The following is a 72,089-nucleotide window of genomic DNA, read 5'->3' as shown; positions in this document are numbered from 1 at the left end:
GCCATAAAATGCCCCACTTTTAATTTTATCATATCCTCCCATTTTTCTGCACATTGTCTCTCTCATTTCCCTTTTCCTTCTTTCTCTTTCCCTCTTGCCCTGTCCTACACTGCCCTGCCTTTCCGTGCCCTGCGTGCCTGGTCTGGGGATTATCGAGGCATTGGCAATAAGCTCTTGATGGAACTGGACGGTATGAATCGCTAAGCCAGGCACAGCTTTCAGTTCACTTCGCTATCTCCCCCCCCCCTCTCCCCACCCCCGAAATCTCTCTGCACTCATTTTTCCATCCTCCCCCTCATGTTCTTTTTGTTCTCCTCAGTTTCTCCTTTCCCACCTCCTTTCTCCCCCACTACCACTCATCTCTTCTTCACCCACCACTCTCCTCATCCCCCACTCTCCTCATCCCCTCGCTCTCCTCGTCCCCCATTCTCCTCATCCCTCCTTATTTTCATCACCGTCCCTCTTCCGTTCCTCTTTCACCCTTACCCCATCTTGTTACTCCATTGTCTCTGCCCCAATCCTCCCAGCCTGTCTCCCATCCTCTTCTCAGCCATCACCATCATATTACTCACCCAACTCCTTCACCTTCTCCCTCACCACACCCTATTCTCTCTACCCATCCCTCTCATGTCCCTCCTCCTCTCACACCCTGGCATCTCCTCCCACTCCTCCAACGCTCAACCAGTTCCATTCCCTCTCCTTCATCTCCCTCTCCCATTCTTACCCCTTCTCCCCCTTTCTTCGCATCCTCCCCCTCCTCTTTCTACTTTCTTCCACTCCTCCTCCTCTTCTTCCACGTTCTCTTCTCTTCCCATCCCTCTCTCCCTCCCCCACCATTCAACACTAATCCCACTCCATCTTGTTCATGCACCACACTGACACCAGAATTTTACAAACTAGTGTGGTTGGGTGGAAGAAGCGTATTCTGTGAGCCATTCGGTCCAGAGTCAGGACCTGTGAGGTTTTTGACATTCTTTTCTCAGTTACCACGCCATCCTTTCGTTTTACTTTTTTCTTAACAGATTTCCCTCATTAGTCAACAACATATTGAGCTTATAAAAATAAGAACATATGAAGGGAGGATAAACTAGGCATGTTTGTCCATGCTAAACATGTCGTGCCTTCATCATAATCGTTAGCGTCATTGTCGTCGTCTCCATCATAATGAACATCATCGTCATCGTCGCTATCATCATCATCATCATCATAGTCGTATCCCCCACTGTTTGTACTGATGTGGGGATAATCTAAAAATATGAAAAGGCAATAAACAAAAGTACAGCTGTCATCAGAGTAACCAACAAAAAATGACACACTCTACTCTCATACTATTCAAGCCTTCAGTATTCTCTGTTCCCTCCCACTGGCAGAACTATTCAAACTTCACCTTCATGTATCACAGTATTTTACATCAACAAATCCACCTTTACCATACCTGCATGGGATATGGTGATCAAGTGACACAGCAGAGGATTGGCTGACCGACAAATGCAGGACCGAGCCCCGGTTTGTAGAGGGAGAAGGTGAAAATTTGTATATTGTTAAAAGTCTCTATCTAACCCATTCAGCATGAGGCGTCTTTCCTAAGCTGAGAAAGAAAAGCTTAGAGGTAATAAGCATTAAGAGAAAAAAGTGTCAGCAATTTATTAAAGGGGTTCATTCACCTCAACAAGACCCACCAAAACTTCAAAAAAATCCCGATCACTCCAAACTTAAATTAGATTTTGCAGCCATCTTATCACTTGGCATAGTATTTCTGTCTTACCAAGACTGCCCTGTTTCATATATCTGTATCAGTATCTTGTAATCTCTCAATTATTCAATGCCCTCTTCTTAACTTCATTTTGAAAACATATGCCATCCAACCTGTTTAATAGGCACTATCTTTCTTCAGATATATCTATCCTCCAAAGCCTTCCTTTGGTTTCCAGTATCTTCCAGACTTCCAGTCCCTATGCCACACGACCCTTCTCTCTTCTTGTCCCCCATCCTCATTGTCGCAGTGGACTTAGCTCTTCGCCAGAGGCAGTCAGTACTCGTGCTCTCTTTCAGTATCCTAGGCGCTTACTAAATTTTCCAAGGCCTGTATCTTTCAGTGTCATGGGAATGGTTCTATCACTAAATTAGTGACCGACAGAATGGTTTGTGCAACGAAACATCCACTGCTGATGTGCTCAGCCTCCTGACTCATACCATCCACCAGTCAATTGACCAGCATCGAAAAACTCTTGCAGTAGCCTTTCATATGTCTAAAGATTTTGACAGAGTTTGGCGCCGTTCCCTGATGTCCAAACTCCTTGCTATGGCCTATCATCTTTTGTTCCTCTGATTTCCACATATCTCAGTGACAGAGAGATAAGAACAAACGTACATGATGTATAATCAAACTTCCTTTCGGTTAATGCCCTCCTACCACAAAGATCAGCTCTGGCTTCAACCATATTCCTAATCCATATTAATGGTCTCTTATCTCTCGCCCATAATCCCATTCACTCATATTTAGATGACTCAACACTTCACAGTTCTTTCACACTTAAACACCCATTCGCAACGTTTAACATCTCTTACTCACAACTCAGTACAGCAATCTCCATAAATCAAGACTTACCTAAGACTGCTGAATCGGGACAAAAAAACATTCTCCTTTCACGCCAGGAAAACCAAGTATATACAATTTGCTAATAGACAGACTGTGCATGATTCATTACTTTCAGCTCTACAAATATTCCTACCTCTAAAGTACTGAAATTCTCGGTGTTTCACTTAACAGTGCCCTCAGCTGAGCCTTTCATGTTAGATCACTTGCTAAAGCCTCTTCAAAGAAAATAGGATTATTGTACAGAGTCTGTAACTTTTCACTGACGAGCATTTAGCAATAATTTACGAGAGCCATGTACGCTCCCAACTGGTATATTGCTCTCCCTTGTGGAACGGATGTGGAGAGATTTCACTAAAACAACTAGACAAAATTGAGAACAAAGCTGTTAAAATTATTAATAACCCAATTATTGCAAATATACTACCTCCCCTTCAGGTAAGAAGGAATGTTGCCCCCTTGCAGTATTTTACAGGTACCTTAATGACAAATGCTCAGACGAACTTGCATCTATTGTGCCACCTCTCCACGCCTTCCGCCTCGCTACACAGGCATGTGGTAGATCTCATGACTGGACTGTCACACTCTCATAGTACAGAACTTCTACCTACCAGAATTCTTTTATTTCTCGAACTGCATCTCTTTAGAACTCGCTTCCCCGGAGTGGTCCAACTGATATATATTTTTACGAATGGGGGACACCTGTAATCTGGTGTACAGATTATTTTCTTCATTCATTTGTTTTTCCTTCCTTTTTTATGTTATTCAAAAAAATGTGTTCAATAGTTCCTGTGTAAGGAATCAGATCCTTTTACTTTATTTTTGTTATCATCAGGTGATTATGTTGTGCGCATGGTTGGCCTTTCGTCTTTTGACTATAAAAACCAAGCCTCGATTATGTACAAACTGTTTGCAGTGAATCTTTTAGAAAGTGATAAGCCACATGTGCAAGATTCTTGTTACAGCTTGGAAGTCACCTGTTGTTGCATGGGAGGTAAAGATAGTCTCCCGCAACCATTTCAAGACCGGAGATCTCTTATCTATTAAACTCGTGCTAACACAAGATGATTCTGTTCAGTCTAGGAATAGCTTTCCGTCGTTTCAGGGTTACAGACATAGTCTATTACATATTCAGCACGAGGTACGGAGAGAGAGAGAGAGAGAGAGAGAGAGAGAGAGAGAGAGAGAGGGAGAGAGAGAGAGAGAGAAAGAGCACTGATCCATTTATGCACACTGAGTTAAAATGGAACATAAAACCATATGAATGGTTCCCTTGGGTTCCTAGTAAAGTATTGGCTCTGCATGGGGGGTGGGAGATAGGAGTGGTGACCGGGTGGAGTGTGGTGGAGAGGTGGAAGAGGAAGAGAAGGAGAGATGATCTTGTTGGTAGTGAAAAGGTTGAGAGTAGTGAAGAAAATGGTGGAGTGACGTGGGAAATATTATGCGGAAATGACAGTTGAGAAGCGAGGGAGATGGTGAGGAGGAAGTGGAATGGAAACATGTCAAGATACAATAATGGTGGAAGTTGTTGGTGAGCGTTGGAGAATTAGTATAAGTGGTGGTGAAAGGTTGGTGAGAAAGAGGAAGGATGGAAAAGAGGAGAACATACAAGTGGTGGCTTAATGCAAAAGAAACTATAGTCCTGAAGTGGGAGATGGAATTATGGTAGTGGTGGAGAGATGGAAGGGAAATGAAGGGGTGGAAAAGTAGTACCGGTAGCAAAGAAGTGGGAAGATGGTTGAAGGATGGTGGATGTCAGCTCATTGGTGTAACAGGTTCAGAACTGTATTACTTTAGAGATACCTCCTTTATGACTTACCTCTTCTTCACCAGATATTTTGTTTATTGCAGCAACTTTTATATGACAATTCCGATGCCTTGGATGAGAAAGTGGCTCTATGTTTGGCACATTCCAATGGTCACAAATTATAGTTTCTCACATTTTAGTGTTTTATCTTTTCTGTTTGAATCTTGCCCAACCCAGTTACTAGACGGAAAGTCGGATGATGATGATGACTGTGATGATGATGATGATGATGATGATGATGAGGAGGAGGAGGAGGATAAACAACCTTTGTAGTGCTCATGGAAAAATTGAGACGCAGGCCTGGTGCTTAGGCCATTATCCGACCGCTGATTTTTAGTTAATTCTCATTGCCCGAAGTCATGTTTGATTTAGCCTTCGTTGGGTCTTCATTAAAACAGTCAGATTCATAATGTGATTATAATCGCCTAGATGTAACAGCAATAATATGCAAAAGTAAGTCATCATACTTAATGGGTTAAGTCACACAGTAGGGTATGATGTCAGTAGTAATAGTCACACGACATAATATCAAAGTCTATTATGCTCACATGACAAATGTTGCCAAAATGATATAAGAAAGGACAAATGTTTACAACTTAGGATTCTTTGGTCCTAACCACGTAATCCTTGGTAGCCTTGGCATCCTGTGTTCCCAACCTTGGCAGCATTTATCCTTAATCATGGCATCATTCGTCCCTAAATTTGGCAGCTCTAGGTTCTAACCTTGGCATAATTCATTTTATAATTGGCATTCATTAATGCAAATCCTTGTATTCTGTGTGTGTGTGTGTGTGTGTGTGTGTGTGTGTGTGTGTGTGTGTGTGTGTGTGTGTGTGTGTGTGTGTGTGTGTGCAGTTCCCAGTATCCCGATTCTGTTTAGGAATATTTGCAGTTCCACATTTCAACTCTCTCCTGATTCTATATCGGGTGATCGGATTAGTGTTATCTTTTACTGCACGGTCGTCTTTATGGCCGCACAGTCGAGAGAGAGAGAGAGAGAGAGAGTGAGTAATGGTAGATGGAGAGAATGAGGATACCTAAAATAAGTGAGTGAAAGATGTAAAAAGACAAATCTCCCCAACTCGGCCTTAATCACCCCACCCAACCCACAAGCTCAACCCAACTTAACCCAACCCTATCCTACCTTGCCACACCTATCCAATCCCAACCCAACTCAACCAAACCGTACCCTACCTTACCCAACCGAACCCAACTTATCCCAACCTCTACCTTACCCAACCCCACCCAACCCAACCCAAGTTATCCAAACCTTACTCTACCTTACCCAACCCAACCTATCCCAACTTAACCCAATCCTAACCTAACTTACTCCACCCAATCCATCACAACTAAACCCTACTCTACCTTACCACACCCAACCGATCCCTACACAACCCAGCTAAACCTAACTCTTCCTTATCCCACCCATCCCATCCCCACCCAAACCAACTTAACCCAACCCAACTCTTCCCTACCTTACCCCACCCAACCCAAGCCAGACGTAATTTGACCCAACCCTACCTTACCTTACCCCACACAACCCGACCTAACCCAACCTAACCAAACCCTATCCTACCTTACCCCCACACAACCCTTCTCAGTCCAACCCAGCTTAATCCAACCTTATCCTACTCTTCTCCTCCCTATTCTATCCTACTTAACCAGTCCAAACCTACCCAACCCATCTTAACCCTGCCCTACTCTACCGCACCCTTCCCTTCCATTCCCTCTATTTTTTTTTTTTTATCTCTTATCTTTAGTTCCTGTCTTCCCATTCCTTTATTACTTTATGCAATTTTTTAGCACGCAACTACGCATATAAAGTTGCCAGTGTCTGATAAGCACACTGACAAAATGCGAGAGGCCTTCAGAAGCTCTTACGATGGGGGAGGCTAAATTAAGAGTGAAGTTGGTGCATATACTAGTGTGAGTGGGAAGGCTTATGAGAGAGAGAGAGAGAGGGAGAGAGAGAGAGAGAGAGAGAGAGAGAGAGAGAGAGCAGGAACTAACTACGAAGGCTTAAATGCAGACTTTATTGAGGTGTGGCCTATTTTCTGTGGGTACACCTGTGAAAGCTCTTCAGGTTTTATTACTTTCCATTTTTTTTTCCTGGATCCTCCATAGCACATTAAATATTACAGTGGGGGGATGGTTTGCGTGGCACTGATAGTGATATTTTTGGTTGAGGTGGTAATGATGGTATTGTGGTGATGGTGTTGCCTCTGACTTTGTTGTTGCTGCTGCTGATGATGATGATGCAATGTAACGACCTTTTGTGTTTTTCTGTTTCCGGAGACTACACACCCAGTTAACTTAATTATAAAGACGGCTTGTGTTAATGATGTCAGAGATAATGATGTGTTCGTAATACTGATGCTCATGACTATAAGAATGATGATGCGTGATAAAATGAACATATTGCCGTCCCAATTCTAGCGCTATTTATTATACTCACTCGTCACAGAGAATTTAGTCACAGTTTAATTGCATTTTCTACTAAGATATCAGATAGTAAAAAAGATTATTAGGAGATGATTGCACATAAAAAAGTAAGTTTCCTGTTGTAACAGTCCACCTTCAGTTACGATATCATAGTTGCCATGTTTATGAGATCGTAAGGGGAAGGGTGGCGTGCCCCATGTGCGCCCCATTTCATGCCCCACCATCCCTGGCTGTGTCCCTGAATGCAACAAATGGAAGCAGAGGGAAAAGACGGGACACTGATGAAATACAGTAGATGCAGGAGATGGTGAAGGGGAGAGAACAAAACTGAATATGATGGAGGAAAGGCATAGGAGGGATGAGTGGTGAAAGCAAGGATGAGTGGAAAGAAAGAGGGAGTGGGGAGAGGCGGGAAGTGGGATGAGAGGACAGGTGGGGAGAGACGTGGAGATTTAAAGGTGCTAAGTAATACGTCAGTGAAGCAAAATTACGAGGGTAATTGTGATGGAAGGAGAGTACATGAGGAGTACAAGATGAGGAATGAGGAATGGATATGAGGGGAAATTACTGGATGACGGCCGGACGCTTTCTTTGTTGTGCTGGAAGCACTGTAACTTATTTCTTTTGGGATTTGATTTTAATATTGCTTTTGATATTACTTTATGATACTTAGCTTATATATATATTTCTAAAATCCATAAACGGTTATTCGCTTCATCAGGCAGAAGATGGTGAAAACGGAGGCAATGCGCAAAACAAATTACTGAGAAAAAGATGCTACGAAGCCTATGTCACCAAGAGTACGGACCGGAGAGCTGAGAGGGAGAGGAATAACGAGTGAGGGGCAAAGGAATGGGAACGGGAATGTGAACGTAGTGGACTGGAAGGAACAGTAATTTTGAATGGGGGAATGAAACACCCCGCTGTAGGAGAGAGAGAGAGAGAGAGAGAGAGAGAGAGAGAGAGAGAGAGTCATCATACTAAAGTTTTTAATAAAGTTCCAAAATGTTTTTTCATTACTCACTTATTACCTCATTAGAGACAGCAGTGTTAATGGATTATAGACTGGCGCTACTGAGTCGTGAGTTCACAGGATAATAGTACTGTGTGTGAGGTAGGCAGGTATTCATTTGCTCTCAGCACAAAGTGGTCACCTTAATAAATACAGTGGGCAGGAGATAGAAAATATGCAGTAAAGTAAAAGTGGTCTTTATTCATATCAGTTAACTTCTACAAGAGGATTTTATTTAATTTAGGATGAGACTTCTGCTCATTGCCGAGTAAAATCGTCTGGTGGCCACAAGAACCATTTGTAAATTTTGAACAGGCCGCCACCAGATGATTTTACTCAATTTAGCGTAACATAGTAGTGAATCAGTGCTATACCTAACACTTGTAGAGTGAAAGTCTGGCCGACGTTGGATAAATCGTTTGGAGGCAGCACGAGTAAAACAAAGAAGACGCCCATATCTTTAAAAATTTAACGATGACAGGTAGGTATTTCACGCTTCAAAGGCTTAGCTAAACAAGAAGCGGTGCCAAGGCACAGCAAACCCCACCCCCGAAGTCATTTTAGTGCTGACGTATAAATACAACAGGATATCTAGTCATAGATGTCACATGTCAGATTTGGAGTGAATCGGGTGAAATTTGACGATTTTATGCCCAATTGAAATTTTAGGCCGACTCACCTGACATTGACCCCCCTTTCTGCTAACTGAGGGGTGACCCCCCTCATGTAGTGAGGCATGTTATGAAATGCAGATTTGAAAGATGCACCTTTAGGATTTGGTTTCATGTCGATATAACGAATTTGAAAGAATTTATGGTGCAAAAACGATTTTTACCCGTCCACTTTTTCTTTTTTCTTTTTTTTTTACATTTTTTGGCCCTACAGCCTGTGCCTTGGCCCAGTTTGGCCCAAAATTTAATCAGGCAATCAGAACGTCATAGTCCATCATTCCTGTTATTTTAGTCAAAATCGCACCGGCAGTTTTAACATAAAGTTGTTAAGACAGACAAACAAACAAACAAACAAACAAACAAACAGACAAACCGAGTGAAACAATACCCGTTCCCGAGCCCCTCCGAGGCGAGGACGGGTAATAATTCACTCTCGCAGCAAAGCAACTCGGTTTACATATTTACTGAAAGCATAAGCAACGTTGGGTCTGGTTAGTACTTGGATGGGTGACCGCCTGGGAACACCAGATGCTGTTGGCATCCCTACGTGTCAAGTGGGGTTGGTGGAGGATTAGTGCCCCTCCCTGTAAAATAGTTAACTCTAAGCCCTTGGCCACCCCATTTGGGATACATGGCGTCTGGCAATGAATGAATGAATGAAACATGGTTCCCTTAACACCATTCAGTGCAGTAACTTTTTATATTATACTTTTATCATATTTATATCATGTTATTGATATTTGATAGGCTTTTCGAACAAGAAGGTTTTGCTGCATCCTTCACAAATCCTTTCACTGCTTTGGGTCTCTTTTATGGTAATAATTTCGTCTGGAGGCATCAAGAATACAGTATACAAAGACTACGTAGTAGAGAAAGAGCTGACGAAGGCAGGTAGGTACTTCACGCTTCTTTTGAGTGTGTGTGTGTGTGAATAATTTTCAAAGCAGTGACTCCGGTTGCCTTTTCACTCAACCAGAGTTCCTTGAATCCATTTCAGCATGACTGCTGGCAACCTTGCTTCCCCCAGATAATTTCGCTTAACCTGGTTAAGGTTTGTCGTAGTGGACGGGTTACATATAGTCTTTATTAATACCTGACTATTAGGCATCTCTTTCATGTAATCCTCTAGAGACACCGATAATTAAATACTCTATTAAAACTTAGGCAACGCTACGCTGTTGCAATGCTCTATCTGACCAAACACCTAGCCCCCACCTCCCTCTACTGTATATCTAACCATGCACATAACGGCTCTCACTCCCCATCCCAACCTTTTCTTTCAAAGGTGGGCGTAAGAACACCTTGAGGACAGATAACCTAGGCCCTTCAGATTCTTGCGCAGGTCACATTTAAACCGTTTGATTTTTTCACTTTTCACTATTAAAAGAAGAATACTTAAGACACAACATTCAACCTATCAAAAGGCACCAGTTCACTATTAGACACATAACTATACGGATTTTCATGACTCTACAGTGAATTCTTTCTGAGTTCTGGCCCAGCAACAAAATCTCTGTGCCCAGCCAGCCTCCCTGCTGCCCAACTCTACGGACGGACACCTATTGATCCTAGTGATAACAAAACCTTCCTCTGACTTTGTCAGGTGGAGGGTAAAAAAAAAAAATACTGAAAGAATTTGTGAAGGCAGGTAGGCAATTCAATGTGGCAAAGTTAGGTAATTTATGCATTATCAATCCGAAGCAGCTCTGTTTACCTGCTCACTCAAACACATTTCCCTGAGCTGTGCACGATTTTCATTTTAGTTTCAGAGATTGGAGGGAAAGAACAGACTTCTGCTTAAGTCCTTGTAAGGTAAGATATAATGCTTTGGACTACCATCTTGTGTTTATTTCCTCGTCAGAGTAAGGAATAGTGTTTTGGATGTCCTAAAGTCTATACTAGGTTTAATAACAATGTTTTCTAAGTGTTTAGTTCATTGTCAGGCTACGGAAAAATATTTTTGAATACTGTCAAAATACTGCCTTGTGTTTAATGCCTTGTCATATTTCATTCAGGTAAGGGAATATTGCTAGAAAATATCACATTTTTAAAATTCGCTGTTGGAATAAGGAATAAAATGTGTCAAATTTCTTCCTGGGTAGGGAATAATGCTTCGGAATAACACCTTCTCACACTTGTCAATTACGTAAGGAAATAGTGACAACAATCGTAGAAAAAAAAAAAAAGAGGATTCTAAATGTAAAACATTGGACTGCATTCTTAGAATATCTGCTAACTGAGAATTTTTATTGATGATCCGCTGTTGTGTATATTCTCAGAGGAAAACAAAATGCTGAACAATACTTTGAAAAGCAGCTTGTGCTTAGTCCCTTATCAGTTACAGAAATAAAAGCAAGAGTCTTAAGGATTCAACACAAATGGATGTATGAATGTAGCTATATATATATATATATATATATATATATATATATATATATATATATATATATATATATATATAATATCATCTCATCAGCCGTTTGAGTGTCCTCTGCAGGACCGGCCTATCCCTACCGAAGTGGGAACGATACAGCCAGTGTATCTCTACCAAGTGGCTTAGGCTGTCTAGTAGTGATTTTATGTAGGGTGAGAAGTGCTTGTAAGTGTAATTGTTGTGTTGGAGTGGCTTTGGTTGTGTGTGTAGTCTGTGAACCAAGTGTAATCGGCCCGAGCAAGCCGACTGAGTGCAAGCATACTTTACAGTATGCGACACTGGTTCAACCACAACACCCCTTGAGTCCGCCAATGCAGTACGTGGCCAGAAGAACGCTCCCAAACTTTATTACCCTGGCGTGGCCCCGAACCCTCGTTCTTCAGTGTACGAAAACGCATACTTTACCACTGTACCACAGAGGCTACATATATATATATATATATATATATATATATATATATATATATATATATATATATATATATATATATATATATATATATATATATATATATATATATATATGTTAATCTCACTGTAACACTGATGTAAACACTGTATGTTTTGTTCCTTTATTGGCGACAGCGATGGCGTAGCTAATATTATCGAGTTGGTTTCAATGTATGTATACACGTTAACGAAATGTTTCATGACTACCCTTTATGATTCGAATAACAATTATAACATACACTGGTGTGGGTCTGCGAAGAACTGATTCCCATTTGGTGCATACATCAAAGGATAAGGTCATGGGTTGAGCTGTAAGGTCAGGGTGCAAACGTAGTTCAAGACGGTTTATTTGATTTGGATCAGCTTGGCAAGTATTTTTTATGGGGATGAGAGGAAGGTACTCGATGGGTCTTTGTGCTTTCCGAATGCCCTATTAAGTATTGTTCTTGTTACCGTACCTGCAGATGATTATTTACACTTTGGTAAGGATTTATCGTACTGAATTGATTTCTGAACTGTGTATCTAAATTCCTTCAGTTCAAAGTCTCCTTCAGGTTGAATTAAATATTCCGGCGTCACCAAGAATATACCACAAGTGACCTCAACTTACTGAAAGGGTTAATGTTGAGTGCCAGGACTTTGCCTGTGTGAACAAAGTCATCTGATATTAGCCTGCATGGAATATACAGGAGCACCTATATCAGCCGATGGAGTCACATCAACACCTGGCAATTCTCTGACCATTTGTATTTCTCCCAAACAACAAAATCGTTTAGTGTGAGCTGGAATATGATACCAGCTTCATAATTTATCATGTAAGTTGTTTGCATTTTCATCCAGCTACCTCAAGACGATTTTTTTTTTTTTTTTTTTTTTTAACGCAGACCAACCCACTGTATTGCAAAAGACAGAAGCTACCATCTAGTTTTCTTATTACCAACTTCGCCGCCCGAAGCCAGTCTATTCATCCCAAACCATTAAGGCGAGGGGGATCAACCTTACTCCTCCAGGAGTGAGCAACAAATCCCAACCATCCCTCGTTTGGAAACCTTTATGGGTCACATCCGGGTAGGAATCTTAACCCATTAGACGTCACGGTGCTCATCTGGTTACAGTTACCACCCAAAGTCGAAAATCGTTTTCTAGATTGTAAGAAAGTTTGGCTTGTCACTCAGTGTGCAATGATCGTAACAAAAAAAAAAAAAAAGAAGAAGAAGAAGAAAATACTGCATCTCGATGGACAATGTGGTCTGGAAAAATAAGTTTTGCATTTTAAGCCTACTAGCACCACACGATATTTTTTTAGAGAGTCCTTTCCTAGGTAAGGACTAAATCACCACCACGGCCTTGGAAATGACACACGCAATAACCTCAGCATATTCTGCCCCACTCCATCCCTACTCTTCTCGTCCTTTCACCTCCCTCCCCTCTCTATCTCCCTCGCCTCCTCTTCAGTGTTCTTCTCTCGTACTCTCTCTCTACCCTTCTTCTTCTCCTTCCTCCTCATCACCGTCCTTTACCTGCCCCTTCTTCCCTTCTCCTCATCTCTTTACCCACCTCTGTTATCCTACCCTCTCCCCATTTCTCCCACCCCTTCTCTCCTCGACTCCTCTCCTTTGCATACAGTACATACCATCAACATCCACAAGTCAAAGCGATTATTTGTGTCTCTGCCGTCCGGCTTGCGTGTGTGTGTGTGTGTGTGTGTGTGTGTGTGTGTGTGTGTAAGAGAGAGAGAGAGAGAGAGAGAGAGAGAGAGACGCTTATGCCAAGGTTCCAGGGATCTCGATAAGAAATTATCTGTTTTGGCTTTTTGTTGAAATTCCGTTGCAAAATAACGCTATGCAAATTTTCAGCCTTTGCTTTCATTTTATTTGCAGAAAACGTGCCTGATACACATCAGTTATAGAAAGACATACTGTATACTGATTGCTTTATATGTATTTTTATTGTTGTTGCTGTTGTTGTTATTGCTGTTGCTTTTGTTGGTGTTGTTGTTGTGAAGCCAGGGTGGTACAGACCTGAACCCGATGAACATCTGGAATGCGGCAACTTCAGCCGGGAGCTTCCATTGATCTTTTGTTGATTATATAACGTTGGTGGCTGGTATTGTTCTTGATAATGAAGATTTGACTGTGAAACATGGGTCTCACCTCTGACCGTGACTCTGGCTCAGCTTGGTTAATGCACTCATGAAATCCAGCATTAATCCCGAGCTGCAAATCACCGCACTCACAACACAGCACACTTACCTTCTGTCTACCATCCACTCCTGAAATCCAGCATTAATCCCGAGCTGCAATTCACCACACACATAACACAGCACACTTACCTTCTGTTTACCACTGCCAGGACACTGTTGGCCAGGGTCTTCTTTACCCCATCTATTATTTAATATAAAAGACACGTCTTGTAATCTGAGACTCGGGTGTTACAGTCTGAAGGACTATATTGCTGCTATCCTTATCGTTACGCTTCCTCCACTGACTGACTCGCCGAATGCTTGTGAGCTGGGCTTATAATCATCATCGCCATCATCATCGTCATCATCTTCATTATATTCAGGATCATCATATTCGATAATATCGCCATCGTCATCATCGCCGTCATCATCAGATTTGATCGTCATCTTTAATTGGCGGACCTGTATAGGGGCTGGTCTGTAAAACAGTCCTTGTCCGTGAGTTACTGAGATCGAACTGAGGTGAGCCCTTTGCAGGCTCTCAAGATCCTCTAGGCCTTTGGGACAGGCCTTCATAGGACTGACTAAAATGATTATCAGATAAGTGGACAGTTTTCACATGCATACTTAGTTGAGAATTTTCATGTCATTAGAATGTTTTTGAAGCCTGTTTATAAAATGATCTTTTAGAATCCCGTTCAAAAGAGATTTTTAGTCACAGCTGAACCAAGAGCCTTAAGAGGCGGACAGTACTGTTCAAGTTTCATCATCATCACCATTATCATCACCATCATCATCACCATCATCATCAAGAAAACAATAACAACAGCAGCAGCAGCACCTACCATGATCATGTTCATTATCGCCATCATCATCACAGTCCACTGTTCCACTAATGCAGTGGTGCACAACTGCAGGCCCATGGAGACATTGTATGTGGTCCTCGACACTATCTATCTAACTATTGCCAGACGCCATAATCCCGTAAGTGGTGGCCATTTGATTTTGAGTTATTTTTTTTACGGGGAGGAGCACTAACCCTCCACCACCCTACTTCTTGACACGTAGGGAGCACGTATGGTTTGGTTATATGGTTACCACCCCGCGTTGTAATAGTATCTTGGCTAACAGGAAACCATTTGGCTTGTCACTCAGTGTAAAGCCACCTGTAGGGGAAAGAAAGCAATAAGAAGTGACAGGAAAGATGGAAGAAATAGGAAGAGAGGGGGGCAGGCACAGAAAAAGAATGATAAAGGCTAAGGAAGAAATAGGCAGCACTACATCAAGTGAGTGGATGATGGCCGCCACCACCTACCACCTGACCAGAAATTAAAACAAATATGTAGATTTTTTTAAGAAATTCGCAACCTTTATGTAGTTCTTGTGACAGTAAGTTGTAAGTATGTAAGTTGGATATGTTCTGTGTTATCTAAAAAAAAAAAGAAATATATTTTTATTTATTTATTTATTTTCGAAACATGGTAATCCTAACGCCATGTTCTCCATCTCTTTTCCAGAATTATGATATCTGTGTATGCGGTTCATGCTCCTTATTATAGTGTTCATATATGACTTTTTTTTTTTTTTTTTTTTTGGCCCTCGAACACATCACCAGGAAGAAGTTTGGCCCTCAACCCTCTTTGAGTTGTGCACCACAGCACTAATGCATGAGGTGGGAATCATCCAGACACAGAAGCAGGAATGGACAGAAGTAGGCGAGCCATCAACCAAGTGGCTAGTGAAGCCGGCCACACATCCATTCACTCAGCATTCAAGCCTTTACAATGTTCGCGCCATCCCTCACGCTGAATGGTACACACAAAGAAAAATTTGAGTGGAAATGGAAAAATGCCCTCTTCGACTTTTTTTGAACATTAACAGTAACAGATTTATGAATGAAATTAAATGCTAGATTGAGATATGTAGATACTATTGCCAATTCATTAACCTAGGTCTCCTCTTATTATTGCACACATTGATTTTGATTGTTGTAATATAGTGAGACATTACTTTTTTTATATTAGTTGTTTCTCATATAAATTCTTTGTTTGCTACCATTTTCACAGTTTGATGATATGAACAATCATATGGATTAATATTTACACTTAATTAACAATTATTAAAATACATATGATCATGGGTATAATACTCTTAATAATAACCTAAAGAAGATTAAGTAGGATTACATTAATTTAGGAAAGGTTACTTAGGATTTTTGAAATATAACTGATGACATTTGGCTTATAATTACCATACCTAGTAAGTTGTTACCAGATTGTCCCTGGAGTTGGCCTACAAACGAAAGTGTCACTGAGTTGCTGAGTTGATGAGTTACTGGGTTAGTGAGGAACCAGTTACCATAGGACAACTGGGCTGGCGGCACCACACGCCGCCCTGTGCTGTTGTACCGTGGGACTCATCTCGCGCACAAGCCAAGATGTGCCAGACATCATCAACTCACCTGAGCCAAGGAATTCTCAAGTGCTGCCGGACTTTTCATTTAGTTGTGTTTTCCTAATCATTTGGCAGTTGCATTACCAATCGCACTTGCTTGCAGCCGTAACGACACCTGCCTAGATGTGAGGCCATTTCTAAGCGGAATATAATTATCTGACGGAAGAATAAAAGTGCTAAAATTTTTGTCGTCTTTAGAAGTTTAGAATACACAATAAAGAAGCACCAGAATATACAGGACTTGGTCTTGGCACCTGAAATGAAAAAAGTTTGGAGGGAAAGACTGCGCATTTCATTTTCCTGGAAGCATTTAATTGAACCTCATGAAGTTAGGATATTGCTTTTGTAATGCTAGTATTTACCTCCGAGGGGGAAGGGACGCTTTTATTCTAGGCTGCCGTTTTGACCATTACTTGCTTGACATTGCTTATGGAAATCTAATTTTTATTTTAGTACAGCTAACCTGATAATTTGCAAAGATGGGCGAGATAGAGAGAGAGAGAGAGAGAGAGAGAGAGAGAGGTGGGGGAGGGAGGAAGGCTTAGGGAGGGTGTTTAAAAATAAAAACAGTGCTGTGGATTAATCATATTATATGGTAGTCACGCAAAAAAACCGTGCTTGTTGTTTACAGTACTTCGACTTGGATCTCCTTCAGGTATCAGTAAGGACAGACAACACTTTATGTGTTTACAGGATGAAAAAGCGAGGCACCAAAGATGTTAAAATGAAACAAATGGTCGAACTGATTACCATGTTTTTGAGGGATTATTTCTGACGATTTTCATGTATGATATTTTAACGCTCCTCTGTTCCCTCATGTACAGTCGCCCCAAGAAGTGATGGCAGAGTTTCAGATTGCTTCAGTCACTCTGCACTGCCATACGTTCAATGAAAACAGAGAATATAACGTAAACATTCAATGCTTTCATCACGTCACATCAAATAAAATATATATTATGTCACACTAAGAATAATAGGAGACAGTGATATATTAAAGTTAACAGTTACCTTTCCCGATTTGAATGAATATGAAGTGTATTCCTCTGCGCACGGTGGGCAGTAGGCCTATTACTCCGTTTTCCTGATTTATTTGTTTCCCAGGATTTCAAATACAGATGCTCTACTGTAGTTTTGAAGACCAGTTAAGGAAAATTCTTGTGACTGCAATACACTGCCTTATTTTCAAATGCTATGGTGATAATGCAGCACCAATAAGGATGCCATAACAAAGAAATTATTCTTCATAATGATGCCCTACCTGAGGTAGCAGCAAGACTATACTGCCTTTTATTCCGTCTTCCTCTTGCTAATAATAATTATAATTAGCAACTTTTTTCTCAATTGATGCAAAATTATTATTAGTTGTAAGGAGGTATGACAGATTCTGCCTTTTTCTCTTACACTAGGCAATAAGCTGGACCAAAACATGAGTTCATAAACTCTTGCAATGCAAAAGCACGCAATCTTTACTCCACCTTCTAATCTTAATATCTGTCTTTTTAAATAACCTCTAATGTCCTGCTGAACAGAAAATGCTGATCTGGAAGTTTTGAACTCAATGGCTTTATTAACTCTTGCTAATCGATTACGCACTGAGGATATCAGACTACGACAGAAGTTAGCATTCTCCAAGGAGTGAAATAACTGCATGTCTTTGAGTAAATGTTATCTCTTTTCGTGCGTGTTGATCGAAACATTTAAAATAGCTTACTGGCTTACGCCGCCTTCCCGCTTTCTGTCGTCGTCCATGGAGACATTGGAAACGGAAATAAATGACTTTAAATTATTCCCTAGTATTGTAACAGAAATTATTTTATAAATAATAATTACTAATTTTAATTCTTTATTGAAGCTCCCTTTTGTTCAGTCTTACGCTGCTAAAAAAATTATTGCGTGTTACCATAATAGATTTGAACTCCACAAATTATTCCTGATTGTCCCTGAGCGACAGTTCTGAAATTTCAGTTAGTTCCGTTTAGGATTTCCTATTATCGTAACTAATGAACTGCTTCCTACTATTTTGAAATATACAGGTTTGTTGTTTTTTGTAACAATTTACGTATTAGGTTTCACCTCGTAGAGATATAAGGAAGAGTATGTGCACTATCGCTGACTGAAAACTTATGGATACTCCACTGTCACTTCTTTGGCCGACTGTACAAGGCGTATTATTATCACATTATTATTATTATTATTATTATTATTATTATTACTACTACTACTACTACTGCTACCCCTCTCAGTGTCAGTCACGCGATTCACGTTCCATGTGGATTGTTCTAAAGATGTTCAGGCACTCGAATCGCATTCCTAAGCACAAAAAAAATTGTCAAAAATTAAGTTTCTGGCTGATTTGCGTCAAATTTTGACGAATAGTAGCGAATGCAGCGCTTTCCAATGGTAAGGCATTGACAACACTGAGCTGCCTCACGGGGCTCAGAACGTAGTGATAAACCTCAGTCTCACCAACCAGCCAGGCGGTGAGGTTGCATCGAGTGTACTGTCCCTTTAAACTCCTACTAACTCTCCCCTTCCTGCCCGACCCGAAGCCCCTATGGACTCAGTGTGATAATGCAATAATTGTGAGCATATTTGTATGTGATATTGTCAATGGAACATAGATATATGTCATGAAAAGAAATTTTGTCTGTTATCAAGTGTTAGGCTTAGAGGCGATATGCATGTTCACTGTTGCGGGGTTTCGCCTCTTGCCCTCCCCAAGGTCCATGGCATGATTACAAATACGTATATAATGAAGCCAATGCCTAAACTGTATTTTGTGTGAAAGATATTGTGGCTGACTTGGTGAAATTATGGAACCATAGTGTGGAATGGGGCAGGCATCAATTACAGTTTTTATGGTCGGGAAGGAAGAATTAGAGGTGTTTAGGGATGGAATGATTGTGATTCTGATAGTGAAAATGCGTATGGAATTGTGTGAATTATACGTCAAACATGCTGCAGGTGTTCGTGAAGGAGTGTGGTGTGTGCCAATACAATAGAGTCGCAGCGAGTGTTCACAGAGAAATATTTCGCGCATTGACTGACTTAGCTAAAACAAAGCACAAGTGTCAGCGACAAGAAAAATGCCACAGCCACATATACATACGTATGTCGTGCAGCGAATGTTCGTGGATAAATCTATTGTGTGCATCGCATGTGTTTTAGGCAAATGTATCGCAAGGAGAGAAGATAATATGCCACAGCCACAGACACACACACACATGCACACACACTCACCATCACCCACACCCACCCACACACAAACTCACCCACACACACACACTCACCCACACACGCACATGCTCACCCACACACGCACATGCTCACACACTACAGTACATAACTCCTCATCTTCAATTTACTGCCAGCATCTCAACACCTCTCGAAGAAGTGAGTTATCCATATTTTGTTGATCTGTATAATCTGTATATTGACCTATTTCTATAGCTCAATATTTTTTACACAAATAAGTAATGTTTTTTACATACACACATATGAGATGGAAGAAAGTTCAGCTTCAGTATCAGAGCCTAGCAAAAAGACTAGTGGTCATGTCGAGTTTCTGACAGCACTATCAAAAACCTTATGATATTTTACGTGTATACTTTGAGTAAAAAAAGAAAATAATAAAACGTAACGAGCGAAAATATGTAGCCATGGGTGAAGCAGGGAAAGAATGTTTTTTATCTCGCGTGCGGGTGAGGAAGAGTATTCAACGTTTGTCGTCCAATTACTCCAAAACTATTGGACGTATCGATTTCCCATAAGAACCATGATAAAGTGCAGTAAATTCTATGTATGTTCATTTGCAGAATATAAGCCTCTGGGAGCGTTTTCTGTTGGAAAAGTTGGGGGAACAGACTGTTTCGGTAAAGTCGAAAGGTCTCAGAGGAGTAATCTCACTTTGTCGGCCAGTTGCTCAAAAACTATTGGACGTATCGATTTCCTATAAGAACCATGATAAAGATCAGTAAATTCTACGTATGTACAAGACATAACAATGTAATATCTATGATAAGAATTCGTTGTTACGTAGGCGGGGATATTGCGTATGCTGTGTGCACATCATGAAAGTGACGTACGGACGTGAGTTCCCAGTCGTTTTTGGCGATTTACTCGAGAACTATGAGGCGTATCGAAACCAGTATTAGGTCATTAAAAAGCTGGTGAAATTCTGCATAATATTATGCAATAAAAACATAACATGTGCGAGAAAAAAAATCAGTTTTAGAGCTCCTTGATTTTTTTCAAAAATGGCTTTCAGTTTTTGGCTATTTTCTCGAAAACTACAAATCTTATCAACACCGGATTTCTCTCTTTAGAAAGCTGATGAAATTCTCTATCAAAGCTTCTAATAACATTTTCCTGTATGATGGAAAACATTCGAATGGTGATGTTGGGAAGTAAATTTGACGTAGCGAAATGTTTATTCACGGCCGCCTAATGTTGTTTTATTCGTGTTTTCCTGTTTTTTTTTGTGGTGCTTATCAGCTAGAACAAACATCGACGAATAAGATGACATAGGTTTCATGGCAGTATATTGATGTTTGGGTGGCGAAAATAAGGAGAGAATACGTGTTATTTGCCGCGCGCGGGCAGCCGGGCCGGGCGGCTTCACAGAAAAAATCGTGCGCCGGAAAACTTACTGAAACTTATCGTGCGCGAGAGGGCTATTACTACTACTACTATTATTATTATTATTACTATTATTATTATTATAATTATTCATTCTCTGTCTTATTCAGTTTAGAGGAGACTTTTCTTTTTACAGTAGTTATATGAATCATCCTGGAGAAAGTATGCATAAATATCCAGAATGGTGCAATGGTCATCATACTGGAATAGCAATTATTGCGCTCAGATGTTAGCGTATGTTTTATCAACAATCTCTAAAGGACCAACATGTATATTGGTGTTTGCATTCCTTTCTCAAATTAATATTGATATCACCCTGGAGGGCACTCAGTAATGGTGGCGGGACGTTGTGGCATCGTGTTGGTGGTGGCACTACCCTTCATTTAGTTTACCCTGGGCTAGGTTTTCACCTTCTTAAGCTTATTTCTCATAGCTCACTTCCAGAAAAAGACGACGCTACAGGTCTAAATCTTTTCTGATGCACTTGTTCTTAACTTATGATTTACTTTCATCTTAATTTCTTGTTCAGTTCAGCATTCAGAGTGAAGAGATGGTAATTTTAGACCAAATTAATGTTAAAAGAGTGTAATGATGGTTGCGCTGCGCTGATGATGGTGATGGAAATGTCGGATATGGGAAGCAAGAAAGGAGAGCAGGAGAATGGAGAGACACCTTTCCTTTCTCCCTCATCTTTTCATCACCTCTTCTACGTCTTAAAGCTTCACTGAGTCACGTGGCTGTGGTGTGCTTGACTGAACTCACGTGGTGGTGGTGGTGGTCTGTTAGGGTAGTCATTCTTACATCTTGAGATCACACTTAGAGATGTGTCTGTAGTAGTGTCTGTGTGAACACTTGTGCTGGTGGTGGTCTGTTTGTGTGGTAATCCCTCACCAGGACAACACCTCGTCGCCTCAACATGTATGTTGATGTTGTTTCATACTCAGTGAAAATCAGACCCTGATCAAACAGAGAAGGAGAATAGGTTAATCCGAACTCCTGAGTGAGGTTAAAGATGACCAGCTGTTATTTGTCACATAGGCTACACCATGTCATTACCTGAAATGCAGTTTGGAGGATGTAGTGTTCATAGAATGGATTTATCTATTGTTTTGTCACACTCAGCGTAAATACTTCCACATCTTCGTTGTTATTTGTAGTTCACAAATAAATACCAATATTTTTGGATTCGAAAGTTTCATAATACTACTCCCCTCTGGCTAAATTATTATAAACATGAAGTGATGCCTTAAAAGCAGCTTCTTCACCAGACAGGTTATACTCATATACCACATAATAATTGTTAGTTATAAATGAAGGTGTACTTACAGTTTATGTACCACATGGTAACTTTTAGTTATAACTAAAGGGGTACTCACATTTCATATACCACATGATAATTATTAGTTACAACTGTAAGGATACATCTCATTTACACTTCTGTCTGCGGCCCATGCTCAGCCACCGCCCTACTCATCTCACTATAGAAGGTACCCGTAGCTGGTTGTTTTATTCAACTTCCATATTTTCCTCCTGGGTTCTTCAGTCATATTCTTCACTGTCCGTTCCATTGGTACCTCGTTAAATTCGACAACGCATTTTTCTGTTCTATTCTCACTTGTAGGTAATGAAAGTTATGTCTTACCATTCGAGTTCCAAAAATATCTGTTCACCTAAATGAAATCGTCTGAGGTAGCAAAAATAAAATAAACAATTTCTGAATGTTATCGAAATGAAGAGGTATGTTTCTTTTACTCAGCAGCTCTTCATAATTCATCTTTTCATTGTTGTAATTTACACAATTATCGAGATTTAAACAACAATGGAGGGGCAATACAAATCAAATAGCTCATCAGACATGGAACCGGTTTATATTTTGTCAGGGTAAGAGCAGGGATGATGCTGAAGAGGGACGCCTTCATGTAGTTGTACCCATCCAGCTGTGCCACTTAACTGACTGGCTATACAAAAGTCCCTCAACTAATCATGTATTCCCGGAAAGGAAGATGGTGGACTGCTGGAGGAGGGCTTACGTTTACCTTCCAGGTGAGCCTAAACGACAACAGCAACAACAACAACAACAACACTAAGAGCTGGATGTCAGGCAACAATTAAACATGTAGGTATCTGGATTCGTTAGTGACATTGAGCTCAGTTGCTATCCCATGAGGCTTTACCTTTTCTTCACCAGATATGAACCTTTGTATTACTCATGGGAAACTGAGACGCAGCTCTGGTACTTAACCCTTGTGTGGTGTTCGGGTTTGCGGGACCTGTTTCCAATGTTTACCAAAAGAAAAATGATGCTATTTATTATTATTTCAACCTTAGACTCCTTGGCCTTAGTTCGTTTTCTGAGAAGAACATACAGAATAACACATTATCAATTACTTCACACTGTACACCCCCCAACACATTTATATTACACATGTGGTGTTCGGGTCCAATGGACCCGAGGGTAACAAAAGTGTAGTGGTGCTGCGTCCCTTCACTCCGTCCCCCTCCTACATGGCCTGCAGTTAGTGTGTGTGTGTGTGTGTGTGTGTGTGTGTATTTCTTTTTCTGCCCCTACTATTCACGAGCAAGGTTGCAACATTGTTACATTTCAAGCACCGAAACTTGTGTGCTCCCACATTCCCGCACATTTTACCCTATTTCTTGCGGGAATCATTCTATGTTTTCTCACACTCTCTCCCACCTGCAGACTGGGGGCAAAATACAACAAATAAATAGCTTTGCCTGTGTGGCTCTGCATCGCAGTCGCTCAAGATGGTGAAAAGGGTCTCTTCTCAGAGGGCCTTGGAGATGATTCTCGAAGGGAGAGAAGCTTGGGAAGATAAAGAAGAGGAAGGTTTTTCAGAATTTGAAGATCACATTTCTGTCATTTCAGAGTCTGACAGTGAGTTTGAAGAAGAGGATGAAATTGACCTTGAGCCAGCTCCAAAACGAGCCCTTCAGCAGCCAGCCTCAGGCCCCCCTCAGCTGCCAGCCACAGGACCAGCTCGTCAGCAGCCAGCCACAGGACCAGCTCGTCAGCAGCCAGCCACAGGACCAACTCGTCAGCAGCCAAGCAAAGGATCAACCCTTCAGCAGGCCACCACAGGACTAGCCACAGGACCAGCCAATCAGACACCCCATCGGCAACCAGCAACTGGAGAAATATGGAGGTCAAAAAATGGTGAAACTGAATGGTAAGTGCCACCCCGCAGGGCTGCCAATGTGATAAAGATGCAACCAGGGCCAACACAGATGGCAGTTACTTACATGCAGGACATCGAGTCTTCTTTTGAACTTTTCATCCCGGATGACATCCAGAAAATATTTCTGGATTGCATCAATTTAAAGGGAAGAAATGTTTTTTGGAGAAGGGTGGAAGGAGATGGATCAAACCCATTTACGTGCATACTTTGGGCTTCTTATCCTTGCTGGATTTTTCAGATTCAAAGGGGAATCTACGGAATCCCTGTGGGATGCAGAAACTGGCAGAGAACTTTTCGTGTCACAATCTCTGGAGAACTTTCACATTATTTCCAGGATTATCCACTTCGATAACCGAGACGACAGACTAGCTCGGCGGCAGAGAGACAAGCTAGCTTCCATCAGGACAGTTTGGGACAAGTGGGTGCACCACCACCTCCTGTTTCACAACCCTGGCCCTAATGTCACTGTTGATAGCAGCTGGTGCCATGTAGGGGCCGCGGCCCTATCAGGCAGTACATACCATCAAAACCCGCAAAACACAGAATCAAGATCTGGGTTGCCTGTGATGCTGTTTCATCATATGTGTAGAACTTGCAAGTGTATACAGGGAAGCCAGATGGAGGAGCCCCTGAGAAGAACCAAGGAATGAGAGTTGTCCTGGACATGACACAGGGACTTAGCGGACACATCACATGCGATAACTTTTATACCTCTCACAAACTGGGACAGGAGCTCATACCATATTATTATTAACCATATATGCTGTCCTTATTGGTTGTAATTGAGATAAAGTAAACATATGGTATTTTTACATAAATTGTTAAGCCTGTATTGATTTAAAAACCCAATAATGCAGTGGGTCCACCATACCCACAAACATTGGCTGAGTAACAAAAACATGAACACCACACAAGGGTTAAGTCAATCAACCTGATGGGTAATTTTCAGGGCACTGTTAATGCCCAAAAAAATATAATTAATTATTACATAGAACACAGTCGAATGGAAATGTTCGATATAGCCATCATCGGACCATCAGTAAAAGAGATAATTTCTAATGTGATTATAGTGGTCTAGAGGTATCAGGAATAATATGCACAAGAAAGAAATTATACTGAATGGGTAAGACACAGCAGGGTATGATGTCAGTAGCAATATTCACACATAATATAAGAGTCGATTATGTTCACATGACCAATGCTGCCAAAATGATATAAGAAAGGACAAATGCTTAAAACTTAGGAAATTTTGGTCCTAACCACGTAATCCTTCGTAGCCTTGGCATCCTGTGTTGCTAACCTTGGCAGCATTTATCCTTAATCTTGGCATCTGTCCTCCTTAACCTTGGCTGCTGTACGTTCTGGCATTTGCATACTTCGTTATAAAATGGGCATTCATTATTGCAGATCCTTGCATTCTGTGTGTGTGTGTGTGTGTGTGTGTGTGTGTGTGTGTGTGTGTGTGTGTGTGTGTGTGTGTGCAGTTCCCAGTATCCCGACTCAGTTTCAGAATATTTGCAGTTCCACATTTCAACTCTCTTCTTTCTGACCCTGTATATCGGATGGTCGGATTAGTGTTATCTTTTATTGCACCGTCGTCTGTATGGCCGCAGATGCCAGAGAGAGAGAGAGAGAGAGAGAGAGAGAGAGAACAATGCTAACTGGTGAGAAAGAGGGTAACTGAAACAAGCGAGTGAGCGATGAAGAAAGACACATCTCTCCAACACTACCGTAATTTACTGAGGCGGTAGCTCAGTCGGTAGAGAGGTGGCCTGAAGTCCTACCGGACATAGGTTCAAATGCCCGCTGGGACAAGGAACAGTTTAAGGATTTCAATTTAACAAAAGCAGACTTTACTGATCTACCAGAAGACCCGCCGACATGTCGTAAAAATACCCACACTAATACCAATATACCAGTCCTAGCATCTATTTAATTTGGACGGTGGGTGTTAGCGCCGAAGTGGTGAGATGTGGAGGTGTATGATATGTAGGAGGACTACTGGGCCTTGGGAGCAGGCTGTGAAGCCTATGTCCAGAGTCGGACACATAAAATATATATATATATATATATATATATATATATATATATATATATATATATATATATATATATACTGCAAAACCCTACTCTACCTTACCCAACCCAACCCATCCCAACATAACCCAACTCTACCCTACCTTACCCCACCCTACCCATCCCAGTTCCACCCAACTTAACCCAATCCTACCCTATTCTACCCTTCCCTACGTACTTACTTTACCCAGTCCAAACCAAACCAACCCATCTCAACCCTGCCCTAATTATTTTTTTTTTTCCTTTTGTGTGTGTATGTGTGTGTGTGTGTGTGTCCGACTCTGGGCATAGGGTTCACAGCCTGCTCCCAAGGCCCAGTAGTCCTCCTACATACCATACACCTCTACATGTCACCATTTTCGGCGCTAACACGCACCGTCCCTATTGAATACATGCTAGGGCTGTCTCATACAGGACTGGTGTACTGCTATTAGCGGGGGGGTGTTTACGACATGTCGGCGGGTCTTCTGGTAGATCAGTAAAGTCTGTTTTTATTAAATTCAAATCCTTAAACTGTTCCCTGCCCCAGCGGGGATTTGAACCTGGGTCCGGTAGGATTGCAGGCCACCTCTCTACCGACTGAGCCACCGCCTCTACCGCACCCTTCCCTTCCATTCCCTCCCTTATCTATTTTCTTTCCTTTTTTTTACCTCTTATCATAAGTTCCTGTTTCCGTCTCCATTACTTTATGCAAATTTTTAGCACACAACTACGTATATAAAGTTGCTAATATCAGATAAGCACACTGACAGAAATGCGACAGAGCGTTAATAAGCTTTTACGATGGGGGAGGCTAAATTAAGAGTGAAGTTAGGTGCATATATTAGTGGGAGTGGGAAGGCTTATGAGAGAGAGAGAGAGAGAGAGAGAGAGAGGGAGAGAGAGAACAGGAACGAACTATGCATAGGAAGGCTTAAATGCTGACGTTATGGAGGTGTGGACCATTTTCTGCGGGTACTCCTGTGAAGGCTCGTCTAGTTTTATTAATTTCCATTATTTCCAGCAGCCTCCACAGCACATGAAATATTACAGTGGGGTGATGGTAAGGATGGTGTTGATAGTGGTAATTTTGGTTGAGGTGGTAGTGATGGTGATTGTGGTGGTGGTATTGCTTCTGACTTTGCCGTTGCTGCTGCTGCTGCTGCTGCTGCTGATGATGATGATGATGATGATGATGACGATGATGACGACGACGATGCACTGTAACTGGATTTTTGTGTTATTTTCTGTTTCTGGACACTAAGCACACACTCATTTAACTTAATCATAAAGTAGGCATGCGTTAAAGATGTCGGAGAAAATGATATGCTGGTGATACTGATGGTCATGTTTATGTGAATGATGGAGGATGATACTATGAACATATTGCCTCCCCATTTCTAACACTATCACTATTATTAACGAGTGAATAATAGTGATAGTGTTACAAAGAATTTGTCACAAATTAATTGCTTTTGCTACCAAGATACAGTATGAGATAGTACAAGAGATTATTAGGCGATGATTGCACATAAAAAAGTACGTTTCCTCCAATAACCGGTCCACTTTCAGTTACGATATCATATTTGTGATATTTATGAGATCGTAAGAGGAAGGGTGGTGTCCTCCATGTGCGCCCCATTTCATGCCCCACCATCCCTGGCTAATGTCCCTGAATGCAACAAATGGAAGCCCAGAGAAAAGGGGAGGCTTTGATGAAATACAGCAAGTGCGGGGGATGGTGAAGGGGAGAAAACAACACTGAATCTGATGGAAGAAAAGCATAGAGGGGATGAGGGGTGAAAGCACGGATGCGTGGGATGAAAGGGGGGAGAGGGGATAGACGGGAAGAGGGATGAAAGGACAGGTGAGGAGAGAAGCGAGGGTTCAAAGGTGATAAGTAACGCGTCAGTGAAGCAAAATTACAAGGGTAATTGTGATGGAAGGAGAGTACAAGAGGAGTACATGATGAGGAATGAGGAACGGATATGAGGGGAAATTACTGGGTGACGGCGGGACGCATTCCTGGTTGGACTGGGGACACTGTAGCTTATTTCTTTAGGATTTGTTATTAATACTGCACTTGGTGTTATCTTATGATATTTATGTACTTCTAAAATCGATATACACTAATTCGCTTCAGTCAGGTAGAAGATGGTAAAAACGGACGTAATGCACAAAGCAAATCGCTGAGAAAAATATGCTACGAAGCCTGTCACCAAGAATAAGGACCGGAGAGGTGAGGGAGAGGAGTAACGAGTGAGGGGCAAAGGAATAAGAGAGGGGAACGGGAATGTGAACGTAGTGGAATGGAAGGAACAGTAATTTGGAAGGGAGGAATGAACCACCCGGGTACAGGAGAGAGAGAGAGAGAGAGAGAGAGAGAGAGAGAGAGAGAGAGAGAGAGTCATCATACTAGTTTATTAAAGAAAAAGTTCCAAAATGTGGATTCATTACTCACGTATTACATCAATAGAAACAATATTGTTAAGGGATTTGACACTGGCTGTACTGGATTCGTGAGTTCACAGGATATATAGTATTATGTGCAGTAGGCAGGTATTTACTTACTCTCAGCACAAAGTAGGTATTAAGATCAATACAGTGGTCAAAAGGTAGAAAATATAAACTTGAATGTTATTTTACTCATTGTAGTAAAGCTGGCATTAGACGGTTTATTAAGTTTGCGTGAGACATCTGCTCAGTGCTGAGTAAAATCGTCTGGTGGTTACAAGATCCATTAAGAATTTTTTCATTTATTTTGAACAGGTCACTACCAGACCATTTTACTCAGTTTAAGGCGAGACGTAGTGGTGAATAAATGTCATAGTTAACACTTCTAGTATGAAAGTTCCTACGCTGAATAAATCATTTGGAGGCAGCACGAGTAAAATGAAGGAGACGCCACCATCTTAAAAGACTTAACGAAGACATGTTGGTACTTCATGCTTTAAAAGCTTAGCTAAATAATTCATTCTCACAGCAAAGCGACTCTGTTAGCATGTTTACTAAAAGTACATGGTTCCCTTTACACCCTTCAGCACACTGACTTTTTTGTATTATATATATACTTTGTTAAATTCAGATAATGCTATTGAAATTTGATTGGCTTTTCGAACAACAAGGTTTTGTTGCGTCCCTCACTAATCTCTTCACTGCTGGGGGTCTCTCCTATGCTATATAAAATCATCTGTAGGTGTCAAGAATAAACTATACAAAAACGTCGTCGTACAGAAAGAGTTGACGAAGGCAGGTAGGTATTACACGCTTCATTTTTTGCGAATTATTTCATTTTCAAAGCAGTGACTCTGACTGCCTTTTCACTCAACCGAAGTTCCTTTAATCCTATTCAGCATGACAGCTGGCAACCTTGGCGCCCCCAAACAGTTGTACTTAACTTGGTTAAGATTTAACGTTGTGGACGAGTTAGATAAAATCTTTATTAATACCTGACTATTAGGCATCTCTCATGTAATCCTCTAGAGATACTGAGACAATTTCTGTATAAAAAGCGCCACCATACTGAAAAATTTGCGAAGGCAGGTAGGTATTTCAGTCTGACAAAGTTCTAAAATATGCGTTGTAAGGGCGAAGCAGCTCTGTTTACCTCCTCACCCAAACATAGTTCTCTGAACTGTGCTCGATATCTTTTTTTTTATTTACTTTCAGAGAGAGGAACTTCGTGGCGGGAAGGAACAGGCTTCTGCTTAAGCGTTTGTAAGGTATATAATAATGCTTCGGATGTGCTTTGTTCCTGGTTAGGGTTAATAGCAATGCTTCCGATGTGTTTAACTCATTGTCAGGCCACGGAATAATATTTCACAATACTGTCTGAATACTGCCTTGTGTTTAATGCCTTGTTATGTTCCATTCCTTGTTAAATGTAAGGGAATAAAGCTTGACAGTACCAAATTTTGTAGTTCCCTGTTAGGGTATGAAATGAAATGTGTGTAATTTCTTTCTGGGTAGGGAATAATGCTTTGGAATACCAGCTTCTCATACTTGTCTATCAGGTAAAAAAAGAATGACAACAATTGTAGAAAAAAATTAGGATATAAAATGTAAAACATTTTACTGCATTCTTAGAATATCTGCTTATTGTTTATTGATCATTCGCTGTCGTTTTTATTCTCAGAGGAAAAGAAAATGATTAACAGCATTTTAAAAAGTAGCCTCTGCTTAATCCCTAATCAGTTTGAGAAACATAAGCAAGAGTCTCAGGCTTCATCACATACGTATGTATGTAGTAAAAAAAAAAAAGTATTTCTTATTTAACCTTTTGTCACAGTAACACTGATGTAAGCATTAAATATTTTGTTCTTTTATTTGCGACACCGAACACATAGCTAATATTATCGAGTCAGTTCCTATGTATGCATACATATTATGAAAATGTCCCCATGAGTATCCTGCATGATGATAATAACAATTATAACATACACTGCGTGTGGGTCTGCGACGAAGAGACTCCCTTTTGGTGCATGAATCAAAGGATAAGATCATGGATTAAGCTCTAAGATCAGGGTACAAAACCAGTTCATAACGGTTTATTAGATGTGGATCAACTTGACTCCTGTATTTTGTGTGGGGATGAGAGCAAGTTACTCGGTGAGTCTGTGCTGTCTGAACACCTTATTTAATATTGTTATTGTTGACGATTATTTCCACTTCAGTAATGATTTCTCGTACTGAATTGATTTCTGAACTGTGTATCGAAACCCCTTCAGTTTGAAAAGTCACTTTGAGGTTGAATAAAATAATCCGGCGTCACCAAGAATAAACCATATGTGACATAAACTTATTGAGAGAGTTAATTTTGAGTGCCAGGATTTTATTTCAGTGAACAAAGTCACCTGATACTAGAGTGAGTACAAGAAATAAGAACGTCTACATCAGCCAATGTAGTAATTTCCACAGCTGATAATTCTCTAACGATATGTATTTCGCCCAGATGAACAAAATCGTCTGGTGTTAGCCTAGAACATGATACCAGCATGATTATTGGATTATTTGATATATGTAGTTTGTATTTTATGCCAGTTAAAGAAAGACAAATTTATTTACCTCAGACTAACTCACTGCATTGGAAAAGGCAGAAACCACCATCTAGTTTTTTTTTTTTTTTTCTTTTTTTTTTTTAACAGCGTCGCCGCCCGAATCTTGTTTGCTCATTTCAAACCGCTAAGGCGAGGGTGACCAACCTCACTCATCCCGGAGTGGCATTATATGTGCAGTAAAATCCCAACCATCCCTCGCATGGAAACCTTTATGAGCCACATCCGGGTGGGGAGCCTTAACCCACTAGGCATCAAGGCGCCCACCTGGTTGCACAGTTACCACTCAAAGTCGTAAATGATTTTCTAGGTTATAGGAAAATTTGGCTTGTCACTCAGTGTGTGCGTATGTTTTTTTTTTTTTTTTTCAGGAAGAAGGAACAAAAGGCCAGGAGCCGGCAAATTGTTCCCTGCAAGAAAAAAACAAAAACAAGATAACAGAGAGTCAAATTCAAGATCCGATAATATCAAGATGCCTGGACACACTGCATTTGAAAGACTGGAGATCATAGGCAGTAGAAAATACAGACAGAGGGAGACAGTTCCAGACCTGACCTGTTGTATACATGAAACGGTGGGAATAACTACCAACTCTTACATTAAAGAGTTGTACAGAAACGGGATGAGAGTTTGTTGCAACGCGCCCGTCGAAGTGGTGGAGGGATGTAAGCAGACATTTCAGAGGAGCACTGACATTGAATCAGAGATAGAAAAGAGATAAAGAACCAACAGTGCGACGAAGAGACTGAGGCTGATGGGAGCAAGTAAAACGAGGAGAGATAATGAGACGGTAATGCCTTAGACTCCACCTTGTTGAGAAGAGCTTTATGTGGGGAGCCTTCCCACACGTGAGAGTTGTACTCTACACAGGGGCGAATAAATCTGTGTATAAAGCCAACAACTTTGCAAGGGTATAGAAAGCACAGAGTCAGCCTAGCACACAGAATCTCTGGGAAGCATATTTAACAAGAGACGTAATATGATCTTTCCAAGATAGATCCCGAGAGAATGAGGACACAAGTATGTTTAAAGATGATGTAGGATTGACTTCGATATCGTTAAAAATTAGACGGTACTCCTGTGGAAGATATTATCGGGTTGAAAGATGTAAGAACTGAGTTTTTGATAGATAAAAAACAAGATTACTTTTACCCAAATCAGAGAGATGAAACAAGTCAGACATTAGGTGTGCCATAGCCTCAACCCTTACTTGTTGATGTAGTACCTGCTGAGATGGACACTGTGGGAAGCGAATGGAAGGGTGAAGGGTGGATTCATCAGCGTACGAGTTGATAGGGTTAGATGTACAGCAAAAAAGTCACTGATGAATCAAAGGAGATGAGTTGGTGATAGGACACAGCCCTGAGGAACACCACTATTGATAGGTCTATAAGAACGGTGGCAATCTACAATAGCAGGTATAAAACGACCAGAAAGGAAGAGATAAAGGCAAGGATAGAAGAATAGAAAACCGTTAGAGGGCAGTTTGGAAATAAGAGATACATGCCAGACTCGATCGAAAGCCTTTGAGATGACAAGTCCAATTTCAATGCTTTCGCCAAAGTCCTGAAAGGACGATGACCACGAATCTAAAAGGCAGAGAAGAAGTTCACCAGTGGAACGACCCTGGCGAGACTCATACTGACGATTAAAAAGGAGGTTGTGATATGAAAGCCTTAAATTTTTTTGTTCAGAATGGACTCGAAAAGTTTTGAGACACAAGATGTTACAGCTACTGGGTGATATTTAGAGGGTTGGGAATGGTCACCCTGCTTTGGGACAGGCTGAATGACAGGAAACTTTTGGGAAGAATGAAAGGTACAAGATGATAGACAAAGGTGGAAGAGTTTACCTAGACAGAGTGTAAACACAGAAACACAGTTCTTGAGGACAACAGAAGGGACCCCATAAGGCGCACATGCCTCGTTACTGTAGTATTGAGGCTAATGATGGCAGAAAAGACATCATCTGAAGATATATTAATGTCAGCCATGAGGAAGTGAGAGGGGGGAAGTGATGGAGGAATAGCATCTGAATCATCTAAGGTGGTACTGGAGGAGAAAGTTTAAGTGAAGAGTTCTGTTTTATCAGTAGAAGAAATAGCTACAGAGCCATCAGAGTAGAAAAGAGGAGGGAAGGATGATGAGGTATAGTTGTTAGAAAAGTTTTGGGCAAAGTGCCAGAAGGAGCTGGAAGAACTTGAGTTGGAGAGTTGAGAGCATTTAGTATGAATTAAATAATTTTTAGCAGAGACAAGAACACACTTAGCACAATTCCCCGCAGAAACATATTGGAGATGAGTCTCAGAGATGGGTTGCCTCCAGTAACTCTTGTAGGCCTTCTCCATATTGTGGACAGAATTAGAATAAACGAGATTAAATCCTTTTTTTTTTTTCTTTCTTTTTGCATAAGTCATAGGGTATGAGGAAGGAATGCATGCTTCCATGCTCAAGACAATAACCTCCGTAACGTGCAAGGCACACTCAATTGGTTCTTAGACATGGAAGCAATAATCATTCCAGGGAAATTCGAAGTAGTACTGCCTGAGGGCCTCCCAATAACCAGCTGCAAAATGCCACAATCATCAGTTCTTGGAAGGGTCCACAAACCTTACTGGAGCTATAGGACAGGTTAAGGCGATAAGGATGTGATTGGAGGAGCCAGAAGGAGAGGAGAGATTAAAAGCGTAAACAGAAGGATTAGCTGTAAGGAAGAGGTCAAGCTTAGCATGTTGGCACTCTCTCCAAGGCGGTCAGGGATATGGATAGGGTGCTGTACAAGCTGCTCTAGGTCATTAAGGATAGAAAAGATGTAGGCTTGTCAACCAGGTGGATGAGTGAAAGGAGAGGAGAGCCAAAGGTAGTGGTGAACATTGAAATCTCCTAGAATGGAGACTTCAAGAAAAGGAGAAATTGACCGCATGTTTTTCATCTTAGAAATAAGATAATCGTAGAATTTTTCATAGTCAGTAGGATTAGGGGATAAGTAAACAGCACAGAAGAGAACGAAAGGGAAGCCGAAGCCAGAGAATAGAGAATTCAGAAGATTCAAGTTCAGGAAACGAGAGAAAGATATCTTGTTGAATACATATGCACAACAGCCACCTTTGGCTTTGAAATGTGTATAGAAGAAGTAAGATGATACAGAAAAGGGGTTGCTATCAGTTGTCTCAGACCGCTGAGTCTCAGTGAGGAAGAAACGGTGAGGTTTAGAAGAGGAGAGGTTGTGCTCAACAGAGAGAAACTTAGAGAAAAGGCCACAAATGCCGCAGAAATGAAGTGAGTTAGAGAGTGGTTCCAGGTATCTTAGTTGGTCGTCTCCTGGAAAGGGACGGATAATGGGGCGGATAATGATGCCCCCTTCCCCACCATGGGGACTTTGAGCCTTGGTGATAGGAGGCCATTTTTAGTAAAATTTTGAATAGGATGTGTAGTGTGTAATGTACATGTAGTCTAGTGTTGGCAGTTCGAGGAACTTGTATTGGAGAGCATGGTGGCTTACTCTCCGTGTTACTGAAACGCCGAAAAAGTTCAGCAAAAGAGGATGATCAGAAACTAGTCCAGAAGGTTGTTGAAACTTGAGCTCCAGGTCTCCCTGTCATCAGCTTTTCATCCGCCGCCCTGCTCGACTGGTGTCACAGTCTACTCCCCACAATAAAGTGTCGAAACAGTCACAGAAATACTGCGTCTTGATGGACAATACTGTGTGAAAAAATATGTATTGTGTTTTATGCCTGCTAATACCTCACGATTTTTTAAGAGAATCTTTTCGTAGCTAAAGACTTAATCCTCACCATGCCCTTGGAAGTGACTCAGGCAATAAAATACCGGTATTCTGTCCCAGATCATCCCTCCCACCCTACTCTCCTTGTCCCTTCACCTCCATCCCCTCTCTCTTCCTCTCCCTTGCCTCCACTTCACTTTATTCTCATGTCTTGTACACTCACACTATCCTTCTTCCTCTCCTTCCCTCCTAATCACTTCCCGGTAGCTACCCTCCCTTTCCTTCTCCCCATCTCTACCCACCTCTGTTGCCCGCCCCTCTTCTCATTTTGCCTACCCTTCTCTCCTTCTCGACTCCTCTCTTCGGCATACACACCATCAGCACCCACAAATCAACGCACTCTATTCCGTCTCTGCTGTCCAACGTGTGTGTGTGTGTGTGTGTGTGTGTGTGTGTGTGTGTGTGTGTGTGTGTGTGACGCTTATGTCCAGGCACCATGGACGTCGAACAGAAGTTAACTATGTTTTAGCTTTGTTTTGTTGAATTTTCGTTGCATAATAACGTTATGTAAAACTTCAGCCATTGCTTTATTTTTATTTGCATAAAAAGGGCCTGATACACAACAATCATACAAACACGTGTACTGATTGCTTTATATTTATTTATGTTGCTGCTGTTGTTATTGCTGTTGTTGTTATTGCTGTTGTTGTTATTGATGCTGTTTTTGTTTGTGATGCTGCTGTAAGGCCAGGGTGATATGGACCTGAACCCGATGAACATTTGAAATGCGGCAACTTCACCCGGGTGCTCCCATTTACCTTTCGTTGATTGTGTGGCGTTGGAGACTTGTATTGCTCTTGATAATGAAGATATGACCGAGAAACATGGGTCTCACCTCTGACCCTGACTCCGGCTCAACTTGGTTAATTATTTCTTGAAATCCAGCATTAATCCCGAGCTGCAATTCACCACACACACAACACAGCACACTTACCTTCTGTCTACCATCCACTCCTGAAATCCAGCATTAATCCCGAGCTGCAATTCACCACACACACAACACAGCACACTTACCTTCTGTCTACCATCCACTCCTGAAATCCAGCATTAATCCCGAGCTGCAATTCACCACACACACAACACAGCACACTTACCTTCTGTCTACCATCCACTCCTGAGATCCAGCATTAATCCCGAGCTGCAATTCACCACACACATAACACAACACACCACACTTACCTTCTGTCTACCATCCACTCCTGAAATCCAGCATTAATCCCGAGCTGCAATTCACCACACACACACACACACATAACACAGCACACTCACCGTCTGTTTACCATCCACTCATCACGACTTACACAGCGAAGACCTCTAACCCCATTTTAACTTAACTGATGACCTTGTGCAGTAGTAATAGAGCGTTGATTAGGTATCCAAGGTTACTCATTCTTTCCTCATATTTATGGTTCTTCGAATTTAAAGAAACCATTACTTCCTACTCAAGAGTTTGTGCGCGGCCCAGTTCCATCAGCTGAAAATACAGTCGCTTTTATGGAGATGGTGGCCCATGTCCCGCAGGTGTAAGTACCACCTCGCGCCACATTACATTTCAATTTAGACAGTTGATTGCCATTCATGAGGTTAGACTTACACGATAATATTAAATAAAGTATGAGGTTAGACTTACACGATAACAATAAATAAAGTGTCACAACAAACTGCAGTGTTGGGAGACACAGGATATAATTTGAGGATGAAGACGATTGCATTCAGAACTAGCAGAATGGTAGATATCCTTGAACACTCTGTCATACGTTGATGATGATAACGAAGACGACGATCTCGATGAAATACAATCCTCTTCTCTCTCTAAAAAAAAAAAAAAAAAAATCCCTCGAGAGTATAAGAGAAAAGAAAAATTAGCCGTGACACAGAAAATTATTAAAGTAGATTATCTTTAAGTATTAGGTCTTCCTGGATATAGATAAATAATGTCTGGCGGGATCAAGAATATACGAATGGTTATGGTACTGATGGAGTTGAGGACTGATACTAACAGATGTAGTTCGGGAAGTTTTCGTAAATTATATAAAATCTTCAGGCAGAATCAATACTTAAAATTGTCAGCGTACTAAAGAGATTCCAGGAATATATTAACTGGCGACGCTTTGAGGGAGAGAGAGAGAGAGAGAGAGAGAGAGAGAGAGAGAGAGAGAGAGAGAGAGAGAGAGAGAGAGAGAATGGTTGAAAATGGAGAACGAAACAATTAAAAGGAAAGTGACAAAGAGAAAGAAAAGAACGGGAAAAATGGAGGAGATAGTATGACATAAGAATGAAGCGATACTAATACCCAAAGAAAAACTGAACAAATTATTACAGAAAAAAGAAAGATGAAATCACGTTACATAAATAAAAATGAAAAAATAAAAAAATAAAAGGGTGGGGGAAGCTGTCTGAGGTAAGGTTTGAACTTGTGATGACTGTAGCAGAGTCCGAGGCCGCTGCTCACTTTTTTTTTTTTTTTTTTATGCGAGGAAGAAGGAACCAAAGGCCATGAGCCCGCAGTAACAGTTCCCTCCAAGAGAAAAACAAAATACAATAGAGAGCCAAATTCAAGATCCGATCATTTTGAGATGCCTGGACACACTACGTTTGAAAGACTGGAGATCATAGGCAGCAGGAAATACAGAGAGGGAGACAGTTCCAGAGCTGACCTGTTGCATAAATGAAAGACTGGGAGTAACGGTTAACTCTTGCATTAGAGAGTTGGACAGAAAAGGGATGAGAGTTTGCTGCCAGACGGGTGCTACGCGCCCGTCGTAGAGGTGGAGGAATGCAAGCAGACAGTTCAGAGGAGCAGTGACCATTAAAGTAGCGATAGAAAAGAGATAAAGATGCAACAGTGCGGCGAAGAGACAGAGGTTGAAGAGAGTCAGTAAGAGGAGGAGAGTTAATGAGACGAAAAGCCTTTGACTCCACCCTATTGAGAAGAGCTGTATGTGGGGAGCCTCCCCACACATGAGAGTTGTACTCCACACAGGGGCGGATAAAACCCCTGTATAGAGTCAACAATTGTGCAGGGGTAAAGAAAGAGCGGAGTCGGCTTACTACCACCTCAGTAGATTGTGATACTCTAAAAGTGTGGTGACTATGACCTGTTGTTGTGGTGCTACAGATCATGATGATGATGATTATTATTATTATGGTGCTAGTGACATGGTGCTAGTGATACCGATGAGATACCGATGAACGATGAGGACCATGATGATGATAGCAATGATAGTGGTAGTAATGAAGATGGTGATGCCTAATAAATTAGCTATGATAATGATAATCTTACTGCATCCTGCCTTTTACCTCTCATGTAGTTTGTGATGCTGTAATAACAGTTGAGAAAGAAGGCAGGAAGATAGAGCAGGAAATGAGGAAAATTTTAAAAGTATGAGAGAAAAATAGAAAAAATATATATAATTAATAACACTGCTATGAACAGCTTGACCATCGGACACAACCGCGTTTCATTAAGAGGGAAGTAAAATAAATGACTGTTTTTTTTTTTTTTTTTTTAGGGGGGGAAGAGGTGTAATAGCACATAAGGTGGCCAAACATAAATTTTGCGTTTCTGTCATTCCCTGGTACAGATTAAAGGATGTCATATTACATATGTCTGTGATGGTGTACTGATTATAGAAACGATGCTACAACTGTGTGTATACTTCATGTAGCGTTTGTAGCGCTTGTATGTACACTTAACAAGACATACTTTTAATGTTTTTGCCAACTTTAAACCGTGCTTGCTATGATGTGATCTCTGCTTCGGCTTGTGTTTCTAATTTTTCAAACGCTTTATATGCTTCCTAGTATTTTACCGGTACTTCTCCACAGTTCTCTAAAGTGTCGGCTACTCGATTACTTCCAGGGCTTGGGGCTGTAGCATGGCAAAGTGATAAAAAAACTAGTGGGTATTATGTGGAACGTGAGTCATTTATACGTTGCTGATGCACTCTGGTTGGTGGATCAGCAAATCTAAGTGGCTCACGTTTGCAAAACTTCATAATCGTCGTCGTCTTTGTCACAACCATAAATACTAGCTAAGGCATGGAGCTTTGGTAGGATCCAGAAAGACAAGAAGGGAAAGCACAAACTCAAGAGAACAGTCAGATATAAAATGTTTGATTTGGTTGATTAACACACTGGTGGAATGGTGGTGCTTCAGCTGTGCCTTTAAAAGACCATCATGTTATGCCAGAATACTGGTGGCATGATCCACACCTTACGGCGACACTGTATGTACTGTTCCAGATAACCGTAACTTCGACCTCTTCTCTTCTCAGCCATGATTTACTGACTTCTCTCTCTCTCTCTCTCTCTCTCTCTCTCTCTCTCTCTCTGATCCATGTATCCATTATGCACATAAAATCCTGATAGAATTAGTGTAGATCTAAATCTCTTCCATATTCCATGTTCCAAGGTTAACAACTATGGTGGTGAGTAATGGTTTTCGTTGGGACCCCTGGACGCGAACCCCCGACCCTCAGATGTCTCACACAACGTAAATCCTGGCCCAAGTGAAAGTCTACCATTATGCTTAATTCTTGTTCGTAGATGACAAACTATCGCTGTGCATAACCGAGGCCACTGGGGCTGCTCTTCCCGCTCGCCCCTACCTTTATGGATCTCTACTTTGTCAAAAACCTGGCCTTGAGGAAGGTCTGCCACCTGTCATATTTTGTGTTCTTAAGTTTAAAATTATGACCGTGCATAATGGCTTTGTCTGGGACCACCGGGAAACAGCCCAAGAGATGAGGCCCATTTATTTTTAAGAAAGTACCAGATGTTTTGTTGCTTTCTTTGAAAAGGGTGTACCTTGGGTCACTGGAAATGGGTAGTCTTAAGTTTCAACAGTGGTGAGTGTGGACGGTATTAACACCTTTCCATCATTTTGCAACCTCCACCGATTCATCAAAATCAAAATCATGGGGTACGACAAATGTTAAAGCCCATATCTGACAATATATTTTAAGCAGAACAGTGAGCTATGCGTCGAAATACTTGTTATTGAGTTGTCTTTCAATGGTGTAACACTCATACAAATCGGGCTATTACTAGGTCAGTAGAGGTCAAAAGGTCACATGACCTCAAATTCCACAGAATATCAGATATCTCTGCAATTAAAGCTCTTGCATGGTCATGTGTTGATAGGGAGACACAAACAAACACCTGTAACTTAAGCTAGGGTTGCATTGGCAGTTTTTGAAATAAGAATTATTTCAACTGTATTGTATAAAAGGGTTGTGACAACGATCTAAATTAATTTTAATTTTGCAAATTTACAGATTCAGTTATATCTCATGTAAAACGTTGTCCTTACAGAACATTGCCTTGTGGTTCTCTACCAAACAGAAAAAATATCTCCTTTAAAGATAAGAGGGTTTATTTAAGGTTTTAGATTTAGTCTTCATCAATAACTTCTTCATCAGAAGACGCATCTTATTCTGGCATGTCGTCATCCTCACTGTCACTGTCCTCATCTACACTGATACTTGCTGGAGTTTAGGGCCCCTCAAACCAAACCACTAGCAGTTTTTTATCTTTAACTGTCCAACCATGCCCATCAGGCCCAAATCTAATTGGTTTAGGGAGTGTTGGATTCCTCCAGAGCATTGCCACATATTTCGTACGCTTTAGTTTCTGCTGAAGCACTGCTGTGCAGGGAGGCAGACAACACGGATCAGACGATTTAATTTTCTCCAGAGGCTGGCCAGACTTAGGTGGTGCATAGAGCTTCCTGAAAAGGTGATAAAGTGCGAGGTTGACATCAGACACGTTGTGAATCCCGTATGTAGCACAAACAAGTTCTTCCATTGTAGCTGTGACATCTGCATCCACAGAACTGCAGGTACCCAGTTTGCTTAATGCCACAGCAAATCGTCTGTCTTTCACCATTATTTCAAATGGTCTTGACTTACCCTTCAGCATGAATGATGCTGTATAACCACAGTCAATAGATGCATCAAGACTAGGTAATGCAGCACATATACCTGGCGTCAAATCTACTGCAATGCAGGGATGTCTATGAAACGCCGGGTGTTGTCCGAGCTCTTCCCAGCATACATCTATATACTTGCACTGACCTGATCTGCATGATAGATGAGCAGCACAAGGACGTCGGTATCATCACTCCGAACAACTATCACTTTAGGTGCTACAAGATCACGTTGTGAGACATACTGCGCATGGAAAAGGAATCTTGTGTCTGCCTCTTCATGACTGCTGTTTAGTTTATCAACCTGGCTACACCGTACTTCTTGTTTAGCTATATATTTGAAGCAAGACTGGCCAGTGCCTAAGTAGACTGCATGCCCCTTCAATACAGGTGCATATTCTGGACACAGCCATTCTCGTCCAAGAAAGTTCAACAGCTCAGTTTTGAATGTACTTGATTTTTGGGCACCACGAAAATCAACTGGTCTTCGCTGAGGTGATCCTGTAATTTTATGTACAGTATGAGAATCTCCACGTTCCTCATGTTCATATCCCTTGATTGATGGCCCTTCTCTATATGTGTCGCAAACAAGATGCACTTCTGCAACAAAAGAACAGGATTGCAAGAGAATGGTCTTAGCTATACCACCGTAGGTTGCTTGGAGGTTTGAAAGGGTGTGCAGAAGGAACATGGTATCTATCAGATACACGTCTACTTTCGTAGGTTCTCTCTTATTAGTTATCCTAGCGTCGATTTTCTTTGCAAGAGAGGATTTAGCTGTCTTGTTCATTGCCCCATCGAGATGACATAGTGACAATGGCACAGAAGTCAGAGGGTATGTAAGAACTTTTCCTAAGTCTACATTGTTTGAAGCAGCCAGATACAGCAGCCGGCTAAACAAATCTCTGGTGCACCTCATCTTCATCTTTTGGTCTTTGGTAGAGATTTTGACTTTGACTGCACCATTGCCAAAGTTCTTAACCTTTTGACGTTTGATTGGCTTTTCAAACCTTCCAGGATTATCCTTGCACTCACTCACAAACTCCTGGTACCACTGAGCTCCCTTTTCAACAATCTGGAGCAGGTCAACCTTTACCTTATGTGATGCTGCCTTTCCCGTTGTTAGACAATAGAGCTGGTCATCAGCTAATGGAAAGGGATTTAGCGTATCTTCTATCTGTTTCATTAAGCTGATCAGGTCTATTCTTAATGGTTTTAGTTCTTGGGCTGGCCCCTCATTTATGACAAGGCCTGACTTATCCAAAAGGGCACTAACTACTCGTATGCTGCCACGAATAGACCTAGTTACAGTTCATCTCTTTCTCGCACTAACATTTTGCGTGAAGGCTGCGATACCCCCACGCCTAGATGCAGCATCCCTGTTAATTGTCTGCTCTAATGTCAGATCAACAGCACTTCGGGAAAATGAATTTGATGTATGGCGAACAGAGAGAGCACCTCCATCAAACATATGACGTATTCCCACATGTGTGTACTCCATGTTTATCAGGTTCAGGTGGTTCTTTGTCATCCATCTTGCATAGTTTGGACGGTGAGTAACAAAGAAAATGTGATACATTTAGCGAAGCGCATATATGTAGAGGTCAATATCATTTGTTCTACATGCCCTGTCTAAATGTAGATAGAGATGAACAAAGTCAACATGATGATCCAGAACTTTGCTGTTGCCCCATGGTCTCCTTGACGTGTGTTGTTAGAGAATTTCTCATATCTTTCCAATAGAGATGTAATTGCATCAGAATTCATGAGAACTGAGAGGGATTCCGGGGTAGGATTAGCAGCAGTGTGTTTCAACAAAGCAATGCACTCATTGGACATAGCACCATGTAGTTCAAGAAACTGTTTAAAGTGAAGAATCTGTGTGGCTGTGCCAAGTAGGGGATGCAAACGCTTGCACCTGTTACAGTGTTTTCATCCAAGGGATCCACGCACTGAGCCTGAGGCTAAAATCCCGTCCACACGAGCATACAGCGTCTGCAGACAAAAGCGAGAATTTTGTGCGATGACAGACTCACCGCATTTGTCTGCAGACAGACGAGAAAAATGTTCGTGATCCAGTTTGAGCGAAAACACGAGACAATGTCTGTGGCCAGTGGAGTGACGCTGCTGCCAGACACACGATTGTAAACAAGACAGCTGCCAAGTGCTAATGAATTAGAAAATATTATATTAGAGGGAAACAGAGTATCTATATGAAAAAAAAAATGCAATTTTAAAAGATACTGCTAAACCTACATATGTAAGGAATACATTATAAAACAATTTGAGACAGAGAGAGAGAGAGAGAGAGAGAGAGAGAGGAGGTGATGCGGGGTGATGTATGTTCATACATTAGCCTCAATGTTAAATCATATCATTGTAACATTAATCCATGATTGGGTTGATTTCCGTGTATTCATGCACAAGTCTCGTCTTCGTAACACAGAGTCAGTTTGATGCTGCATCCACTGGAGAGAAATATCAGGGTAGCCTCAAGCCGACCTTCTGGAGGTATGCTAGCTCTCATATTGGTGTCCTGCTTGATGATGTATGGGTTTATTTTGGCAAGGAGAGTATGGAAAGTATTGGGGTCCATTCTCAGGTAATTGGTGAAGTCTTTCCTATTCCTCTCCTGCAGTACACGTAGTATGGTTACATGACTTCCCAACTCTTTCCTTTTCATTAACCACTCTTTGCACTATGGTGTTCTATGTGGTTTTGTTCTCATCTTTTTCACGCACAAGGATATCAGTATGCTACGTACCTTCCTGTCTTTCTTGCGACTCACCATGCTGTAGATCTCATACCGCTACCAAACACGAGTACGTCGTCAGCCAAAACCGCACTCTGCTCCGGCGACCATGACTGGCCAGATAGCGCCGTGTGGACAACATTACAACCGTGTCCGCAGACTTTGTCTGCTGACGTACACGGTCTGCCAGACACTGTATGCTCGTGTGGACGGGGCTTAACATATCAGTAGAACATAGTATCTCAGCAGCCCCAGAAGATTCTACAATGTACCCCAGTGCATCAAAATATGCCATGGAAATGTGGAAGGTACCAAAGCATATAAATACATTATCAAACTCAGGGGACTCTTGAGCCTGTATCTGCAGCGCAGGTTTTGCAATAACCAAATCAGTGGGTGCCGCCCTGTCTTACACCCGGCTTGAGTAAAAGTCTATTACTACAAAACTGCGTGTTCGTAAGAAAAAAAAAAAAGTTATATGCGTAAATTACAGCTTTGGCCCAGAACACCATGAGGCCATTTTCCCTGGGGAGGGGGGGGGGGATTCCTTTGGAAGTCTCATCCTGTCTGGAACCTTGCGCAGATGGAGGTCTACACTGTGCAGAGATTCGCTTAACAAACACACTCCCATAAAGCCTGGATCACATTCTTCAAGTAGATTCAGTAACTCAAGGAGTGAGTGATGCAGTCAGTTAGTGGCACTGACATGAGGAACAAACACTGCATTGCCACCGCTGTGATTGGGGCAATAATGGTTGCACAGAAAACACAGAAATAGGTGGGAATAATAATAATAATAATAATAATAATAATAAAATGGGTTTAGTCCACAGTGAGTTCTATGGCGGACGTAAATACCAAAGGGCCTGACCGAACACACACCGGCCTCCAGTTCATTAGGGGTGATGTAAAGGTGAAAAGTGACCCTTTCTCTCTCTCTCTCTCTCTCTCTCTCTCTCATCTCAGCTTCCACTATCCACATTAATCAATCAGACAGACTAAACAATCGGGGAAAAAAAGCCCTTGAATGGAGATAGACAAATAATGAACGAAAAAGTACTGAAGCGGATGAGAAATAAAGGGAAAAGTGTTTAAAAGGGGGCATAAGAATATGGACAGAGAAAACAGCAGCAGAAAAAGGTTTACGGCTTTGGGTGGAAAGAACATAAAAAAAACAGAAAGATGGACCAATGCACAGTGGAGTTCATGGAGGACAAGCTAAAGACTCTGGCTGATCACACACGTGGGGGTGTAGTGAGTAAGCTAGGATCGATGTGTTGAGTGAAATCTCTCTCTCTCTCTCTCTCTCTCTCTCTCTCTCTCTCTCTCTTTCTCTCTCTCTCTCTCTCTCTCTTAGTTAACTTTTGTTTAAGTTTCTTTGGAAGGGACATTTTTGGCAGTCTCTCAAGCTTTTTTTTTTTTTTTTTTTTAACATTAATACACCTGTTTAAAATGTATGCAGGTGTTAATCAGGCAGCGTCAGCGCCAGTGGACCCTTGTGGAAAATAAGAAAGTGTGTTGGGAAAAAAAAAATATTGGCAATTCCTTTATGGCCACGGTAATTAAGGACAGTTTTTATACACCAGCCATTACAGCAGCGTCATTATCTCTGCTGAATATTAATATCAGGGAGATAATGCCAGAATTTACTTTAAAATAACAAGGTTAAGACTGGTAATTATTCTGGGGTGACATTATCGTGAGGTATGTAATAAGGGACGCCAGGGACTTTATCTTTCTTGATGCGTCTCATTTTTATTAATACTTTTTTTTTTTTTTTTTTTTGGTTAATGATTCATAATCTTAGTCTCGCTTTCCGTCCTCGATACGATAATGTTTTCTTTAGGTTATGCTTCCCCCCCCCTTTACTTTCTTTATTCTCTCTCTCTTCCTTGAACTTTTTGCCTCTATTATTATATTCATTACCTTCGCCAACGAAGTTGGAGGAGGTTTTGTACTCAACTATTTTTGTCTGTTTGTCTGACTGTTTGTCCACACGATGTCTCCAAAAGTTTCCAATGAATTTCAACGAAATTTTGTGGATAGTTGGGCCATGGGTCAAGAAATAATTGAGTAAATTTTGCAGCTGATCTGGATCCGGATCTGGATCCTATGTATCCTGCGCAATATCTCCAAATGTTCTCAATGAATTTCAGTAAAATTTTGTGGAAGAGTGTGCCATGGGTCAAGAAACAATTGATTAAATTTGGGGGCGGATCCGAATTCTATATATTCCACACACTATCTCCACGGATCCGGAACCGGATCCTTGGGCAGAGGTATGCGCTCTCTGAATGCTTTCTAGTTTTTTTTTTCTTCCACTTTCTATAAACTCCTTACTATGATGGCGTGTTCTGTACTATACATTTTGCTGTCTGCAGAGGATTTTATTCAGTTCAGAAATGACTCCAGGGGTTGGGTATCGCTTTTCACCCGTCCCCGCCCCGAAGGGGCTTAGGGACGGGTATTGTTTTCACTCGGTGTGTCTGTCTGTCTGTTTGTTTGTCTGTCTGTCTGTTAACAATTTTATGCGAAAACTACTAGTACAGTTTTTACTAAAATTACAGGGATGATGTGCTATGACCTTTTGATCACCTGGTTAAGTTTTGGGCCAAATTGGGCCAAGGCCCAGGCTGTATGCCCCAAAAATGTAAAAAAAATAATAATAATAATAAAACGCGAAGGGTGAAAATAGTTTTTTTCGCCATAACTCCTTTCAGTTCGTTCATATCGACATGAAACCAAAACCTAAAGGTAAATCTTTCAAATCTGCAGCCTGCAACATGACTCATTACATTAAGGGGGTCACCCCCTAGTTAGCGGTGGGGGGGTCAATGTCAGACGGGTCGGGCCTAAAATTTCAAATGGGCATACAATCGTCAAGTTTCACCCGATTTAATACCGCCATCTATTCTCAAGAACTGTGCTCTTGTCCTGACACCTTGCTTAAGTAAACCATTTCTCCTTCACTGTCATCTTGTACCCTTCTTTCCTGAGAGGTTTCTCTCATTCAGCACGTTTCAAAGAATAGAGAACGTTTTCAACCCCCTAATTATTGCTTATTTGATTTAATATGTTGTTTTTTATATAGTAAATGAATTTATCATTAAAAGGAACGTCTTGAAACATCTTTCCTCACATAAACTTCTTTCTGACTGCCGTTATGGTTTCTGCAAGGGACGCTTCACTGACGATCTTCCCACCTGCGTTTCTGACTCTTGGCCATCCTCCTCTCGGGACTTTGGTGAAACGTTTTTCATCGCACCTGACATCTCAAAGACTTTCGACCTAGTCTGGCACAAATCCTTAATTTCGAAAGTGCACTCTGACAGTTTCCATCCACCTGTTTCTGCCTTCTTCCCATGCTTCCTCCCGGTTCGTTCTATAACTGCTGTTGTAGATGGTCACTGTTCCTCTTCTAATACTATCAGCAGTGCTCTTCCTCAAGTTTTTGTCCTTTTGCCAACTCTTCCTTTTACTCATCAAAGACCCTCTGAACAGCTCACCGAACCCCGTCCATTTACACACTGATGACTCCACTTTTCACATATCCACCATATTCTCTCAGCATCCATCACAGCAGTTGCATCAGCAATCATTCATAATTCGGAGGGGAAAAGGATTTTTTTCTTACTGTATTAAAAACTCAGTTCTATCATCTTTCGACTCGCCAAAATCATCCACAGGAGTATCCCTAAGTACTAAACAATGCACAGTTCAGTCTTTCATCTTCTCTTAATTATCTTGGGTTTCTTTCTTTACCCCAGCATAGCTGTTGGTTGTGTGTAGGGGTAATACAAGCCAGTACAGATGGCACGTGTGGGGGAACGCAGCGCATGCTGCTCATGTAAACAGGGTGAAGTCAAAGGCTTATCATCTCATCAACTCGTCTCCTTTCAATGGCTCCCTCAACCTTACTCTGTTGCCGCAGTGCTGACTCTTTATCTCTTTAATATCGTTATTCCTTTGGCCACTGTTTTTCTAAGCCGTCTGCTTGCATTCCTCCTCCATTACAACGAGCATTTAACACCCATTTGGTGGAGCAGCTTCATCCCTTTTCTGTCCCAGTCCCATTTTAAGAGTTAGTTGGTAGCCTCAGTGATTTGTGTATCCAACAGGTTAGCCCTCGAACTGTCTTCCTCACTGTTTTGCAATCTTTTCAACTTAATGTGTCCAGACATTTCGATGTGAATGGACCATTAATTTCACTGTCCTTTGCTCTGTTTTCTTAGAAGGAACACCTTGTGGGCAATAAGCCTTAGGTTTTCTTCTTTTCCTTAAAAAAAAAAAAAAAAATCATCCAATATACTGCCGCGTGTACAAACGGGAGAGCAAACTGAAGGTTGATTAGACTGTGAAAATGACAACGCATAGATTGTACGAGGAACATTGAACAGAGGAGTGCCCAACAACGGTTTGGCGTCTCTTTTTAACCTGACAGTCGTTTTGGTGACTCTGATAAGTATTATGAAGTGCATATGTGTGGGTGGTTATATATGTGAGCAGGAGATGGGATTTCAGGGACTTGGATGGTAAGTAAAGAGTGTGTTGCCCATACTCATTGGGCAGGCTATTGACTGGCTCTTCCTCTAGCATGCTTTTCTTTCCCACGCTTCAAGACCCTACAGTACCAGACCCTTATGTGAAAAAAAAAAAAAAAAAAAAACAATCTCCACGATGATAATGATGATGATGATTAACCCTTCAGTAAAATGACATCTGCTACAACATTGCTACCGTCAGGCGATTTTACTCGAGTGGGAAAGACCTATCATACCTAAGGGTTAATGCATATGACAAGTATTTGCTTGCTGCATTATTGACCAATAAAACGAGCAATATTTAACGTAGTACTTTACAGCATTCATGGCAAGACTATGAATAGAGTGTTTTTACTCGTATAACTGGCTTGTGTTGGAGTGCTGTGTAGGTGGTGTATAAAGCGTAATATAGTGTAGCTTGGAGTAGTGTAGTGCAGTGCGGTGTATGAAACGGTGTAGTGTAGTGTAGTGAAGTGTACTGTAATGTAACGCAGTGTCGTGGAGCGTAATGTCTTGTAGTGTAGTGTAGTGTTCTTGTAGTGTAGTTGTATAGTGCAGTGTAGTGTAGTGTAATATGCAGCAGTGTAGTAGAGTGTAACGTAATGTAGCGCGGTGTAATGTAGTGTAGCGTTGTGTAGTGTTGTGGAGTGTAATGTAGTGTAGTGTAATGTAGCGTAGTGTTGCGTAGTGTAGTGTAGTGTAGTGTAGAGTAGCGTAATATGGTGTAGTGCAGAGTCGTGCAATGTAGTATAGTGCAGTGTAGTGTAGTGTAATGTAATGTAGTGTAGTGTAGTGTAGTGTAGGGTAGTTTAGTACTGTGTATTGTAGTGTGGTGTGGTGTTGAGTAGAGTGCCGTGGTGCAGTGTAGCATGGTGCAGTGCAGTACAGATTAATGGAGTGTTATGTGGTATGGTATAGTGTGGTGTGATGTAATGCAGTTCGGTGTACTGTGGTGTCGTGTGGTATGGTGCAGTGTAATGTGGTGAGATGTATGACAGTATGCTGCAGTAGTGTGAAGTGTAATATAGTGTAGCACAATGCATAAAAGAGAGTTAACTGTAGTGCAAGACACAATTTTTTTTTTTTTTTTTTTTATGCGAGGAAGAAGGAACCAAAGGCCATGAGCCCGCAGTAACAGTTCCCTCAAGAGAAAAACAAAATACAATAGAGAGCCAAATTCAAGATCCGATCATTTTGAGATGCCTGGACACACTGCGTTTGAAAGACTGGAGATCATAGGCAGGAGGAAATACAGACAGAGGGAGACAGTTCCAGAGCTGACCTGTTGCATGAATGAAAGACTGGGAGTAACGGTTAACTCTTGCATTAGAGAGTTGGACAGAAAAGGGATGAGAGTTTGCTGCCAGACGGGTGCTACGCGCCCGTCGTAGAGGTGGAGGAATGCAAGCAGACAGTTCAGAGGAGCAGTGACCATTAAAGTAGCGATAGAAAAGAGATAAAAGATGCAACAGTGCGGCGAAGAGACAGAGGTTGAAGGGAGTCAGTAAGAGGAGGAGAGTTAATGAGACGAAAAGCCTTTGACTCCACCCTATTGAGAAGAGCTGTATGTGGGGGAGCCTCCCCACACATGAGAGTTGTACTCCACACAGGGGCGGATAAAACCCCTGTATAGAGTCAACAATTGTGCAGGGGTAAAGAAAGAGCGGAGTCGGCTTAGCACACCCAATCTCTTGGAAGCAGATTTTACAAGAGATGCAATATGATCTTTCCAAGATAAGTCCCGAGTAAATGAAACCCCAAGCATGTTCAAGGATGATGCAGGATTAATCTGAATATTATTAAACATTAGTGGGTATACCTGTGGAAGATTTTGTCGGGTTGATAGGTGTAAGAACTGAGTCTTAGAAGCATTAAAGACAACCATATTATTTTTACCCCAGTCAGAGATATGAGCCAAGTCAGACATTAGGTGTGCCATAGCCTCATCCCTTGTTTCTTGAAGTAACTGTTGAGATGGGCGTTGCGGGAACCGAATGGAAAGGTGAAGGGTGGAGTCATCAGCGTATGAGTGGATAGAGTTAGATGTACAGCTTAGAAGATCATTGATGAATAAAAGGAAGAGAGTTGGTGATAGGACAGAGCCCTGAGGAACACCACTGTTGATAGATCTAGGAGAAGAACGATGGCCGTCTACGACAGCAGCTATAGAACGACCAGAAAGGAAGCTAGCGATGAAGGTACAGATAGAAGGATAGAAACCGTAGGAGGGCAGTTTGGAAATTAAAGATTTATGCCAGACTCGATCGAAAGCCTTTGAGATGTCAAGTGCAATGGCAAAGCTTTCGCCAAAGTCCCGAAAGGAGGATGACCAGGAGTCTGAAAGGTAGGTGAGAAGATCGCCAGTGGAGCGTCCCTGACGGAACCCATACTGACGATCGGATAGAAGGTTGTGATAGGAAAGATGCCTTAAAATTTTTTTATTAAGAATTGACTCGAAAACTTTTGAAATACAGGACGTTAAAGCAATTGGACGATAGTTGGAGGGTTGGGAGTGGTCACCCTTCTTTGGGACTGGCTGAATGAGAGCAAACTTCCAGCAAGAAGGAAAGGTACAAGTTGACAGACAAAGGCGAAATAGTTTGCCTAGGCAGGGTGTAAGCACAGAAGCACAGTTTTTGAGAACAACAGGAGGGACCCCATCAGGCCCATATGCCTTGTTAGTACTGAGGCCAGTAATGGCAGAAAATACATCAACTGAAGAAATTTTAATGTCAGCCATGAGGAAGTCAGAGGGGGAAGTGATGGAGGAACAGCACCGGAATCGTCTAAGGTGGAATTGGAGGAGAAAGTCTGTGCAAAGAGATCTGCTTTATCAGTAGAAGAAATAGCTACAGAACCATCAGAGTAGAAAAGAGGAGGGAAGGATGATGAGGTAAAGTTGTTAGAAAGATTTTTGGCAAGGTGCCAGAAGGAGCGGGAAGAATTCGAGTTGGAGAGTTGAGAGCATTTAGTATGGATGAAATTATTTTTAGTAGAGCGAAGAACAGACTTAGCACGATTCCGGGCAGAAACGTAAAGATTATGTGATTCAGGGGTGGGTTGGCTCCGGTACCTTTTGTAGGCCTTCTCCTTGTTGCGGACAGCATTAGAACAAGCGTGATTAAACCAAGGCTTTCTTGCGTTAGTCAAAGGATATGAGAAAGGAATGTATGCTTCCATGCCCGAGAGAATAACCTCCGTAATGCGACACACTCAGATGGCTCACGGCCATGGAAGCAATAATCATTCCAGGGAAAATCAAAGAAGTACTGCCTGAGGGCCTCCCAGTCCACAGCTCCAAAATGCCAGAGACGACGTTTCCCTGGAGGGTCCGCAGGCCGTACTGGAGCGATAGGACAGGTTAAGGCAATAAGGTTGTGATCGGAGGAGCCCAACGGAGAGAAAAGATTAACAGAGTAAGCTGAAGGATTAGTTGTGAGGAAGAGGTCAAGTATGTTGGAGCTCTCTCCAAGGCGGTCAGGGATACGGGTAGGGTGCTGTACAAGCTGCTCTAGGTCATTAAGGATAGAAAAGATGTAGGCTTGTTCACCAGGTGGATCCGTGAAAGGAGAGGAGAGCCAAAGGTGGTGGTGAACATTGAAATCTCCAAGAATGGAGATTTCAGAGAAAGGAGAAATGGACAGAATGTGTTCCATCGTAGAAGTAAGATAGTCGAAGAATTTTTGATAGTCAGTAGAATTATGGGATAATTAAACAGCACAGATATATTTAGTCAGAGAATGACAGGAAAGCCGAAGCCAGAGAGTGGAGAATTCAGAAGAATCAAGTTCAGGAACACGAGAGCAAGATAAGTCGTTGCGTATGTATACACAACAGCCACCTTTGGCTTTGAAATGAGTATAGAGAAAGTAGGAGGATACAGAAAAGGGTTTGCTGTCAGTTGCCTCAGACAGCTGAGTCTCCGTTAGAAAAAGAAGGTGAGGTTTAGAGGAGGAGAGGTGGTGCTCAACAGAGCGAAAGTTAGATGAAAGGCCGCGAATGTTGCAGAAATGAAGAAGAAGAGAGTCAGACAGTGGTTCCAGGCACCTCGAGTCGTCACCGGGAGAGGGGCAGATGGCGGGGGCATTTATGGTCCCCCCCTCCCTGGGGACTCCGAGGCTAGGTGAATTGACGCCATTTTGGTAAATTTTGAATAGGAAGTGTAGTGTGTACTGTGCATGTAGTTTGGTGAAGATAGATAGAGAAATTTGTACTGGAGAGCATGCTGGCCTACTCTCTGTGTAACTGAGACACTGAAAAAGTTCAGCAAAGGGGGATGGTCAGGAACTAGTCCTGAGGGCTGATGAAACGGGAGCTCCAGCACTCCCTGTCATCAGCTTTCCATCCACCTCGGGAGTACTGCCCTGCTCGACTGGTGCTACAGTCTACTCCACTTAAAATTACTGCATGACAAAAGTGTCACAAATAATTAGTTAAGCAAAAGCAAAACACATTAATTTACAACAACCAGTTCACCCATATACACAAGAACAGCTGTTATGGTACTCAGTGTAATAACAGGCTTTGATGGGCTTCAGACTACAAACGATATACAGTGCACAGAATGACAGGAGCACTGATTGTCGGTAACTTATCAGTGAGCGAAGCATTTTTGACTCAACAGCCATTTTTCATGTTTGATAAAAGGAAATTAAATCTACTGTATCTGAACGATGTATATTAAATACATGCCATCATCAACAACATCACCGTCGCAGTCATCATAAATATCGCCCCAATCACAACGCCGAGCTATAATATTTGGTGAAGAGTAACCAAATGATTATTAAGTTTCGCCATATACTATATATATATATATATATATATATATATATATATATATATATATATATATATATATATATATATATATATATATATATATATATATATATATATATATATATATATATATATATATATATATAGCGAAGTTTACTGTTTTGCCAAGTGTTATTATTTTTCTTTGCACTTTTTTTCGCAATCTTAATTACATTATACAGGAAGGTACCCTAGGGTAACCCAAGTACTTTTTCAAGTATAAATGACCTTGGCCTATTTTTCAAGGTCATTTATTCAATTTTGGTGCAAAAATTGAAATATCTCATAAACTAACTGAGATACAGCTGCTTGGTTGAAAATCCCAAGATAAAAAAGATTGCTGAAAATTTTGGCTGAATATTTTGTCACTTAGCCTAGTGGAAAGTACCGAATTTATATCTGCACAGTGTTTTCTCTGTAATACGTTTTAGAGAAAACCATAAAAGCTGTAAAACTTAACTTTACAGAAATATAGTTATGGTCCCTCTCATTAGCTGAAATGAATATGGTTACAGTTAAGCATACAGTTAGCCAGTTACTGAGACAAATATAATATGTACCCATGCTTACAAAGACAATCAATACCATAAATAGTTATGACGAAGCTCCCTTATTATAGCTACACAATAAGTAAATAGGCAAGTAGTTAATTTGTGTTCTTTTCCAAAGTTTTCGCCCCTTCACTATGAGAGGTACGAGACGTGACGAGGATGAGGAGTCTTGTTGTGGTGGCGCTGTGTATTTCCTACCCTGGCAGGAACAGCTGCAGGTCCAAACAGGAGCCAGATCTTGGACAGGCATTTCCCTGCCTCACACTGTGGTAGGGACCTTGCCTCAGTCCTAGTGAGGTGCGGTTTATCACAACGGGTCGCCGGATCCCTACACGGTGTATGTACTTTTATGTGTGTGTAGGACGCCTCCACAAGAGTAGTTGATTACCTGTGGTCGACGGGTCTCCTCGGCCAGACATACCAGGCTTAAGAAACAGCAACAGCTACAACCTGTCTCTCCTGGGCTGAATAAAACCGACAGGCAACAGCAAAGGCGGATTTAAAAAGATATAAACATAAGAACTCTTTCACTACGATGTTGTCATTTTATTCTATTCGGCCTTCTGTAGAACGATTTTTTGAGTGTTAAGAAGACCTTTATATGCGACAGGATTGACGAAGGCGATTCCTAATCCCTCCATTTCAAAAACCATCGCCCAAATTGAATAAATTCACTATCAGGTAGCAACAAAAAATTTAAAAAATTCTAAAAAAAAGAAATATTCCTTTGGCCTTCAGTATTATTTATTACATGAAGGAAGTGGACGTTTGTGCCGGGATGGGGTTGGTGATAGCTAATACTGTCTTCAGGCACAAAATGATCCACAGGTATACGTGGCGAGTGATAAGAAGGGTGGGTGGTGAACTGAATGAACGGAAGGCAATGATTGATTATGTGTGTGTGGATAAAAGGATGAGACGGTGTGTAATGGATGCAAGAGTATATAGAGGTTGGGGGAGTGGACTTTTGGACAACCACTTGGTGGTGGTCAGAACTGAAGTCCAATTAAAATGGAGATATAGAAGAAGGGAAGGACAGGAGGAAGTACTACATACAAGGAGGGTGGAAAGGGGCAGAATATAAAAAGGACGTGGAGGAGCGATTGGGTAAATATGGACTGGAGCCGACGGGGACGTGGAAGGTGTGTGCAAGATATTCACAGAAGAAATCTGTGCAGCACGTGATGTGGTGTGTGGGGTGAAAAGACGAAAGGGGGTGCAGGGAACAGCATGGTGGGTTGAAGAGGTGAGAGAGGCTGTGGCACAAAAGAAGAAAGCATATAGTAAGTGCATGAGAAGCAGGGGTGTGGAAGAAGTTGAGAGACGGAAGAGAGAGCTATATGTAGAGAGGAATAGAGAGGTAAAAAAATTGGTAAGAGAGAGTAAGAAGAGAGCGGATGAGGAATTTGGAAGGAACTTGAGTGTAAAATGGAGGGAATGTAAGAAAATGTTCTGGAAAGAGGTAAAGAATTTTAGATAGGGTGCTGAAGAAGTTAGCTGGGGAGTGAAAGATAAAAATGGTAGATTACTAATGAAGAAGGGAGAAAAAGTGAGCAAATGGAGAGAACACTATAAGGAATTGTTGAACATAGAGAATGAAAGTAATGCAAGTATAAGTGGCCGGAGAATGGCTGGGAAAAGGAGGGATGTGAGAAGAGAAGAAGAAATCAGTAGGATGGAAGTTGTGGAAGCAATGAAGAAAGGTAAAATGAGGACAGCCCCAGGAATTGAAGGAGCGTATGGTTAAATGCTGAAGCATGGTGGAGATATAGTAGTAGAATGGATGTGGAAGATGTGCAAATTGGCCTGAGAGGAAGGTAGAGTCTCGGAGGATTGGAAGTCAGGTATAATTATTCCCCTGTACAAAGGAAAGGGGGAAAAAGAAATGTGAGGTAATCATACAGTCATTTGTCTTCTTAGTGTAATAGGAAAAGTGCATGGTAGGATACTTATTGACAGAGTTAGGGAAATAACAGAGCAATTAGTTGGGGAAGAACAGGGAAGTTTTAGGGATGGAAGAGGTTCTGTAGATCAGATAGTCATTCTTAGATCTTTAGTGGAAAAGTTTCTAGAGAAGGGAAAGAAGTTGTATGCGGCTTTCATGAATTTGGAGACAGCATATGACAGGGTGGATAGACAAGGATTGTGGATAGTGTTAAGAATATATGAGGTAGATGGGAAGGTGTTGAAGGCCGTGAAGAGTATGTATGAGGGTGCTAAGGCTGCAGTGTGTGTGGATAGTGAACTGAGTGAATTTTTCTATTTGAAGATTGGATTGAAACAAGGATGTGTCATGTCTCTATGGTTGTCAAGATGTATATGGATGAGGTTATAAATGAGATACACGGTACGGCAGTGGATATTGGAGCGGCCCTTGTGAGAGAGGGCAGTGTTTGGAAACTCCCTGTATTGTTGTTTGCACATGATAATGGCGGGATAGTTGCAGTGCCAAGACGCGCTTGGAGGGTGTCCCTGCAGCTGTCCTGGCAGGGTGCCCCGAGGCCACTACCACAGCCACTGGTTAGCTGGTGGGCTAGGGGTCCCATATCCATTGCCTGGACCTGGGATTGTGCAGTGAGTGGGACCTGTGCTGTGTCTGTCCCCATTTATTAATACTGAAGATGACAAAACAAAAAAGGTTTCAAAGCAAGCCTGAGGACAGTAAATCACCCATGGGGATGAGGGTGGGTTCATGGAATGTGGGAAGTTTGAGAGGAAGAGCAGGGGAAGTCGTTGAGGCATTCAGTAGGAGGTGGGTGGATGTGGCGTGTTTGCAGGAAGTCCGGTACTGGGGTGGATCAGCCAGAAAGATTGTTGGGAAGGACTGTTGCCATAAGTTGTTTTGGCAGGGGGGGACAGACGGATATGGAGGTGTTGGTGTGATGGTTTCGGAGAAATGGGTGGAATATGTTATGAATGTTTTGAGAGTAAGCGATAGGATATTGGTAGTGAAAATTCTGTTGGGAAGAAAGATAGCTGTGATTATATCGGCATATGCTCCACAGGCAGGATTGGATGAATCAGAGAAAGATAGATTTTGGGATGATTTAATACGTGTAGTGGGTGGTATGCGGGATGATGAGATAGTGATTTTGGGAGGGGACTTAAATGGTCATGTAGGTGAAGCAGCACAAGGTTATGAAGGAGTGCATGGGGGATGTGCGTATGGTCTAAGGAATGCAGAAGGGGAAAGGATACTCGAGTTTGGGGAGGCAACGGGCATGATTGTGTGCAACACATATTTTAGGAAAAGAGACAGTAGGTTAATTACGTATGAGTCTGGGGGAAATAGCAGTCAGATAGATTATTTTCTGGTTAGGAGGGCCGATAGGAGGTTAGTGAAGGATGTTAAAGTTATAGGAAGTGAGGAGTGTGTGCAGCAGCACAAACTATTGATTTGTGATATGGTGCTTAAAGGACAAGTGATGAAAAAGAGGACTTATGTACCTAGGAGGAAATTATGGAAGCTGAAAAACCAAGTAGTAAGGGATGCCTTCTATTGCGAGTTGAGGAGAGTGGTGGCTAAACAGGGAGCTGTAGACAGAGGCGTTAATGAACAGTACAGAGCCCTCAAGAACAATTTCTTGAGAGTTACTGATGTAACATGCGGCTGGACAAGAGGACCACCAAGACATAAGGTAACTTGGTGGTGGGATGAGGGTGTAGAAGCTGCAATTAAGGAGAAAAGAAGGCTTTTCCGGGAATGGAAGAAGGGTGGTAGCAAAGAGGAATATTTGGCTGCCAAGCGTAGGGCTAGGAGAGAGGTATACAGGGCAAAGTCTGAGTCACAGAGACAACTACTTGATAACCTAAATCATGGGGAAAGGAAAAATATATTTAGGGTGGCAGGTCAGGTGAAGAGGGATAATCGGGATATCATAGGTGAGCAGTGTGTGAAGAATGATGAAGGAAGGGTAGTGGTGAACAGTGAGGATATTAAAGATGCATGGAGAGAGCATTATAACCGGTTGTTGAATGAGGAGTTTGACTGGGACAGGGAAGGTTTGGAGCCAGCAGATCCAGTGTCTGGCCCCTGGCCTTTGATTGATACTGCTACTGTGAGTGAGGCAATAGGCAGGATGAGGGTGGGGAAGGCAGCAGGTGTGTCTGGGTTGACTGCCGAAATGTTGAAGGCCTCAGGCGATATAGGGGTGAGTTTAGTCACTGACCTGATAAATAGGATTATTTATGAGTGTGTTGTCCCAGATGATTGGCTGAAAAGTGTAATTGTAAATGTGTATAAAGGGAAGGGTGATGCCCTGGAAAGAGGAAATTATAGAGGTATAAAGCTTTTAGATCAGATAATGAAGGTAATGGAGAGAGTTTTAGAAGGTATGATTAGAGAAAGAGTGAATATTGATGAGATGCAGTTTGAGTTTATGCCAGGTAGGGGGACCACTGATGCCATATTCATTGTTCGACAGCTTCAGGAAAAATATATTGGTAGGAGAAGGGATCTTTATTTTGTTTTTGTTGATTTGGAAAAGGCCTTTGACAGAGTCCCTAAAGAGGTGGTGAAGTGGGCAATGAGAAAGCTTGGCTTGGAGGAGTGGCTGGTTAGGGTGGTTATGGCCATGTATGTGGGTGCTCACACCCAGGTGAGAGTGAATGGAGATTTGAGTGATGAGTTTTCCGTGAATGTTGGTGTGCATCAGGGGTCAGTCTTGAGTCCCATGTTGTTTATCATGGTACTTGAAGCCCTTTCACTTGACTTTAGAAACGGACTCCCGTGGGAGTTGTTTTATGCTGATGATTTCGTGTTGATTGCAGAGAATGAAAGGGAGGCGGAGGATAGGTTTAGGAAGTGGAGAGATGGTATGGGGCAAAAGGGTTTAAGGGTAAATGCAGATAAAACAAAAGTGATGATATCTAGGGTTGGTGGCGGTACTGTCAAAGACGAGGGAGAGTGGCCATGTGCAGTTTGCCACAAGGGCGTGGGAAGTAATTCCATCTTGTGCGGTGTGTGTAATAAATGGGTGCATAAGAGATGTAGTGGTATCAGAGGTAGACTGCGAGATAATGCTGATTTTATGTGTACGGCGTGCCGGGGTGAGCAAGTGGAGATCGTCAGACGTGAAAGGATTGAACTTGCTGATGAATCTCTTGAGTGTGTGGAAGAGTTTTGTTATTTGGGAGACATGTTGTGTGCTGGAGGTGGGGCTGGAGCTAGCTCTGTGGCTAGGGTGAGAAGTGGTTGGAAGAAGTTCAGGGAGCTCTTGCCTCTCCTGACATTGAGAGGGCTCTCCCTACGTGCTAAGGGGTCTTTGTATGCAGCATGTGTTAGGAGTGTAATGCTGTATGGCAGTGAGACCTGGGCAGTGAAGGAGGAAGACATTCGCCGGCTCAGACGTACAGAAATGACAATGATTAGGTGGATGTGCAGTGCGTCCCTGCGTCCAAGGCCTGGATGGGCTGGGTTTACAATGGAAGAATTGAGAGGTAGGATGGGACTGGAGTGTATTGGTGTTGTGATGAGGAGAGGTAGATTGAGGTGGTTTGGACATGTGGAGAGGATGGGGGATGATAATTGGGTGAGGAAGGTGAGAAGTGTTAATATTGGGGGTGGGGTTATGAGGGATAGACCGAGAAAGACATGGGACGAGGTCATTAAGTGGGACCTTAGGGTTAAGGGACTGAACAGGGAGGCTGCAATGGATCGTGCAGCGTGGAGAGCCGCCATTAGGTGACCAAGGCCGACACATGCAAGCATGTTGGAGCCTTTAAAAACGAAACGAAACGAAACAATGATACTGTGTTATATGTGAAGACAAAAGGGAACTGCAAGGCTTGGTGGATGAGTTTGGGAGAGTGTGTAAGAAACGGAATCTAAAGCTGAATGTAGAGAAGAGTAAAGTTATGGTCTTTGAGAGATATGAAGTCAGTGAATATACAGTGAGGCTGGATGAGGAGGAAATGTTAAATGTGAGTGCGTTTAAGTACTTGGGTAGTGTGATGAGTAAGGATGGAAGTTTAGAGGGTGAAGTGCTTCAAAAGGTGCATCAGGGAAGAACGGTTGCTGGTTCGTTGAAAGCAGTGATAAGAAACAGGAAAGTGAGCATGGAAGTGAAAAAACTACTACATGACAGTATTGTGATTCCAACTCTAAAGTATGGAAGTGAAACTTGGGCCTTGCTGGAGGGACACATATCAAGAGTGAGAGCAGTGGAAATGAGTTATTTAAGAGGAGCATATGGAGTCACATGGAGAGACAGACCGAGAAATGAGGAAGTGAAGGAGCATTGTGGTGTGGATGTGAATTCGGCAGGAAGCGTTAGGAGAAACACACTGAGGTGGTTTGGACATGTGGAGAGGATGGAGAGCGGGAAAGTGATGAGGAGAGTGTATGTGAGTGAGCTGGAGGGGGGGGGGGAGAGGGAGGGGGAGGACAAGGATGAGATGGAGGGATGGAGTGGAGCAGGAGAGGCAAAAGAGAGAGGTGGGGGGGGGGTGAGCTGGGAGCAGGGCAATGAAATGGCAGAGGACAAGGCTACATGGAGGCGATTTGTTTGTGGCCACCCCTTATGGGAATAAGGCGTCTGTCAACAGATAGACAGATAAAGGAAGTTTGTAGGGATGCAATTTTGAGTGTCGGTTGCTTCACCAAAAGCTCACACCAATATGCTGGAACACAAAGAATCACCCACATATTTCAGTGCTGCACTCAGTTCTGAATACAGAGTAGTGCATTTACAATCAGTCTTCCCGTCTGGCATCAGTGTGAACTGCTTGATGCAGAACTGAACGAGTGTGTGAAACTCCAAATGCATGTTGGAGGCAATGGGCGTGAGAGCACGAGTAACGTAAACTGTGGCCAGATTTGTGTTAATCACTGAGCTCTCTAAAAAACCCTTGCGTGAATGTTATCAGCAGCTGGTTCGGCAGGAAAATAATGCATAGTGGTTAAGAAAGCCAGTAAACAAACAAACCAAATGAGACTTGAATACACAACCAACGAGTGGTAACCTAGCTAAAATTACTATAGAATAAGACGTTAAGACACACACGATGACACACCTCTGTAAACTGAATGAAACTGGAGGTGGAAAAAAAAAAAAAAAAGCACAGTCGTGATCTTATTGCATTCAACCTTTTCCCAAAGAAGTCATTAAATTATACGGGAGAAGAAGCTATACATAGCAAAATAAAAAGCTATGACTGAAAAAGAAATATAATTATTATCTCTCTCTCTCACTCTACCCCTCCCTCTCTCTCTCTCTCTCTCTCTCTCTCTCTCTCTCTCTGTCAGCACAGCTTTTTTGTCATCAAGTTCATATCGACAGTGGTACCTCTCTCAGTGTTATAACTCTCTACCTTACTGTTCACCTAACATATCTACTATTCTTACCCTAATATCCCTCTCTTTTTTTTCTTCTGTACCTTATATACACCACAGCAATCAACATTGACGGTAACACCATAACACAGAAACAACACTAGCACAAAAACAGAACACACAATAAATCCATTGCCGTAATAGACATTACTACGGACGGTAGCACCACACAGGAACACGATAAAAATATCACACACACACACACACACACACACACACACACACACACACACACACACACACACTCGCTGGTGCAGTGGTAACGTTCTCGCTTGCCAACTGGTGGACGGGAGTTCGCGCCTCTCTCAGGTTGCAAAAAGTTTCACTGACGAAGTGGGTGGTTACTGTCTCCCTTGAGCAAGGGGACGGGTGTGTGCTTGTGTGAAGGTCACAGCCTTGCCCTTAGATCGGACTATATGAGCTCTCAGCTCCCTTCCGGGAGAGTAAAAGCTGACGATCAAGACCATCAAGTGATCCTGACCGACCCGGTGAATTACGCACACACACACACACACACACACACACACACACACACGCACACACAGTAAACCTAACGCCACCATAACACCACCAGACCAGTAAGGCCATTAACACGGTAAAGTTACCACCATACTAACAATCCCACAGTCACATCACCACCATAATGTCATAACCCCTAAGACAATCACTCTCACAACACCCGCCACCACACAAAACAACACCTTCATTACCTCAGCATCCACCACAAAACAAACACACCATCATCACGATAACCATCATCATCATTAAGCAAAGTAATTCTGTTTTATCTTCATCATTACCACCACACACCATAACCAAAACAAACCATGCTTTGCCTGAGTAACCTGTAATTCAACACCACCACCACACACCATAACCAGACCGAACCTTGCCTGCCTCAGTAACCTGTAACTCAACACCACCACCACACACCATAACCAAACCAAACCTTGCCTGCCTCAGTAACCTGTAACTCAACACCACCACCACACACCATAACCAAACCAAACCTTGCCTGCCTCAGTAACCTGTAACTCAACACCACTACCACACACCATAACCAAACCAAACCTTGCCTGCCTCAGTAACCTGTAACTCAACACCATCACCACACACCATAACCAAACCAAACCTTGCCTGCCTCAGTAACCTGTAACTCAACACCACCACCACACACCATAACCGAACCAAACCTTGCCTGCCTCAGTAACCTGTAACTCAACACCACCACCACACACCATAACCGAACCAAACCTTGCCTGCCTCAGTAACCTGTAACTCAACACCACCACCACACACCATAACCAAACCAAACCTTGCCTGCCTCAGTAACCTGTAACTCAACACCACCACCACACACCATAACCAAACCAAACCTTGCCTGCCTCAGTAACCTGTAACTCAACACCACCACCACACACCATAACCAAACCAAACCTTGCCTGCCTCAGTAACCTGTAACTCAACACCACCACCACACACCATAACCAAACCAAACCTTGCCTGCCTCAGTAACCTGTAACTCAACACCACCACCACACACCATAACCAAACCAAACCTTGCCTGCCTCAGTAACCTGTAACTCAACACCACCACCACACACCATAACTAAACCAAACCTTGCCGTGAGCCAGTAACTGGTAACTCAACACATACAAAACCGAGCAGTATGGCGTCACAGCGGTAAAGGAACATAAGATAATAGGTGTTTATATGCCGACAGATAAGCAAACTATGGTAAATAATGGAAACACGTAATTATTGGTGTCTCAGCATCTGTGTGTGTGTGTGTGTGTGTGTGTGTGTGTGTGTGTGTGTGTGATACACTTGTCACCCATACAAACCTGCCCTTACATCCACTGCTTCGCATATAAGAGCTCTGTCATTCGGTATTTCTGTGTTTGCACTAACGGGAGTATGTTTACGTCATATTGAATATTGCAGAATATCCCCAAAATTTTCCCTGCCTCATCCTTGGAGTGATCTCGCCTCTTTTCAGGCAGCAGTCCACGGTGCCAACTCTGCACCATCACCGCCCAGCAGTATGATGGAGCAGAACATTGATAGTGGCAAACATTATTCCCCCAGTTCCAGAACCTCACTTCGACTAATTCCGGTATATCTTCAGAAGGTAAGAAACTGAATATACTCTTTTCGGGCTGACAAACACTAGAATTACTGGTCAGTGCTCGCAGACAAGACAAAAAAAAAAAAAAAAAAAAACTATGTTACACAACAGTTCAAAGAAGGTAACACATAAATCATGATAATTTCAAAATTGTTGCTCATTAGTTTTTTTTTTCTTTCTTTTCTTTGAATTGTAAGAATGATCATGACTTCTTATTGAAAAGCGTGCATATAACTGATACGCCATACACTTTTTTTTTTTGTTCTTTGGTGAATGATGAAAATTCTAGATGGTGAGGCAGCACCAGTAACCTCCAGGGCGGCTCTGAGATAAAATATATGCACCAAAACTAGATTTGCAGCCCCGCGGGAATCTTAATGTCTTAGGCGGGAGGTGGAGGACGAGACCTAACATGATTTTGTGGAAGACCATCAGAAACATTTTTGACGGTATCATGAGGCACTGTGGAATGAAGATAATATTGACGCTTGAAGGTAATAATGGAAAAAAGAAACCATGAGATGTGCCGCTATTCTAAGGTATTATTGAACAGCGATACTATTCACTACCTGGAGAAATAATTTAATAGATGATAAGCGGAAGGACGCGTGGAGATACTATGGGGTATCGTGGAGTAAAAACGATACTGAATGTTACTTGTACTGAGAACCCAATTCCTAACGTAAATAAATGTTGGCAAATTATCGGAGGTATGAACATCATCAAATTTGTCTTTATGTTTTGATGTTCAAAACTGTGTGTGTGTGTGTGTGTGTGTGTGTGTGTGTGTTTTGGCCAATCTCTCCCTCTCTCTCTCTCTCTCTCTCTCTCTCTCTCTCTTCAGTTTAACAAGGGCTCTTCTCCATCTGAGTCATTGTTTCTAAACAATGATGTTTTTATTCCATTTTCATTTACAAATTCCTCAGTTTTTTCTTACGGGTAAGCTGTTCTTCCCTCTAAGCACCTCTCGTGTTGTTTTCTCTATTCATCTGTGTTCCTCCCATCATCGTTTACTGCCCCAGCATTCCACCTCCAAACCAAGCGTCTCTCTCAGCACACACCATTACCGTTGTTTCATTTTTCTCCTGAACCCATTCATATGTCACAACCAAACAACCACCATTTTTCTCACGAGCCCCACCACTGTCATCACCAGGGTAATGCAAGCACAGTGTATGTGTGTGTGTGTATATGTGTGTGTGTGTGTGTGTGTGTGTGTGTGTGTGTGTGTGTGTGTGTGTGTGTGTGTGTGTATAGAGGGAAGGGCACTGGTAGGGAGATTAAACTCTGCAATCCGAGGTTGTCTAATACTATATTTGTTCATTATTCAGTCAGATTTATTCCCATTACCATAAAGGTTTCCAACTGTAGGGAGTAGATATAGTCTTCATAGTCTTTCTAAACTCGGGTCTTTGTAGGCTAGACATTGTTATGACACTGGTAGATCGAAATGATCTGTTTTCCTGTGTTTTATTAGTGAATCCAACCAGAATATGTATGCTAATGAGAATTAGGCTAAGACGACGGTGCTGATGATGACAAATAGATCACTAACAGGAATCAGTAAAGAAAAAACAAGAAGCGAAGCCAAGGCACAGCAAACCCGTCCCCGGCAGTCATTTTAGTGTTGACGTAAAAAACAAAAAATGATAAAAGTAAATGAGGTTTCTGAGGGAAGAGGTAGAGATAGGAGTGGCTGGTAAGGAAGGAAGAATTAACAAAACCGACAAAATAAAAAATGAGAGTAGTGTGAAGGCAGGGGAAGGAAGATGTGGTAACTAAGTCTGTAAGGAAAGGAGGAAACAAATGAAACTGGTGGACTTGTGTGAGATATAAGTAAAAAATTTGAGAAACAGAAAGGCAATGAGGGGGAGAGAGAGAGAGAGAGAGAGAGAGAGATGTGAATCAGAGGTGGAGGAGGCGGTGTAGGAAGGGTGGAAAATGGAGGCTTGGGCCAGTTAACGATACAATCAAGAGGGATTCGATTTTTGGATTAACACGATATTTGGTTCAGGAGCGTGGGAGTGAGGCAGAGGGAGAGTGTAGGAGGGAGAGAGAGTGGTCGACAGTGGGGAAAATAGAGAAAAGGCGAAACGAGGAGAGAGGGACGAGGAGTGAGTGAGAACTGAGTAAGGAGAGAACAAGGAGATGGAAGGCGTGAAATGGTAAAATCGGGAATAATAGAGAACAAATGGCGTAGGGTAATATAGTAGGGGCGTTACTGTATCAAAAACGTGAGGAGAGAGAGAGAGAGAGAGAGAGAGAGAGAGAGAGAGAGAGAGAGAGAGAGAGAGAGAGACAGACAGACAGACAGACAGACAGACTACAGACAGGCAGACAGACAGACAGATAGACAGACAGACAGAGACAGAGACAGAGAGATCATTGTAAGAATGAAGTATTGTGAAAGAAAAAGATGGAAAGCTGCCAGGAAGAGTCAGATGAATACAGAGGAAAAGTGAGACAGGAGGATGATTTGGATTAAAGCAGAAGCACTGACGGTAGATTAGTGGTGCTGTGAGACAGACACATGGGTGCCAGTGTGGATGAGAGCAATGCACAAAGAAAAGGAAGCGAAATAGGAATGCTGGGAAGTTAATTTGGTTAATGATAGTAGCAAGAGGGAAAAAAGACAGAATGGGAGGGGAAAGGGCTGGCAGGAAGGGAAGTTGAGAGGAGAAAAGAGCGAGATAGGAAGGCCTGAAAGGGGATGGAATGTGGAAGATTGAGAGAGAAAGGAGATGAGAATAATTGGTAAATTGGTAAGAATAATGAAAAGGAAGGAAAATTTATAGCAAGATGGGAGCAACAGTGCAAAGACGACGGGAGAGAGAGGTTGGATGGCGGGAATAAAGGGAAGGGAGGAGGGGAAGGAAAGTGAGAGGTTAAAGGAAAGACAGGGGTGGGAGGATGAAGATAAAGAGAATCGAGGCGAGAGAGTGAAGAATTAGAGCGGGGAAAAGAGAGAAGCAATGGCAAAAAGGAGGAAGACTTAATGAGCAAATGTAGTGAAAGAAAGAACTGTTAAATGGGAGAAGAAAGAGGGAAGGAAAAGTGAAGGAAAACAGAAGGAAAACAAGAAAAAGAAAGAGAAGAAGAGGATGGCAGAAGAGAAAATGAGAGGGAAGAGACGGGTGAGGGAGACACAAACGATGAAGGGGTAACAGCGTAAAGAAAGAGGGTTGGGTAAGAGAAATGCTGAAAACAACAACAGGTGACAAGAAGAAGGACAAAAGAAGATGGGGTGCGAGAGAATGGATGTGAGGGAGAAGGTGGAGAAGGAGAGGGCAGAGAGGAAGACAAGTCGAGAATGTACAGAAAATTAATTGTGTTATTTTCCTTTTCCTCTCTCTCTCTCTCTCTCTCTCTCTCTCTCTCTCTCTCTCTCTCTCTCTCTCTCTCTCTCATCATCATCATCATCATTATAAGCATTATAAGCATTATCATGAACATCTCTTGTTTATCATTCCTATTCCCCAGCCTCCAACCTTGTTCCCCTTCTCAACATCGACTCCACTTTTCTCCTCTCTCTTTGCCTGCTTCTCTTTTGTCTGGTCCCAAATTAGACAAGACTAATAAACAGAAGGTAACCATGCAGGTTGCATGCCATCAGTTATAACTATTAGGTACAGTATAACCGCGTACATACACATCTATATTCTTCATTATGACAAAAAATGGGACACTAAAAATTGCCTTTGTAAATCTGGCATTGCGATATTTCTAACCCAGCATAACTGCTTGACTGGAATGCAAATCGATAATTCTATTTGCCATTTTACAGTTGGGGTGAATAATATCTTTACGCGTCTGGAACTTCAAACAACTGAATCGAAACTCCACCAACCTAATGAGGAGAGAAAAAGGACAGAAATATAATTTAGTAAGAACAGCAAGGACAGCAAGATGGCTGAGGGGAATAGACGAGCAAATTAGTATGTGGTAGGCTTAAATAACACAGAGATACCAAGAGCGAGGGACAGTGACGTATAAGAACTCGCTCCATGAAATTTATTTCCCATGGGAAAAAATGATACTGGGGGTACCTAGCGAGTTTGAGGAGAATGTGGGGGGAGCAGGAGACGTATAGAACACACACACACACACACACACACACACACACACACACACACACACACACACACACACACACACACACACACACACACACACACACACAAACACACACACACACACACACACACACACACACACACACACACACACACACACACACACACACACACAAACACAAACATACACAAACACACACACAAACATACACAAACACACACACACAAACACTAAAATACACACACACACACACACACACACACACACACACACAGTTTCTCTCTCTCTCTCTCTCTTGATCTCCGGTTATTAGGTGATAAATCAATCACCGCCTCACCTCTTCCTTAGCTATGCTCAAATACACAGATCTTTGTGTAATTCTAACCATTCTTTGTCCTCACTCCGTCACTTACAAAAGAGTTACTTGGCAAGGCGGGTCAGAGAAAAACGTTTTATGAAGGTTTGTTCTGAACTAAGAGGAGTATAAACGTTTGGCAGCATCAAGAATATAGATGTCTGGCGGATGGAAGACTAATGATTAAATAATAATAATAATAATAATAATAATAATAATAATAGTAATGATAATAACAATAATAATAATACTAATAATAATAATAAAATAATAATAGTAATAATAATAATAATAGTAATAAAAAGAAGAAGAAGATGAAGAAGACGACGACGACGACGAAGAAGAAGAAGAAGAAGAAGAAGAAGGAGGAGGAGGAAGAGAAGGAGGAGGAGGCGGAGGAGGAGGAATAGATGAAGATGAAGAAAGACAAAAAGAGATAAGAAAAGACAAAAAAAAAAGAAAAAAAGAAAAGGAAAAAAGAAATAATGAGACGAAGAAAATGAAAGAAAGGAAGGAAAATTTTGAATACAGAGAATATACACAAATGCAAAATAAATGGAGAAAAGGAAGAAGCAGAAGGCCAGACATCAGACAGGAGAAGAATGGCAGCAACATATACCAACATGTAAAGGAATATATCACCAGAACCTACTGTAACCCCTTGAATCTGGTGACTAATGTCTTAGGTAATTCAAAGACCATCCAAAGCATTCAGTGCCCTCAGTTCAAGTTTCCGTATCGGTTGTTCTATAATATGATGTAGGCAGCTGCTGTTCTTCATAAACTAGCTATCAGTAGTGGCGTCTCTCAGGGTAGTGTCTTTTCCCCTACTGTCTTCTTTTCATTACCTACTTCAGCTGTGTATCTATCCCTATCCATTCATACATTGATGACTCCACCCTTGATTTTTACACTTGGTTCTCTCAGCATCCACCACAAGAGTTAATTCAACAATCATTGGACGAAGTTTGAGCACATCTGACTTCTGACATGCCAGATTCTTCTGACTGAGGTAAAAGAATCTCTTTTTTCCTTGCTCTCATAAATTCACTTTCATCAATTTTTTACTTGAGTCTTTAACATTTCTGTTGTGCATTTCGACTGAAGAACACACAAGCCAGATCTCCGTCATCCCCCATCATTCTTCGTGTCTTGTTATCTCATGATCTGTCTTACAATGATCACATTATTTCACTTGTAAAGCAGTTTCACAGAGCTTGGATTTGCTGAACCAACTACTAACATTCTTAATTCTTTAGTTCCAATCCACTGCTGACACTGAGCCTCATTTGCCCGTGTGTGGAATCAGTCTTTCATAGTGGGGGGGGGGGGCGGAGGGGGGAGACTACCAAAATTGCACTAATATAAAGCCCCAGACCATGCTACATCTCTCTTTCTTCTACCTCTATTACTACTGTATGACCACTATTCTTTTGAAGTGTCTGTTGGTATTCATTACCTATTACAAGGGGCACGTAGCACAGGTTAACCTACATAACATTTTCCTGTCCAACTCCTTGATATAAGAGGTAGCTGATACTCTCATACATATGAATCAGATAATCTTTGGAAGTCTTCCTCATTCTCATTTTCTCACTATTTCCTCCAGTTTTTGAAATGCAGTGTGTACAGGCATCCTGAAACTAATGCATCGTGTTAAGTAAATTTCTTTTTTTTTAATGAATTTTAATAGTAAGTCAAAGCTTTGGAGGCTTACTTTTGCATAACGAATTACTTTACACAACTTAGAAAAGACTTTGGTGGCAAAGAAATTATCACTACACAGGCCTTTTCTTTGGTCCAGCAAAACCATTGGCTATCCATTCAGTCTCTTTAGACGATTATTCCATTTTAACCAGCTCTACATCCAGTCCGGCCTCCCGCCACACAAAACCTCCTCCACCCTCAGACTAGTAATTACCACCAGTCCATTGGTTGGACTTTGATGAAGGACGGGCCAGCAGGATGCCTTAATTGCCAACAAAGACACCAGACACAAGCCACCTTCCCTCCATTCTATTATACCATTGTTATTATCTATTTATTTTCCTTAGTCTCCTGTCTTCCTTTATATATCTGCTTTCTTTTCTTATCTTTTATTCCTTATTGCTTTTCAGCTCAGTAGAACGTATGTCTGTTTTTTCTTCTTTTCACATCATTTTATACTTTTTACCATTACCAATAGTCTCATTTCTTTTTTTTTCATCGGTGTCAGAACCAACCCTTTTTTCACCACCAGCAACTCCGGTAAGTGTGCTGTGTTATGTGTGTGTGTGGTGAATTGCAGCTCGGGATTAATGCTGGATTTCAGGAGTGGATGGTAGACAGAAGGTAAGTGTGGTGTGTTGTGTGTGTGTGTGGTGAATTGCAGCTCGGGATTAATGCTGGATTTCAGGAGTGGATGGTAGACAGAAGGTAAGTGTACTGTGTTGTGTGTGTGGTGAATTGCAGCTCGGGATTAATGCTGGATATCAGGAGTGGATGGTAGACAGAAGGTAAGTGTGCTGTGTTGTGTGTGTGGTGAATTGCATGTCGGGATTAATGCTGGATATCAGGAGTGGATGGTAGACAGAAGGTAAGTGTGCTGTGTTGTGTGTGTGGTGAATTGCAGCTCGGGATTAATGCTGGATATCAGGAGTGGATGGTAGACAGAAGGTAAGTGTGCTGTGTTGTGTGTGTGGTGAATTGCAGCTCGGGATTAATGCTGGATATCAGGAGTGGATGGTAGACAGAAGGAAAGTCTGCTGTGTTACAATATGTGTGTGGTGAATTGCATATCGGGATTAAAGCTGGATTTCAGGAATGGATTACTGAAGCAGAACCAGATTCACAGTCGGAGGTGAAGCCCAGGTTCCAGGGTTATATATTATTTTCTATGTGCAATACAAACATTCAACGTAACATATTCAAAGGAAGATCTACCAAGGCATCCGACAGAAGAGGCCGTATTCCTACATTTCATCGGGTTTGGGTTCATATCAGCCAGGCTTCAATACTATAACAACAACAACAACAATAGCAGCGGTACTATATAAATCACATACTATTTCTTTAGGTTTTTATGTTTCTTTTTTTTTTTGTATATCAGACGCTTCCTCTGCAAATAAAGAGAATCCAAAGGCTGAGAACCTACAAATAATAATAATACGAGATGCTTGGAGCCTGGACACAGGCTTCTCTCTCTCTCTCTCTCTCTCTCTCTAGCACCAGGCCATTTCATTTCTCCTTCAAGAATATAATTCCCTTCCTCAGGAACAGAACATTTTCATACCTGACACGATCCCCACCGCCATACTCTTTATCCTCATCTCTTCCCTCATCCTTCACCCCTCCCCCTCCCTCCTTCATATCTCTCACTCCTTATCCCCATTCCTTCCCTCATCCTTCACCCCTCCCCCTCCCTCCTTCATATCTCTCACTCCTTATCCCCATTCCTTCCCTCATCCTTTACTCCTTCCCCCTCCCTCCTTCATATCTCTCACTCCTTACCGCCATTCCTTCCCCCATCCCTTACCCCTCCTCCTCACTCTCTCTCTCTCTCTCTCTCTCTCTCTCTCTCTCTCCGTGTGTATATATATATATATATATATATATATATATATATATATATATATATATATATATATATATATCAATTAATAAAACAGAACCAAAAAGAATTGGTAATATTAAAATCTTAAACAAACATACACAAACAGATGAGTGTATAGATCCACTCACACCACCCCTCCCAGCCTCCAGGACTAGAATCCCAGGTAACGGTACTGATTTATCAGTTTTTCGTCACCTTATTCCTTCCCTCATCTTCACCCCTCTCCCTCACTCCATTTTTCTCACTCCTTACTCACATACTTTCATCATTGATCCTTCCCCCTTACTCCTTCACATCTCTCACCCCTCAGTTTCATCTTTTCCCTCATCACTGACCCCTCCCCTTCACTCTTTCACGTCTCTCACCCATTAATCTCATCCTTCCCCTCACCCTTGACCTCCCCCCTCAGTCCTTCACTTCTTTCACCCCTTACCCGATCCTTTCCCTCATCCTTGGCCCCTCCCTTCACTCCTTCTCTTCTCTCACCCCTTACCCTCATCTCGTCCTATACCTCTCCCCTCAGACCTTCACTTCTCTCACCCGTTACCCTCATCTCGTCCTATACCTCTTCCGTCAGACCTTCACTTCTCTCAACCGTTACCCTCATCTCGTCCTATACCTCTCCCCTCAGACCTTCACTTCTCTCACCCGTTACCCTCATCTCGTCCTATACCTCTCCCCTCAGACCTTCACTTCTCTCACCCGTTACCCTCATCTCGTCCTATACCTCTCCCCTCAGACCTTCACTTCTCTCACCCCATAACATCAACCACTGCATCATCTTTTATGTCTCCTCCTCACTCCTTCTCTTCTTTCACCCGTTATCCTCATCCTTTCCACCATCCTTCACCTCTTTCCCCACTCCTTTTGTCACCCCTTATCCTCATCTTTTCAGTCATCCTTCACCAATCCCCCTCACTCCTTCACTTCTCTCATCCCCTAACCTCATCCTTTACCTCTCCCCCTCACTCTTTCATTTCTCGTACCCCTTAACTTCATCTTTTCCATCATCATTCACCCTTTCGCCTCATCCCCCCACCCTCTCACTTCTTACCCTCATCCTTCAAATCCACTCATTTCTCCCCTACTCTAACTCTCCCTTCACTCCTCACTCCTCATACCTTCCTCCACCCACCACCTCTCCCACTTACTCCTAAACATTTTTCACCCTGATGGAGTCCCTCCTGTTGTTCTCAAGAACTGTGCCTCTGTGCTTACACCCTGCCTAGGCACACCG

Source organism: Coenobita brevimanus, chromosome 109 (assembly GCF_032717465.1).
Source record: "Coenobita brevimanus isolate Jiangsu-jjx chromosome 109, ASM3271746v2, whole genome shotgun sequence".
Taxonomy (NCBI): domain Eukaryota; kingdom Metazoa; phylum Arthropoda; class Malacostraca; order Decapoda; family Coenobitidae; genus Coenobita; species Coenobita brevimanus.
The sequence above is the reverse complement of the archived record's forward strand: the minus strand, read 5'-3'. Positions refer to the sequence as shown.